Raw genomic sequence first — 72,089 nt, forward strand, 5'->3', positions numbered from 1 at the left:
CATGCAGGGGCGAAAGCCAAGGAATAGAAAAGGGTTTTAAGACTAGTTTTGAAAATGGACAGTGAAGGGGCCTGTCTAATGTCCAACCCCACAACCGACCCCAGCAACCACTCCCAATCCCCCCCAATCCCCCCTCCACTCCCCCCCACCAACCTCCTCCCCCCCCCACCTACCCCCCCCCCCCCCCCATCCACTGCCCATTGAGTGTAGGGAGTGGGAAAGAAAGCATAGAATTAGACATAGAATTAGTGTGAACGGGTGACTGATGGTCGTCAAGGACTCAGTGGGCCGAATATCACTAAACTAAACACAAAACCATCTCATCCTTTCCCACCCCAGATGTTGCCTGACCCGCTGAGTTCCTCCAGCACAACGCAAAGTGTTTTGTACTGACCCATTATTAGAAATCGGTTGCTGGTTAATTCTGATTAAAAGGTTATTAATCCCTCTCCCTCCCCCACATCAGCTGCCTGACCTGCTAAAACTTTCCCAGCCTTTCCTGTTTTCACTACGAGCTGAAATGGCACATTTCTCCAGATCCAAGTCAACTGTGAAACCGCATTCTAATGAAACCTATACATCACCTATTCACAAGGAGGAGTGGCACAATGAGCACATTATGAGCTTGCCTAAATACATATTTCATCTTTGTTGAAAGCAGCATTAATCAAAATAGCTGGCCTTTGAACAAAACAGGCAGGCAGTAGCAGGCAGGTCTAGCTGAACGCAATCTCCCATCCAACAAGCTCCAACACGCTGAATAATGGGAGCAGAGAAAGGGAATAGATTTCAATAGCACCTTCTAAATCCCATTCACGTTACATCCATTGCTTTCAAAAAGCATTGGGAAACATGGCAGGACTTTTTCCTTTGGAACATGGGGGGGCTGAGAGGTGACTTTATTGATGCGTTTAGTTTAGAGATACAGCATGGAAACAGGTCCTTCGTTAGAAATGGGTTGCTAGTTAATTCCGATTAACCAGTGAGTCGGCACTGACCAACGATCACCCGTACACTAGTTCCATCTAGTGGATGGCTCGATTGTAATCATAATCATGTATTGTCTTTCCACTGACTGGTTAGCACGCAATAAAAAAACATTTCACTGTACCACGGTACACGTGACAATAAACTAGGAACAATTGTGAATTGACAGAAGCCAATTAACCTACAAACTTGCTTGTCTTCGGAAGGTGCGAGGAAACCGGAGTACCCGGAGAAAACCCATACAATCACAGGGAGAACGTACAAACTCCATACAGACAGCACCCATAGTCAGGATCGAACCCGGGTCTCCTGCGCTGCAAGGCAGCAACTCTGTACCGATGAGGGGCATTGTCAAAGTGAATGCTGGGTCTGTTGGCCAAGGTAGAGGATCCAAAAATTACAGGGCATAGATTAGGGAAGGCGAGAGGAGGGATATTTAAAAGGAACCTCAGTTGCAATTTTTTCAGTCAGAGGGTAGTCCGTATCTGGAACGAGTTGCCAGAGGAAGCTACAGAGCCAGCTGCAATTACACCTTTTAAAATACATTTAGGCAAATGTATGGGCAGGAATGTGGGTCAAATGCCAGCAAATGGGACTAGCCCTGTATGCTAATAGCATGGACAAGGTGGGCTGAAGGGCCTGTTTATAGAAGGGCAATGCAACTTTATAACAGTCAGCCGTCACAGAGAAGCTCAAAACAACAAATGAGATTGCTCTATATTACTTAAGAGCTACACAGCTCAGAAACAGGTCCTATCCCAACAAAACCATGTTAGCTAAAATACATCTGAACTAATCCCTTTTGCCCGCTTATGGCCCACCTCCCTCTCATCTTTCCAATCCATGTACCTGATGCCAATAAGAACACCCTGGGCCAAAGGACCCGTTTGTGCTGTAGTACAGGTTCACCATCGATTTTCTGGCAATGGTGGTCCAGAACCTCCTTTAATCCGGACAGAATTAAGAGAGTGCATTTGAAATCCCCTCGAGAAGTCACCCTGAAAATGTGGCACCTAGGCCGGGTGAGACGGCCGATCTACAATTCAACGGGGCTTCTGCGCCAATTGGCGGGACTCTGGAAATCCAGCCCCGATGGGCCGGTATCTCAGCTCCTCGACGGCCTAGGTGGACTGCTCCAGTGCCCTTCAACCCCATCTCGGAGGCCGTGGCCTCTGTTGGTCCAACAAAAGATAATCCAGAAAGGCACTGGAACGAAGGGTGCCGGAAAATCGGTGGTGGACCTGTACCCTATGACCAGGCGTTGAGTGGATGTGGCATTAGTTTCACTAATCTCTTTTAAAATTAGTTTTGTGGACTCCCTGACAAAGGTGGCGATAACTGAACATTTACCCCAAAAAGGTGACACCACGCTACCTCAACACTGAACTCAAGTATAAAATTCAGGCTGATGAACAAGTCTCTGGAGAAGGACACAACCAGCAGCCTTCTGTTTCTGAGGCCTTGACCATGACTCAGAGGTGTGGCATAGATTACTACCGTGCATAAATACATACTTCTTGGCTGTGGGGAGCATTAATCAAAACAGCGGCGCTTTGAACAGAAGGCGAAGCTTGCAGATGTGTGCATGGGACATCACAAGCTCTGACTTGCTGTACACCAGAATGAGACACAAGGATATGACGGGGAGCCGCCTTAAAGCAAGAAGACCTGCAAGAAAGATGTTTGCTATTGCAAAACTTGCTTCCTGTATCAAGGTTGCAAGGCCCGGTCTTAAACCCACGCAAAGCGAACAATTAACAAGCAGCACTGTGTCGCCCTTCGACACAGGCTGGACGACACCACGGACCCGGCAGCTAACCAAATACAACCTCTCACATGGATTGGCAGACAGCAATAAAAGGTTCACAGCCGATTGGAAAACCTTGTTGCCAATCAAGATAACACCACACAGCTTGCTCCGGGTTAAATTCAGAATATGCAGGGAACTACTTGGAAAGTTTGTTCCTTTTCCGAAATAACATTTGTACCCTTAAACATTCAAGCAAAGATACATATTGAAAATGCACTCTGAATGTTTAAAGCAGAACATTATTTGCCAAAAATATCTGCCATGAACCCTATCGCTTTTAGCAAGTTCCAGGTCGACTACCATAAGGGAGGCACTAACCAAGGCGTGAATTTTAAAAGTGCTGCGAAAAGACAAAAAATAATTAATTACATTTGTAGATTATCAGATAACTTTAAAAGCCTGCAGACTATCAATGATGCTGACTCTCCGGCTCTTTGAAAACGCAGGGAATCACCAGCACCGATTCTTAGCTCCCTAGCTCTAATCACGTTCTCTTTCCTGCTTCCTTATTTTCGTGGGCAATTACTTTACATATGTCAAAAGTCTTCTGTAAAATGCAAACGTTGACCTTTCCTCACCTGTCTGGCGTGCGATCCGATGTAAGGTTCTAATGGAACTCGGTGTTGCAAATCGGGAACCCAGGCAACCTTCTATTGGAACGCCGTGTTGCAACTCGGAGACCGGGGCAAGGTTCGATCGGAACGCCGTGTTGCAAATCAGGGGACCGGACAACGCTCGATTGGAACGCTGTGTTGCAAATCACGGGACCGGGTAACGTTCTATTGGAACTCCGTGTTGCAACTCGGAGAACGGGGCAAGGTTCTATCCGATGGCTGCGTTCGCCGGGCCGGGCTCCACCAGTCTCCGCTCGCTGAAGCGCTGCCCTTATCTCAGCACTTCCGTCACATCCAACTCTTTCACTGAGCAAAGAGCTCAGAGGAGGAGGAGGAAAAGAAACTGCCCTCCCTGCTTCCCCACCCATTGACGTAACATGACTTTGTTTTTTTTTTAACGGGGAGGGGGTGGACGTGAAACTAGAACAATAAGAGCAAAATAACCTTGAGTGAGTTTGTTCGTCACTAACTAGCATTTGGATGTAGGTACTTTTTACAAAATCATTTTTACTTAAAGCAAGTGAAAAAATGGTAGTATAACAGATTGCCACAGACCGACATTTCTTGCACAATTAATTACTTTGTTATTTTTTTGTATTTTTGTTTAGTTTATTATTACGTGTACCGAGGTACAGTGAAAAGCTTTTGTTACCTGCTATCCAGTTAGCGGAAAGATTATACATGATTACAATCGAGCCATCCACTGTGTACAGATGAAGGGGATAACGTTTAGTGCAAGATAAGGTCTGATAAAAGATAGTCCAAATGAGGTAGATAGTAGCACAGGACCACTCTCTCGTGGGATGATTCGGTTGCCTGGTAACAGCTGGAAGAAGTTGTCCCTGAACCTGGAAGTGTGCATTTTCACACTTCTGTACCTCCTGCCTGATGGGCTCGGGAAGAAGAGATGGTGACGATATCTACTAATCATCTATTATCTATTTTCAGATTGAGGGGAGACCTGATAGAAGTATATAAAAATTATTAGAGGCATAGATGGGTAGGCAGAACCTTTTTTTCCCTTGCTCTCGTTTGGAAATGTCAAAGACGAATGAGCATAGCTTTAAGGGTGAGAGGGACATAGTTTAAAGGAGGTTTGTGGACAAGTTGTTTATACAGAGAATGTTGAGTACCTGGAACATGCTCCCAGGGGTGGTGGTGGAGGCAGATGCGATAGGGGCATTTAAGATGGTTTTAGATTTGCACATGGATAAGATCATGTGATAGGAGCAGGATTAGGCCATTCGGCCCATCAATTCTGCCATTCAATCATGGCTGATCTATCTCTCCCTCCTAACCCCATTCTCCTACTTTCTCCCCATAACCTGTCAGGGTGGAATGGGGAAACAAGAAATAGAGAGATTTTACAAGCAGGTGAGATCAGTTTATCTTGACATTATGTTCGGCACAGATATTGTGGGCCTTCCTGTGCTGTATGTGTTATATAAACTGGAATTCCCCAAATGTTTTGTTCAAATGTACCAGTGCAAAGAATTGCAGAGAATCGGGGATGTAGCCCAGACCATCACTCAAACCAACCTTCCATTGACTCCAACTACACTTCACGCTGCCTCGGCAAGGCCACGAGCATAATCAAGGACGAGTCTCACCCCGGTCACTCCCTCTTCTCCCTTCTCCCATCAGGCAAGAGGTACAGTGTGAAAATGGACACCTCCAGATTTAGGGACAGTTTCTTCCCTGCTGTTATTAGGGAACTGAACGGAGGTGGACTGAGTGCAAGTGTTCAGCGTAACGCTCGCTGAGTCTACACTTTGTCTCGCCGTTGTACAGAAGCCCACATTGGGAACGCCAGACACAGTTAATGAGGTTAGAGGAGGTGCATGTGAACCTCTGTCTCACCTAGAAGGAGGAACCTGTCTTGTCTGAAGAAGGGTTCTGACTCGATATATCACCTACTCTTTTTCTCCAGAGATGCTGCCTGACCTGCTGAGTTACTCCAGTATTTTGTGTCTATCTTTGGTACAAACCAGCACCTGCAGTTACAGTTTAATTTAGTTTAGAGATACAGTGCGGAAACAGGTCCTTCACCCAGAAGGACTGTCGAGGTCCCTGGACGGAGCTGAGAAAGTAGGTATAAGGGCAGGTGTTTGCATGTGTCGATACCTGCCGAGAGTTGTTTGAGTGGGAAGGGATGGGATTTTACATACATTGCTGATTTACTTGTAGTCTGCAGTGTTTGTGCAAGCATATTTGGTAGGAATTACTGCTCTCTCCTGTGGAGGCACCCATTTTGATTGGACTTGCCTTCTGGAAGTGATTCAGAAAACTAGGGCTCTTGTTGTGGGGACTCTGAAAGCACTTCGGAACCAGGCCATTGCTATGCATCCTATTTTTCTGCATATCTATTCCGACTGCATTTTACAAACATTAGATACAAAGCATTAGATACAAAGCCAACAGCTCCACCATTAAATATCCTAGAATTATAAAATCATACAGCCAATAAACAGATAAAAATGAAAGGAGATATGATTTCCTTCACCAAATCACATTTGATGATCATAGTCATGAAACCTTTCAGCACGTAAACAGCACGCAGTCGTCTTTCTTACAGTTTTGCTTTCTTCCCAACTAATTGTTCAAGCGCTTTTGATTGCAACATGAGCCTTAATTTAGTTCAACAAAGAAACTGACAAGTTACTAAAGAACTTACCAACTTACCAACGAAGATAGCCCATCTAAGCTAGTCCCATTTGGCAACATTTGGCCTATATCTCCCTAAACCTTTCCTATTCATTCAATGTTTATTGGTAGTTCAAGCCCTGCCAACAACCTTGTAAATCATCACTGCAGTCTTTCCAGCTAAATGTCATTCTTCCTATGGCAGGGAGGGAAAAACTGCAACCAATTCTCCAAATGCGGCATTACCAATGTCTTGTACAGCTGTAACATAACATCCCAGATTTTATACTCAGCACCCTAACTGTTGAGGGCCAATATACCAAAACCTTCTTGACCACCTCATCTACCTGTGATGCTACTTTCATGGAACTATCTATGTACCTGTACTCCTAGATCCTTCTGCTCCACAACACTCCCCAAGGACGTATCGTACACTGTTAAAATTCTGCCCTGGACTGACTTCCCAAAATGCAATATCTCGCACTAATCTGCATTAAATCTGTGGGGTGTTGTATTTTGGGAAGGCTAACATGGACAGGACCTACACAGTGAATGGTAGGGCTCTGGGGAGTGTTGTAGAGCAGAGGGATCTGGGAGTGCAGGTGCATGGTTCCTTGAAGGTCGAGTCAGGTGAGACTAGTGCAGCTGGGACATTTTGGCCGGTGTGGGCAAGTTGGGCCGATGGTCCTGTTTCCACGTTATGACTATGTCTCAAAACTCTACTAGGCATTCCTCGGCCCACTTGCCCAGCAGCTCAAGATCATGCTGTAACATCTTCACTTTTTATGATAAATCTGCTTGGTGTCATCTGCAAACTTACCTGCTAATCTTGCCTTCTACATTCTCATCTAAATCGTTGATATAAACCACAAACGGCAAAGGGATCCCTGAGGCACAAGATTCCAGTCTGAAAAACAACCTTCCACCACAATCCTCTGCTTCCTTCCCTTAAGCCAATTCTGTTTTCTGTCTTTCCCTGGATCCAATGGGATCTAACCTTCCAGAACAACATACCATGCAGAATCGTATCAAAGTCCCTGTCGATGATCATATGGACAACACTGTGCATTTACCTTGTCTATTCCTCTCAAGACCTTATAGACCTCTACAAGATCAACCCCTCATCCTCCTGCGCTCCAAGGAATAATCCAATCTTGCTCAACCTCTCCCTATAGCTCAAACCCTTGAATTATGGCAACATCCTCATAAATCTTCTCTGCACCCTTTCCAGCTTCTTGAAGATGCACAATGTGACCTAGCCATGTGGCTCCCTCTGGTGGCAGTTCACTGACAATGCAGGGCTGTTGGAATTCTGTGAAGGCTTTCCTGGGATGGACTGGCGATTATTTTTTTAATTCTTGTGTATTAATTGGGCGGTTAATTTGAGGAAATATTAAATTGATCTATGGTCAGTACAAACTCGATGGGTTTAAGGGCCTGTTTCAATGCTGTATTCCAATACCAAATTAAACTTATCAAAACAAAAGGTCTCAACCCGTAACACTACCTATTTTTCTCCAGCGATGCTAGCCTGATCTGCTGAGTTACTCCAGCACTTTATGTCTAAACTAAACTAAACGTTGTATGTGAGGTCATTCTTGAGGTGCTACCCCTAATGGTTCTATTACTGGATTAGCAAGGCCGAGGTCTGGACTAACATTTTGAGCACCATTTGTACAAATATCTCCCTGACAGCTGAGGGATACAAATTTGTTTTAGGTAATTACAGAACTAAAAATAGTTTAGGTACAGAGTTTCACAATGATGTAATGGAACCGACTGCATATATTAAAGATGGACACAAAATGCTGGAGGAACAGGCAGCCTCTCTGGCTAGAAGGAATAGGTAACGTTTCGGGTAGAGACCCTTCTTCAGACTTAGGGGAAAGGGAAACTGGAGATATGGAAGGGATATACAAAGAGAATGTAAGGTGTGAAAACGACAGATCAAAGCAGACGATGATCAATGAACCAAGAATGGTTCATTGCTGGTTGAGGGGAAGGTGACAACGCAGCATACAAACAGTAAAATTAATCAGGAGGACAGTGAAACGAGTCGGAGAACTAGGGTGGGGGAGAGACGGAGAGAGAGGGAAAGCAGAGGTTACTGGAAGTTAGAGAAATCAATGTTAATGCCGCTGGGGTTGTAAGCTGCCCAAGTGAAATATGAGGTGCTGTTCCTCCAATTTGCGTGTGGCCTCACTCTGACAGTGGAGGAGGCCCAGGACAGAAAGGTCAGTGTGGGAAACTGTATGGGACTGAGCTCAGTCCACCCAGGACCACATGATCTCCCAGTTGCTAAACAGTTTAATTCCCCCTCCTCCCACTCCCATGCTGGCATCAGAGTGGGTATGTGACAGAATTGGTCGCTCGAGGCCCTGCAGCAGCCTGGAGCTCGAAAAGATCAGGCGGCGTTCCAACAATAACAATGAACTAGTTTGAATCTGATTTTATCTGGTAATGTGGGGAGAACTAAATGAGATCAGCATTTGATCGTTGCAGATGAGCGGCAGCGCTGTACCTGTCAAAAGATGAAAAGATTGCAATAGTTAAAGCTATTGACTTTCTGGCACACAGCACAGAAACAGGCCCTTCAGCCCAACGCGTTCATGCCAACCAAGATGCCACATGGTGACACTAGTCCCACTTGCATTTGGCCCATGACTCTTTAAACATTTCCTAGGATTCTTTGAAGAGTTTGTCCATGGGCTGTAGACTGGTGCCCGGCTGGGGCTAACATTGAGAGGTCCAGGCGCCCCCTGCAATGCTCTTGTTTCTCAAGGGTGGCTGGTGGCTTCGTTGAGTAGGTGTCAATGTGCCAATCTAGAAGAGTAGATAGAATTAGGCCATTCATTCCATCGAGTCTACTCCACCATTCAATCATGGCTGATCTCTGCCTCCTAATCCCATTTTCCTGCCTTCTCCTCATAGCCCTTGATACCCATTCTAATGAAGAATTTGTCTATCTCTGCCTTAAAAATATCCACTGGCTTGGCATCCACAGCCCTCTGCGGTAATGAATTCCACAGATTGACTACCCTCTGACTAAAGAAGTTCCTCCTCACCTCCTTTCTAAAAAAGCGCCCTTTTGTGCTAGACTCTCCCACCAGTGTAAACATCCTTTCCACATCCACTCTATCTATGCCTTTCATTATTCTGTAAGTTTCAATGAGGTCCCCCCTCAGCCTTCTAAACTCCAGCGAGTAGAGGCCCGGTGCTGTCAAACGCTCATCATATGCTAACCCGCTCATGCCTGGAATCATTCTTGTAAACCTCTTCTGGACCCACTCCAGAGCCAGCACATCCTTCCTCATTGAAGTCACTTGATATTCATCCTCTTGGTTTCATGGAAGTTATGGAATCTGTACTGCAGAGTTGCTGAAACCCTGCCCTCACCTTGGGAGCATTGCTCTGGGAGATGTGTGCAAAGTAGGGGAATCAAGAACCAGGGGACATAGGTCTAAGGTGAGATGGGGAAAGATATAATAAGAACATGAGGGACAACTTTTCACACAGAAATTGCAAAGGGAAAGGAAACTGCAGAATATAGTGTTATAGCTACGTAGAAAGTACAGGTAAAATATAATACACAGGCCAAAACAGGATCTTTGCACCAATTTCTTCTCCCGCCATCCTCATCCCATTCCACCTAAATTCCTTCCTCTGGCTTCACAATCACTTGCCAGGCTGTGCCCTACCCCTCCTCTCTTCCAGCTCTCTTACCCTTCCCCCGCCTCCACAAGAAAGGTCTCGACCCAAACCGTCACCTATGCAGATTCTCCAGAGATGCTGCCTGACCCACTGAGTTACTCCAGAACTTTGGGTCGTTGTTTGTCAACCAGCATCTGCGGTTCCTTGTTTCTCTCTCTTCTCCACGACAAGGTGGTACGGATGATCTGGAAGTAATTCTTCATTCATGAGAGTTCGATGCAGCAGAGACAAAGCTTTCATACATGCTTTCGTGTACCTTCAGAAAGGAGATGAGGAGAGGTATTCCTGTAGTCAGAGGGTGGTGAATCTGTGGAATTCATTGCCACAGATGCCTGTGGAGGCCAAGTCATTGGGTATTTTTAAGGAGGAGATTGACAGAATCTTGATTAGTAAGGATGTCAAAGGTCACGGGAGAAGTCAGGAGAACGGGGTTGATGGTAGATCAACCATGATTGAGTGGCGTAGACTTGATGGACTCAATTATTTACTTTTTCTCCTATGACTTATGAACATGTAGTTTTTGTATGTTCTGCCTGACTGAGAGGACGGAATAATAGGGATGTGAGTGGTCCTTGATTTTGTTGGCTGCTTTCCTAAGGCAGCATGAAGTGTACAAGGAGTCAATTGGGGGAGGGGATGGGTTGGGGAGGCAGGTTTGTGTGATGGACACAGACAGCTCTCTCCAATTTCTTGTGGTCTCCAGCAAAGGAACATTGTTATTGGGTCCAATTACCCAATGACCTTTGCTGAGCAGTCTGTATACGAATGTTTATGTTGAGTGGTTTTGTGTCTATATTAATTTCCCGACTCCAAACTAATTTGGAACGGAGCACAAGCCAAAGAAATTTGAGTGGCCAAAAATAAACAATTTAAAGATAGCCAGAAATCCAGCCCTGAAGCAATATAATTTTAACATCAATTCACAGCGGGAGACATTCAAAGTCTATGAACAGTAGAGGAGTGCACTTAAACGTGCAAGGGGAAAGTTATCGAGCTTCTACAAGCCATGGTTTCTACAAGAAGAATAGAACGGGGCAGAAAGTTTCTGGCAATCGTAAGAGTTCATATGTCCCCATCTACACTTCACACAATACTCTGAGTTGTCAATGCAGCCCAGTTCATATAACAGACTAGACTTCCTACCATTGACTTCATCTACACTTCAGGCTGCCTCAGAAAAGCAGCCAACATAATCGCAGACTTGTCCCACCCCCAGTCATTCCTTCCTCTCCCCGCTCCTGTCCAGCAGAAGGTACAGAAGCTTGAAAGAGCGCACCACCAGACTCAGGAATGGCCTCTTCCCCTCTGTTATCGGGCTTCTCAATGAATCTAACTGATTCAGCTCTACCCCATTGTGGATATTGGTCTATGGAACTGATGCGCGACAAAGCTGAGAACAATATTCTGCACTCTGTATCTTCCCCTTTGCTCTCCCTATGGTACTTGAGTCTGACAGTTGTATTTATGCATGGTATATCTGTTTGGATAACATGCAAATCAAGGCTTTTCACTGTACCCCAGTACATATGGAAATAATAAACCTAAACCTAAGCATGAACTGGGTTTTCCTAAAGGGCCTGTTCCACTTTCACGACCTAATTCACGACCTCTGCCGAGTTTGCCCTTGACTCGTACTCGCAGCATGGTTGTCACAAGGTCGTAGCAGGTCGTAGGTAGGTTGTAGCAGGCCGTGATGCTAGTTGTAGGTACTCGTGGCATCAAGTAGGCTGGGGCTTTTTTCTAGCCTGATGAAAAATGTCCACAAGTAAAAAAGGTCGTGAATTAGGTCGTGAAAGTGGGACAGGCCCTTTAATGTCACAATGGTGGTGAAATATGCTTTTCCAGGATATGTTTACATAGTTGTTGCCTTTGGTTTGGAAATGCTAAAGCTGTGTTGCCTAATTAAAGTTGCCTTGCCTAATTAAAGTTGCCTTGCCTAATTAAAGTTGCCTTGCCTTCTATATAATTAAAAGTCTAATCTTGACCACTTCCTGTTTGCGCATTATATTGATTTTAGAAAAAACGGCTATGATGTTTGGCCATATTACTCAGAGTCCCCCTCCGCTCATCAGGTGCTGAGGATTTTTCCCATCGATGAAAAATAAAAGAGTTATTAGTGTTTAAAAAATGTTGAGATTCTCTCTCCTGTCAATCATGCCATGAAGGCCACGCCCCTTCTGGTGGGAGGAGGGAGGGACTATAAAAAACAGAAGTGTGGGCATGGCTCGGTCTCTGCAAGATGGAGGAGGGAGAGGTCACGACTCGCTGTCTTTAGTCATTACCCACACCAAATTCTGACACCACATCACCCCAATCCTCAAATAACTTCACTGGCTTCCCATTTCCCACCGGAACATCTACAAAATCCTGGTCCTCACCTACAAAGCCCTCAACCACTTGGCCCCCCTTATCTCACTGACCTCCTCTCCCCCTACCAACCCTCACGGTCCCTCAGATCCATTTCAGCCGGTCTCCTCTCCATTCTGAAATCCAACCTCTGCACTTTTGGAGACAGAGCCTTCTCCAGGGCAGCTCCCAGGCTCTGGAAATCCCTCCCACAATTGATCCGAAATTCTGAGTCCCTCACCATCTTCCAGTCCCGCCTCAAGACCCATCTCTTCACCTCTGCATACCCTTAGTCCCATGTCCCCCTCCCCTTTGCATCTTTGTCTTACTGCTCTATTTTGTTTTGTTCTTGACTCAACATGTAAAGCGACTTTGAGTCTTTGAAAAGCGCTATACAAATAAAATGTATTATTATTATTATTATTATTATTATTTAGTGACCTTGTACCCTGCTTAAAATGGTATGAAACTGCATTTGAATTTGGTGGCCTTGCACCCTGCTTGAAATGGAATTTCAAGGAATAGCCATGAGTCAACTGCCAGCCCACCAGCCGTGAGTGAGCTGCCAGCACAACAGGCTTGAGTGACTGAGCCGCCAGCCCAAGAATCCATTCGGCCCACAATGTCCATACTAGCCCTCTGGAAATCAGTCCCTTTAGCCCACAACACCCATACTAGCGCTCCAGAAAGCGCCCCCCCCCCCACTGGCCACTAATATTGGAATTGGTAGAGAGGTGGAATATTGTATTGGGAGACCAGCCCTCCCGTGTGATGCTGGGACCCAATGGGTCTAGTCCAGTATAAATATATAAATCTGGCAATTCAAAAAGTACATACTTCACTAACATTGAATAAACAGTTTGTATGTACCAAATGCCACAAAGAACGGTGGAGACATGCCACAGCTGTGAACAGCAGACTGAAAACATTAAGAGATGTCAATAAAATAGTAAGATTAAATGAGAATTTACCAGTTTGAAGTTTGATCTTTATTCTATGAGGAGTTACGCCAAGGGATTACGTGAAGAGCACGCATGCGCGACATTCTTCAAAGCAGCGGTGTGAAATCACAGACAACAGTAAGTGAAATAAACATAGTAAGATAAGAGGAACTAGAATACCAGTTGACCTTTATGATAGAGGGTGGGCGTGGAGGGCACGTAATTTATACTAGACTAATTGTGGTTTTCCCCACAATTAATATATCATCAAGATATGCCATGACAATATGTTTTTGTTTCCTGAGTATTGCCAAGGCCGGTTTTAATATCTTGGTAAATAGTCTTGGGGCTGATGTTAACTAATTAGGCAACTCTTTATACTGCCATAGTTGCCCCATCCAGTTAAATTTTAGGTATCGACGATGATCCTTATGTATGGGTACCGAATAGTATGCATCTTTGAGATCGATGCATGCCATGAAGTATCCTTCAGAAACTAATTGTTTGGCAGTAACAAATGTTTCCATTTTGAAATGAATATACTTTACAAAAGTATTCAGTTTTGTTAAGTCGATGATGATGCAACACCCACCATCTTTTTTAGTTTTTGTGAATATGTTGGATACAAACTCTAGAGAGTCATGTTCCGATCTCTCTATTACTCCTTTGGCATATAACCTCCCCAGTTCTGCATGTCCTTCCAATTTTTCCTGTTGTGAGAGTACAAACTCTCGGTTAGGCACATGTTGAACTGGGGGCATGTCTTTTTGGATGAACTCAATTTCATATCCCTGAATACTTTGTAGTATATAATGGTCAGCAGTTATGCCTCCCAATGCCTCCCAAACCAGGTGTAACCCCTGTTAGTACAGAACCTACACCTTTTATGTTCTGGAAGGAACCAGACCCACCTACCTCCATGGTTACCGGTGGCACATTCACTTCTTCGGCTTCTGCCTCTTCTGCGGACGAGGCACCGGAGTGCAGGGTTGGCGCATTTTCCATGAGGGTCGCTCTGGGCCTTGTCCTTTGTGGTTGCTGCGCGGCCCTCATGCTTTCACCAGCGTCCTGGTGTTGATGCCTGCTGGTGGATGCATAGGGGTGCTGCCGTCTGGGGTGTGTGGTCTTGCTTGTTCCTGATGACGCCCTCATGAGCCCGACGGCTTTAGCCTCTTCATCGAGCTCTTTGACCTGCTTTGATAAATTTCCGCCAAATAACAGTATTTGTGGTTGTGTAGCAGCTGTTTTACACAACCCTGCAAACTTGGGGTTTAGTGCAGGTTTTATTGCGCTCTTTCTTAAGCAATTTATCTCATACTGAGTATTGCAGAGCAGTGCCAGTGTATCCTGTTGAGTGTCCGTCATCTCAGTTCCATCGATGGAACGAGCGAACGCCATTATGCCCGATGTCTGAAGCTTCAAAATCTTCTGCATTTTGACCTCCTGGGCTCTTATGCCAGCTCAAATGTACCCCCAGATTGCACTATTTACTGCAGGGACATTTAATGAAATACAGTTCTCAGGAGGCATGTATTTCTCCGTAGTCTCGTTGATTACCTGCTCCTGTAGTGGATGGCAAAACAGGTAGTCAATGCTGGCCGCCAGTTTGGTCTGTAATGGCTGTCCTGATTGCGGTGGCACCTCAAATTTTGTGACCACTCCCAGCAGCTCTTTTGGATCCTGCACCCCCAGCACACTGCCGGTTTCTTCAGCCATATCCCCTTCTTCAGGGCCATCCCACCTTAACCCCCCCCCCCCCCCCCTCCTCCACTCACAATCTCACCCCCCATCAACTCCATCTACACTTCACACTGCCTCAGGAAAGCAGACAACATAATCACGGAGCACTCAGACCTCAGTTATTCCCTAATCTCCTCTTCTTCAGGATTGAACCTGGGTGTGGGTTCGAATCAGCACCTCGACCCGCTGCGCCACTGTGCCATCCTTGAAGTAATTTATATTTTAAAACATTCAGACAGAGAAATTACAACAGACATACATTATTGTTTGACCATGAAATTGATTTTGTTTTGTGCACCTTAAGATCCTGTCCCACTGGACGAGGTAATTCAAAAGCTCTCCCGAGTTTAAAAAAAAATCAAACTTGTGGTAAGCACGTAGAATGTACGTAGCGGGTACGTCGGAGCTCGAGACGTCTCTTAGCGACTCGTAACGCTAACGGCAGGTACTCGAGAAACGCGGTAAGCTCGTGAAGACTCGTGAAGATTTTTCAACATGTTGAAAAATGTCCACGAGAGCCCCGAGTACCTACGAGTGGCTATTACAGTAATTCTCCGAGTTCGAATCGGGGAAACTCGGGAGAACTCTTCAATTAGCTCGTACACTGGGACAGGCCCTTTACCAAGAAATGTAAACCTACTTACTATTTCACCACTGGAGAATGAAAATCTAACAGAGGTGTTCAAGACAAAGGACTGGGTGCTGAAGTCTCATTCTTTCACTGAGAAATCCCTTGCTGAAGCAAACACTACATCCTTCTTCACTGCACACGACATACCTCTGGCAATTGTTGCTCTGCAGGGATAAAATGCACATGTTTGTAAATCCTATTTTATTATCAAATAAACCAGATTCAAACATTGATAGCATATGTCCACATGACTATTTACAGCAACCCATTTTCATAAGTTCATGTCATAGAAGCAGAATTGGTCCATTTGGCCCATCAAGCCTGTACTGTCTAAATGTTTCTTAAACATTGTGACAGTGCCTGCCTCAACTACCTCCTTCAGCAGCTCATTCCATGCACCCCACCACCATTTGTGTGAAAAAGTTACCTCTCGGTTTCCTATTATTTGGTCTCCCCCCAACCCCCCCACTGCCCCCCCCCCCCCAAACTGCCCTTCTTATGGCTTTTTTTCAACCCTTTGTGTCCCCTTCCATAAACCCATGTCCTCTGGTTCTTGATTCCCCTACTGTGGGGATCAAGAGACTGCGCATCTACCCGATTTATTCCTCACATGATTTTGTACACCTTCATAAGATAAAACTTTAAAGGAAGGTATATACAGTGGCTTGCAAAGGTTTTCACACCGCTTGAACTTTTCCACATTTTGTCACGTTACAACCACATACGTAAATGTATTTTATTGGGATTTTATGTGATAGACCAACACAAAGTGGTGCATAATTGTGAAGTGGAAGGAAAATGAGACATGGTTTTCACATTTTTTTACAAATAAAAAACTGAAAAGTGTGGCCTGCAAAAGTATTCAGCCCCCCTGAGTCAATACTTTGTAGAACCACCTTTCGCTGCAATTACAGCTGCAAGTCTTTTGGGGGTATATCTCTACCAGCTTTGCACATCTAGAGACTGAAATTTTTGCCCATTCTTCTTTCCAATTTGGAATAGCTCAAGCTCAGTCAGATTGGATGGAGAGCGTCTGTGAACAGCAATTTTCAAGTCTTGCCAGAGATTCTCAGTTGGATTTAGGTCTGGACTTTGACTGGGCCATTCTATCACATGAATATGCTTTGATCTAAACCATTCCATTGTAGCTCTGGCTGTATGTTTAGGGTTGTTGTCCTGCTGGAAGGTGAACCTCCGCCCCAGTCTCAAGTCTTTTGCAGACTCTAACAGGTTTTCTTCCAAGATTGCCCTGTATTTGGCTCCATCCATCTTCCCATCAACTCTGACCAGCTTCCCTGTCCCTGCTGAAGACAAGCATCCCCACAGCATGATGCTGCCACCACATGTTTCACAGTGGGGATTGTGTGTTCAGGGTGATGTGCAATGTTAGTTTTCCGCCACACATAGCGTTTTGCATTTAGGCCAAAAACTTCAATTTTGGTCTCATCTGACCAGAGCACCTTCCTCCACATGTTTGCTGTGTCCCCCACATGGCTTGTGGCAAACTGCAACGGGACTTCTTATGGCTTTTTTTCAACAATGGCTTTCTTCTTGCCACTCTTCCATAAAGGCCCGATTTGTGGAGTGCACGACTAATAGTTGTCCTGTGGACAGATTCTCCCACCTGAGCTGTGGATCTCTGCAGCTCCTCCAGAGTTACCATGGGCCTCTTGGCTGCTTCTCTGATCAATGCTCTCCTAGCCTGGCCTGTCAGTTTAGGTGGACGGCCATGTCTTGGTAGGTTTGCAGTTGTGCCATACTCTTTCCATTTTCGGATGATGGATTGAACAGTGCTCCGTGAGATGTTCAAAGCTTGGGATACTTTTTTATAACCTAACCCTGCTTTAAACTTCTCCACAACTTTATCCCTGACCTGTCTGGTGTGTTCCTTGGGCTTCACGATGCTGTTTGTTCACTAATGTTCTCTAACAAACCTCTGAGGCCTTCACAGAACAGCTGTATTTATACTGAGATTAGATTACACACAAGTGGACTCTATTTACTAATTAGGTGACTTCTGAAGGCAATTGGTTGCACTGGATTTTATTTAGGGGTATCAGAGTAAAGGGGGCTGAATACTTTTGCACGCCACACTTTTCAGATTTTTATTTGTAAAACAATTTGTAAACCATGTATCATTTTCCTTCCACTTTACAATTATGCGCCACTTTGTGTTGGTCTATCACATAAAATCCCAATAAAATACATTTACGTTTGTGGTTGTACCGTGACAAAATGTGGAAAAGTTCAAGGGGTATGAATACTTTTGCAAACCACTGTAGATAGGAAAGGTTCAGAGGGATATGGGCCAAATGCAGGCAATTGGGTCAAAATTAGATGGGGCACCTTGGTTGGCTTGGATGTTTTGGGCTGAAGGGCCTGTTACCATGCTGTGTTAATCTATGACTCTAAAAGGTTTGGGAAGATAAGTGTCCCACTCCTGTGTCCATTTCTTGTAGACAAGATTGATGAAGATTTGACCAGAACTCGAGGGCCTGAGCTACAGGGAAAGGTTGCGCAGGTTAGGACTCTATTCCTTGGTGCACAGAAAGATGTGGGGTGATCTTATAGAGGTGTGCAAAATCGTGAGAGGAATTGATCGGGTAAACACCCAGAGCCTTTTGCCCAGAGTAGGGGAATCGAGAACCAGAGGATATGAGCTGAAGTTGAGGGGGGGAAATATTTAATAGGAGCCTGAGGGATCACTTTTTGACACAAAGGGTGGTGGGCATATGGAACAAAGCAGCCAAAGGAGGTAGTTGAGGTAGGTACTATCGCAACTGTTTAAGACACATTTGGACAAGTATGTGGATAGGTTTAGAGGGGTATGGGCCAAATGCAGGCAGGTGGGACTAGTGAGATGGGGCATGTTGGTCAACATGGATAAGTTGGGCTGATGAGCCTACTTCCACGCTGTATGACTACGACTCTGTGACCCTTCCCTCCATCTTTGACAATCATGGGGTTTATATAAAGCCTACCATCTCCTCCGGCCAGAAGATAGACACAAAGAGAATGGAGTTGAGAGGGAAATATATATCAGCAATGATTAAATGGCAAAGTAGACTCGACGGGCAAAAAGGTCTAATTCTGCCTTTTGACATGAACATGAATGAAGGGCCTGTCCCACTTGGTGATTTTTTTGGCGATTTTTGCGGCGACATATCAGTGTCGCCAAAAGATTTTGAACATTTCAAAATCCAGCGACGACAAAACAATGTTACGACACTTGAAAGAACACCGAGCGCCACACGTCATCACGCCGTGTCACCGCCGCATCACCACCGCATCACGCCGCAAATTTTTCGGTGACCTGATACATCAGTTAATGATGCCGGCAGTCGCTGAAAAAAATCGCCAAGTGGGACAGGCCCTTTAAACACTTGCCCGTCTCGATGGTGATTGCTACTAGCCAGCCAAGGCTGCCACCTTGTGGAGTGAGGTATATTGCATGTAACACACTCACGGGCTTTTGTGCTTGTGTGTTCTGCTATAAAATAAAATTGAGTACTGATTTGATATACTCCCACTAGACAAGTACACTTAAGACAGCGTTGTAACAGGCCCTTCAGTCCACCGAATCCGCACCGACCAGCGATCACCCTGTACACTAGCACTATCCTACATACTAGGGACTATTTATAATTTCTTTACTGAAGCCAATTAACCTACAAACTCCTTCATTGTCAGAGTGAGGGTAAGCGCTAATTGGAGGAATAGCATCTCATATTTCAACTGGGCAGCTCACGACCCAGTGAATATTGATTTCTCCAATTTCAAGTAACCCGGGCACTCTCTCCCTCACCCAAGTCACATCAGGTTCCCGTTCTCACCTCGCAAACACTTAACAATGGTCTGTTTCCTGTAGCACCGTTACTTTTTTGCGCATATCTTTCATTCATTTGTTCTATATCTCAGTCTATGTCTCTTGTTTCCCTTTCCTTTGACCAGTCTGAAGTGGGGTCTCGACCCGAAACATCACCCATTCCCTCTCTCCAGGGATGCTGCCTGTCCCGCTGAGTTACTCCAGCATTTTGTGTCTATCCACAGTTCTCCACATTGTTTCTCTTGAGGTCACACCTTCCCCAGCCAACAATGAGCCCACCAGGCACCACCCTGCCTGACCTGGCCCTGGTGGTCCTGGTCTTCTCTCACCTCCAGCTCTTCACCCCCCACCCCACCTCCACCTCCTACATTCAGTCCGAAGAAGGGTCCTGATCCGTAGCATCCTTTGCCTCCAGAGAAACTGCCTGACCCGCTGAGTTACTCCAGCACTCCCATTTACTTAATTGGAGACCATTGAACAATCCTTAATCAAATTTGTGCAGAAAGGAACTGCAGATGCTGGTTTAAACCGAAAATAGAAACAAAAAGCTGGAGTAACTCAGTGGGACAGGCAGCATCTCTGGAGGAGGAATGGGTGACATTTCGTGTCGAGACCCTTCTTCAGACTGATTATCGGACTTCAATGTTATATCTTGGACTGAATGTTGTATACTTTATGCGTGATCTGTGCACTATGTGGTAAATTGATTGTATTCATATATAGTCTTTTCTTTAACTGGATTGCACACAAACAATCACTTTTCAATACCCAGGTATTGACCTGGGTACAAGTGGGAATAGTGACTGACTGAATGAATGGATGATATTTTGTGTGGCCATGATATTATGACAAAGGTGCTTTTATGAGGTAGAATTTCCTGTAGATCCCTTTGATGGTGGAGAGATCAGTACCAATGATGGATGTGATCATGGACCCTCCTCAGAGGGTGCTCAGGAAGAATAACATCACTCAGAGACTGCTGCTGTCCTTTTATCGGTGCTCCATTGAGAGCATACTAACATACTGTGTATGCGTGTGGTACACCAGCTGCACAGCGGCTCAGAGGAAAGCGCTCCAGAGGGCCATTGACAACGCCCAGAGGATTGTCGGCTGCCCTCTCCTTACCTTGGAGGACTTACACAGTTCCCGCTGCATCAAAAAATCCCAGAGTATCATAAAGGACATTTCTCACCCCGGACACCCCCTGTTTGAACTGTTGCCGTCAGGCAGACGGTACAGATCTACAAGGACAAGGACGAACAGACTAAAAAACAGTTTTTACCCCACTGCTATAAAAGCACTAAATGTAGCCGCCAAGGAACGCAGGGGCGATACAGACTAAGGGACTGTGGTACACTGTGAAATCGACAGAAGGATGGAGGGTTGGGTGTTTATGCGTGCTATTTTCGTGATATTTATTTTAGTTGTTTATCTTTTAATATTTTATCTTGTATGTATCGTTAGCTTTTAGAAATGTTTGAATGGTGCACTGACTGGCTGACATTTTTAAATTTTGTTGTACATGGTTCATGTTACAATGACAATAAAGAAACTATTCTATTCTATCCTGGGTTTCGAATGAATTATTTAACCACTGCCAGGGTCCCATGAAATACTCAGTGATGAGGTTTCACACGGAGTTTAAAAAATAAATGTTTACATACTGAACTTCTTTGTGTAGGAAGGAACTGCAGATGTTGGTTTACACTGAAGATAGACACTTGGAGCAACTCAGCAGGACAGTCAGCATCTTTGGAGAGAAGTAATGGGTGATGTTTCGGGTCGAGACCCTTCTTCAAAGCCTTCTTCAACTTATTTTTGTTTACATATCTGTTGTGCTGTGTCAGGTAAGAATTTCATTGCAGAATCAAGGAACTGCAGATGCAGCTTTGGACCACAGATAGACACAAAATGCTGAAGTAACTCAGCAGCATCTCTGCAGAAGAAAGATGGGTGACGTTTCAGGTCAGGTGTGAAGAAGATTCCCGACCCAAAATGTCACCCAACCTTTTTTTGTCCTGGGATGCTGCCTGATCCGTTGAGTTACTCCAGCACTCTGTGTCTCTCTTAAGAATTTCATTGCTCCGTTTCAGGACATAGGATAATGAAACATTCTTGACTCTTCGCTGTCTCACTTGCACCTCCTCCAACCTCATCTACTGTATCCGCTGTTCTAGGTGTCAACTTCTATACATCCGCGAGACCAAGCGTAGGCTCGGCGATTGCTTCGCTGAACACCTCCACTCAGTCCATGTTGACCAACCTGATCGCCCGGTGGCTCAGCACTTCAACTCCCCCTCCCATTCCCAATTTGACCTTTCTGTCCTGGGCCTCCTCCATTGCCAGAGTGAGGCCCAGTATAAATTGGAGGAACAGCACCTCATATTTTGCTTGAGTAGTTTGCACCCCAGCGGTATGAATGTTGACCTCTAATTTTAGGCAGCCCTTGGTTTCTCCCTTCTTCCCCTCCCCCTTCCCAGTTCTCCCACAAGTCCTACTGTCTCCGCCTACTTCCTTTCTCTTTCCCGCCCCCCCGACATCTGTCTGAAGGAGGGTCTCAACACGAAATGTTGCCTATTCCTTCTCTCCATAGATGCTGCCTCACCCGCTGAGTTACTCCAGCATTTTTTGTCTACCTTTGACTCTTGACTGTCTCCCATTGACCTTTGCCCAATATTCATCCCATCAATCAATCAATCAATCAATCAATCAATCAATCAATCAATCAATCACTACCACTTTGCTGCTGTGCTTCATGCATTATAATATCGCTGTTCCTCTTAGGAAACCTGAACGGAAACTTCTGGAGACTTTGCGCCCCACCCAAGGTTTCCGTGCGGTTCCCGGAGGTTTTTGTCAGTCTCCCTACCTGCTTCCACTACCTGCAACCTCCGGCAACCACCTGCAACCTCCGGGAACCGCACAGAAACCTTGGGTGGGGTGCAAAGTCTCCAGAGGTTTCCTTTCAGGTTTCCTAAGTGGGACAGGGGCATTAACACTGACCACACTACAAACATCTTCATAATTGGCTTGGGTCAGCTGATATTGTGAAATAATTGATAGAAATTCACATTATATATTTTTCCATTGCATTTCCTTCCCACGCTGAAAATAATAGCAACCCCACACTCTTTAAATTATTATTTTAAGACTATAAGATCATAACACATAGGAGGAGAATTAGGCCATTCAGTACATCAAGTCTGCTTCGCCTTTCCATCCAGGCTGATCCAGTTATCCCTCTCAACTACATTCTCTTGCCTTCACCCCATAACCTCTGATGCCCTTCCTAATCAAGAATCTATCAATATCGGCTTTAGACTTCGTAATTTCAGTTTCACTGTACCTTAATTGGTACACGTGACAAGAAACAGACCTTTGAACTTTAGAGACTTTAGTGTAAAAACAGGTCACAGGAACAGGTCATTTGGCCCACCGAGTCCACTCCGACCAGTGATCACCCCGTACACTAACACTATCCTACATATGAGGGACAATTTACTATTGTTATACCACAGCCAGTTAACCTGCAAACCTGCACGTTTTGGAACGTGGAAGGAACTGGAGCACCCGGTGAAAACTCAGGCGAACACAGGGAGAACATACAAACTTCATACAGAGAGCACCCGTAGTCAGGATCAAACCTGGGTCTCTGGCGCTGTAAGGCAGCAACTCTACCGCTGCGCCACCGTGCTGCCCCTCTCTGCTTTAAAAATACGTAATGTTTTGACCTCCACAGCCGTCTGTGGCAATGAATTCCACGGATTCACCTCTTTCTGACAAAATAAATTCCTCCTTACTTCCATTATAAACATAGAAACATAGAAATTAGGTGCAGGAGTAGGCCATTCGGCCCTTCGAGCCTGCACCACCATTCAATATGATCATGGCTGATCATCCAACTCAGTATCCTGTACCTGCCTTCTCTCCATACCCCCTGATCCCCTTAGCCACAAGGGCCACATCTAACTCCCTCTTAAATATAGCCAATGAACTGGCCTCAACTACCCTCTGTGGCAGAGAGTTCCAGAGATTCACCACTCTCTGTGTGAAAAAAGTTCTTCTCATCTCGGTTTTTAAAAGGATTTCCCCTTTATCCTTAAGCTGTGACCCCCTTGTCCTGGACTTCCCTAACATCGGGAACAATCTTCCTGCATCTAGCCTGTCCAACCCCTTAAGAATTTTGTAAGTTTCTATAAGATCCCCTCTCAATCTCCTAAATTCTAGAGAGTATAAACCAAGTCTATCCAGTCTTTCTTCATAAGACAGTCCTGACATCCCAGGAATCAATCTGGTGAACCGTCTCTGCACTCCCTCTATGGCAATAATGTCCTTCCTCAGATTTGGAGACCAAAACTGTACGCAATACTCCAGGTGTGGTCTCACCAAGACCCTGTACAACTGCAGTAGAACCTCTCTGCTCCTATACTCAACTCCTTTTGCAATGAAAGCTAACATACCATTCGCTTTCTTTACTGCCTGCTGCACCTGCATGCCTACCTTCAATGATTGGTGTACCATGACACCCAGGTCTCGCTGCATCTCCCCCTTTCCCAATCGGCCACCATTTAGATAATAAAGGTACATCCTTTTATTCTGAGGCTATGCCCTCTGGTTCTAGACTCTGTCATTACTGGAAACATCCTCTCCTCATCCTTCCACATTAACCCAATCATCCGTGGGATCATTCTCGTAAACCTCCTCTGGAACCTCTCCAAAACTAGTTGGGGAAAAAAGGAATGTGAGTTGATGGGAATAATTCAGTTTGCACTACATAATGTGTAGATACACTTCCCCCGCACAACCAACTAATGCGACACATGCATACGGAGACCATGAGAAAATAAATACTATGATGGCTATGAGTGCAATCTTGTCCAGCTTCCATTCATTGTGTCAAGTTTGTTATTGGCTAACGTATGTGCTTTTTCTATAACCTCCCATCTTCTTGATATCCCAAAATAGAAAGCATTAGTGGATAGTATGTGAAATATATAGGTGAATAATAGGACATATTTCTCTATGTTGGCGGCACAGTGATGCAGCTGGTAGGGTTGCTGCCTTACTGAGCCAGAGTCTGGGTTCGACCCAGACTACGGGTGCTCTCTGTACGCAGTTTGTGCGTTCTCCCGTGACCATGGGTGCTCCGGTTTCCTCCCACATTCCAAAGAAGTACGGATTTGTGAGTTAAATAGCATCGGTGGGATGGAAGTGGAGGAGGGCTAGGGAGAACCACGTTTGATTTACGACTCTTCCTTGCACTATTGAAAGACCATTGGCCTGAAGTATTAACTCTGTTGTTTTCTTTCCACAATCACTGCCTGACCAGCTGACTATTGCACTCACATTTAGATCTTATTGAAATGGTCCAACGAGTCTGATCTTATAGAGATGTATAAAACCATGAGGGCAGTAGGTAGGGTGAATGCACAGTCTTTTACCCAGAGTAGGGGAATCAAGAACTAGACGATATAGGTTTAAAGTGAGAGAGGAAAGATTTTGTTTAGGAAAACTGCAGATGCTGTTTTAAGTTGAAGGTAGACACAAAATGCTGGAGTAACTCAGCGGGACAGGAAACATCCCTGGAGAGAAGGAATGGGTGACATTTTGGGTCGAGACCCTTCTTCAGACTTAGTTTAGTTTCAGATTTAGTTTAGTTTAATTTAGAGATGCAGCATGGAAAAAGGCCTTTCAGCCAACTGAGTCCACATCAATCATTGATCATCTGTTCGTTCACACTCGTTCTATATTAACCCACTTTCTCATCCATTACACACTACAGGCAATTAACAGAAGGCCAACTAACCTACAAACCCACATGTTTTGGCGAAGTGAGAAGAAACCATAGCACTCGGAAGATATTCACGCAGTCACAGAGAAACATGCAAACTCCACGCAGACAGCACCTGAAGTTAGGATCCAATCCAGGTTTCTGGCACTGTAAGTTAGCAGCTCTACTAGCTGCACCACTGTGCCGTCTTTCGTAAGCCTTTCCAATTAGGAAACTAAGGGGCAGCTTTTTTCACATAGAGGGTGGAGGGTATATAGAACGAGCTGCCAGAGGAGGTAGTTGAGTGAGGTACAGTAACATCATTTAAAAACCATTTGGACAGGTACATGGATTGGGAACGTTCAGAGGAATATGAGCCAAACACGGACAGGTGGGGTTAGTGTAGATGGGGCATCTTGGTCGACTTGGGCAAGTTGGGCTGAAGGGCCGGTTTCCGTACTGAATGACTGTATGAGTCCGTCAGTGTAATGTGGAGTAGACAACTAATACTGACCATGCCAGAGCATGCATCTCCCATGATCATGAAACATATTGTGATTGCCTTACCTGCAACTGCTCTGAACAGCCTTGAACATGACTATGTAGCAGTAGGATATCACAACCAGAGGTACGAAGAATACAAAGCAACAGAGCATCAGGGTGAAGGTCCTGTGGGAAGGAGATATTGTCAGGCAATCCCAGGTACAGGAAGTCATGAGACCTTCAACAAGTAGGAAAATATTATTTTCAAAAACATTTAAAAATTTCAAAAGGTACGGTGGTGGTCCAGCAGTAAGTTGGTGCATTTCAGTGTCAGTTTCAACCCTTACGATGAGTCTGTATGGAGTTTGTACATTCTCCCAGTGAGGGTGTGGGTTTTCTCCGGGTGCCTCAGTTTCCTCCCACATTCCAAAGACGTACAGGTTTGTAGCTATAATTGGCTTCAATAAAAATTGTAAATTGTTCCTGTTACATATGCTACATATTCATTGTAGCAGTCCCAACCTCCTGCACTACTTTGTATCAGGCACACTCACCCCACACACACACACACTGTGATTAGGTATGTAAGCACTTTTAGTATCACAACGCCACACAGAGAAAGCAGCTGAATAAAGGAGTACAATAAGGCAACCAAAACAACCTGAATTGTGTCGTTTATTATCAGGATATCAAACACGAAGACACAACAGTTCCTAGTGTGCAGGATAGTGCTAGTGAATGGGGTCATCGCTGGTCACCGCAGACTCGGGGGCCAAAGGGTCTATTTCCGCACATTTATATGTTTATCATCATGTAAAAGGAGGCCATTCAGTCCATCGGGTTTATACTGGGCCTCAGAACAAACACAGCAATCCCATTACCTTTTTTAAAGTCTAAAAGTAAAGAAAGACATTTATAATTGATGCTTAGAATTTACAGATCTTTTTGATTGAATGATGCAATGTGGAAACAGGCCCTTCGGCCAACTGGATCCATGCTGACCATCGATCACCCATTCATACTAGTTCTATGTCACCCCACTTTTGTACCCACTACACTGTAATTTCTTCTGGTCTTGGGAAGAGTTGTTCCCAAACCAAGCTGTGTTAGAACCCAACAATAAGCTTTCCGCACACTAGGGACAATTTACTGAGCTCAATTAACCTACAAGTCCACATATCTTTGGGATGTAAGAGGAAACCCATGTGGTCACAGGGAGAACGTGCAAACACCGCACAGACAGCACCCGAGGTCAGGATCGAACCTGTGTTTCTGCTGTCGTGAGACAACAGCTCTAACAGTTGCACCACTGTGCTACCCCGAGATAACTTTTTTTCATGTTCATATGTTTGTCATCATGTAAAAGGAGGCCATTCAGTCCATCAGGTTTATACTGGTCCCCAGAGCAAACACAGCATCCCATTCCACACTTATATTGCTGTAACCTATTCTCTCTCTCGTGCGCTTGAGAATCTGTGGATTTCCTTTGGGTGCTTTGGTTTCCTCCCACATCCCAAAGACGTGTGGGTGAGTTAATTTAGTTTTTAGAGATACAACGTGGCACCAGGCCCTTCAGCCCACCGGGTCTGTACCGTCCGGCGATCCCCATACACTAGTTCTATCCTGCACACTAGGGAGAAGTTACAGAAGCCAATTAACCTGCAAACCTGCACGCCTTTGGAGTGTGGGAGGAAACCGGAGCAGCCAGAGAAAACCCACACGGTCATGGGGAGAACGTACAAAGTCCGTACCGATAGCACCCATAGTCATCATCGAAACTGAGTCTCTGGCGCTGTAAGACAGCAACTCCATTGTGCCACTGTGCCACCCCTCTGCGCCACTGTGCTGCCATGTGCTCTGTCCCCCACTGCGCCTCTTTGTCACTGCAAATTGTCCCATTTTCAGGAATCACACTCTCAATGCTGTAATTCTGACACTGTGGCAGTAATTACAAAAGCTCCTCATTTATAGTAAAATACTTTAGGATATTCTGCGCACTTGTTTTACAGCTGTGTTCTGTGCTTTACAGCTTGTTTTACAGCTATGCTTTTAGCTGGCAAGAAAAAGATATTGAGAATCCATTTGTGTGCATTCAAACAAGCTCCCGCATACTATGCCCCAATTTTAAACTATCCAATCCCTTCCTGCAACAGATGTCTTGAAATTTTGGGCAGCAGAGTGGCGCAGCTGGTAGGGCTGCTACCTCACAATGCCAAGAGACCACGGTTTGATCTTGACCTCGTAAATCTTCTCTGCATCCTTTCCATGACAATATCTTTCCTACAACATGATGGCCTCACCAACATCTTACATAATTGTGACATGACATCCCGACTTCGATACTCAAGTCTTCAATGCTCATGATAGGTGGGTACCAGTGTCAAAATCTCTTAAACGCCACTATCGTATTGCACTGTGGCAGCACGTTCCAGACCTCCATCACCTTTGTGTAAAAAACACAACTTGCTCAGCACATCAGTAAATGTGGACAGATTCTCCCTGTGAATGCACAGGTTTCCTCCGGTTTCCTGTCAAGCCCGCAGGAAATTGCAGGCAATTGTGGACGCAGCCCAGACCATCAGATAAACCAAACGCCCTTCCATTGACTCCATTTATACCACACGCTGCCTTGGCAAAGGCCCGCAGCATAATCAAGGACGAGTCGCACCCTGGCCACTCCTTTTTCTAAGATTATGGAGATGGCTGGTTGGTGCGCACCCGGTGGGCCAAAGGGCCTGTTCCTGCATTGTATCTCTAAACTAAACTTAGACTATAGAACAGTACAGCACAGGAACAGCATCCCTCTCCTCATCAGAACTGCCCCCTCCATCGACTTCTTTAAATCGTGGCTCAAAACCTATTTCTACTCCCTAGTGTTTTTTGAGGCCCTCTGAGCAGTTTATGTATGTATTGTTATGTCTGTGTACCATTGTATGTAGCACATTAGTATTTGCGCTGATGTACAGCACTTTGGTCAACGTGAGTTGTTTTTAAATGTGGTATACAAATATAATTGATTGATTGATTGATAATGTCTGTCCTTAACCTGATGCCAATTTAAAGTAATCTCCTCTGTTGCATGTGATCGGTATCCCTATATTTCCTGCACTTCCATATGCCAATCAAAAAGCTTCTTAAGTGCCACTAACAGATCTGCTTTAGCGTATGGGGATCGCTGGGCAGTGTGGACTTGGTGGGCCGGAGGGCCAGTTTCCGCGCTGTATCTATAAACTAAGCTAAACTAAACTAAACCAAACCAAACTAAACTAAAACCCACGTAAATAAAATCAGTAAGTCTGGATTTCTCTTTACAAAGTGAAGCTTAAAGTGCATCAGATCATCACATTCAACCTCATTTAGAGTGCCGCTAATTGCAGACTGTGACTTGGTAAAGAGTCACTTACTCCATCTGAACAGTGGAGGGAGACTCCATGCAAGTGAGTGGCGCCAAACAGCAAGAGTAATCTGCTGGGTATTCTTCTTTCTTCTCAAGCCAATACAATGTAACGGTTTTGTAATAACCCAGTAGCAGTCAATAGTTATTGCCATTAAAGTGATCATCAATGTAATCCCAAAAAGTACTCCATAAAAGCAGGAGAGTTGACATGCTGCAAAGAAACACCAGGTTCTGAGATTGAACATAGAACAGTCCAGCACAGAAACATTCAGCCCACATTGACCATGCCGGCATGATAACAAGTTAATCCTTCTACACAATTTACAAAGGTTATCATTCAGTGCATTGGGATGTTGATGAGTATAAGAACATAGAACATAGACGTACAAGGTTCTGAGGTTAAACATAGGACATCGTCCAATACCGCACAGGAACAGGCCCTTCAGCCCACAATGCCCATGCCGACATGATGGCAATTTAAACTAATCTCTGCTGCCTGCACATGATCCATATCCCTCCATTCCCCACACATGTATGCGCCTATCTACCAAACCTCGTAAATGCCACTATTGAATTTGCCTCCACCACCACCCCTGGCATTGTGATACAGGCACCCACCACTCTAAAAATGTACTTTGTATATCTTGTTTAAATGTTGCCCCTTTATATATACTAGACCACGAGGGGCGCCACATGATGGCAGCCTCTGCCTACAGTCTGTCTGTTTTTCTATATATTTTGTTTATTTTTTAGTTTGTTTAAAAGTATGTTTTGGAGGATTTCTTTTGTATTTCTTTGTGGGGGAAAGAGGTAGGGTGAGGGGGAAACCGTTTCTCAGTCACTTCCTGGCGAGGATGTGACTATTCTCCGAGTCGCATCTTCGCCCCCCTCACGGTCTACCAACTTGATTGGCTGGGCCTTTCCTGCCAGGGACCGGACCAGAGCTTCAGCAGCAGTGCAGCACTGGATTCGCTGCGGAGCGGACGATGCCTTACCTGGATCGCCGTTTGAAGCTCCGGAGTGTTGGGCCTGCTGCTTCCACATCGCGGAGCTGTGGTTCGTAGAGCTTCCAGCACGGGCAGCGCTGACTTCAACATCGCGGAATCCTGGGATCCCTTTGCTGAGGGCCGCCAGCGTGAATCTCCGCCCAGCTCGGCCTGTGGACTTCAGTAGGGAAGTGGCCGATTCGGATGTCCAAGCTGCTGAGAATGTACCCCAGTTCTGATGTCGGAGTTCCATCATCCGGCGAGCGGGCCTGAACACCGTAGCGGCGACAGCGAGGGGTTTGGGAGCCCCCCGACCACGGGTGAACAACAGAGGACAATAGAGGAGGATGACTGAACTTTGAAACCTTCCCTCACAGTGGGAAACTTTGATCCCGCTGTGTGGGGATGTCTGTGTTAAAGACTATCGTGTTCTGTGCTCATTTTTATTCGTATGTCTGTATGGTGACCACACATTTCACTGTACCAATTGGTACATGTGGCAAATAAATGTATCTTGTCTTGCCTTGTCTAAAAAAAGATCCTGCTTGTGAATGCAGTGCATTGCTTGTGTTTGTGTCACCACGTGGAGCTGTTTAACTACGTTTTTTCTGCGCCAATGAAATTCACAAGTCAGCAACGGCGACAACCTACGACAACCTACGACCACCTGGCAGCCCACTACCACTGCACCTACGTCATGAGAATCCTCACTACTCTCCATGGCATCAAAATTCTGGTCACCGCTAATTTTTTAAGGATGCCGTTACGACTTATTGCAAATCTGAGGGCACTACTCACCACCATGAAGGCGACTCCCCGGCAACCACCTGCGAACATGTGGCAACCGCATAATCTCCTGCCTAAAAAGTCACCTAAGTGGGACAGGCCCATTACAGCGCCTGGGACCGGGGTTCAATCCTGACCATGGGTGCTGTCTGTGCGGAGTTTGTACGTTCTCCTTGTGACCGATCTGGGTTTTCCCTGGGTGCTCATAATACAGTGCTATACATAAATATATATGTGGAATATTTTAATGTATTAATCTATATATATTTATGCATGACAGTTAATAACAACAGCAGCTTCAAACAATATTGTCGTTAGTTTATAAAAAACGGTGATACTTCTAGCTAATTCAAACTATAAATTAGAGCACTGCTATTTATCTACATATATTGATATATAGCACCATTAAATGTCGGCAGAATGAGAATCCGATGATGCCGGATTTAATTGCCTGCAATTAATTATTTTCATTTAATTGATTCAACGATGTTAAATCTTTCATTCCATATTAAGAAATTGGACATCAACAGTTTTTTAGGAAAGTAGAATGCAGACAAGAGGCTGTTTTGTGGGGGATGGGGCTTGTTGGTACCTAGTTCTTGCCTGCAAATGAAACACGGCTAATGACTCAACGCATATTTCTGAAGCAAGTTTGAATTTTACAAATTATAGAACTTTATAGATTGGGTCAATGCACACGGTATTTTCCCCAGGGTTCGGGAACCAAGAATATGAGGGTGTGTAAGAAGCAACTGCAGATGCTGGTTTACACTGAAGATAGACACAAAATGCTGGACTAACTCAGCGGGTCAGACAGCATCTCTGGAGTCATAGTCATAGAGTCATACAGCGTGGAAACAGGTCCAACTTGCTCACATCGGCCAACATGTCCCATCTACACTAGTCCCATTTGCCTGCGCTTGGTCCATATCCCTCCAAACCTGTCCTATCCATGTACCTGTCTAACTGTTTCTTAAACATTGGAATAGTCCCAGCCTCAACTACCTCATCAGGCAGCTTGTTCCATACACCCACCACCCTTTGTGTGATAAAGTTACCTCTCAGATTCCTATTAAATCCTTTCCCCTTCTCCTTGAACCTGTGTCCTCTGGTCCTCGATTCCCGTACGCTGGGCACGAGACTCTGTGCATCTACCCGATCTATTCCTCTCATGATTTTATACACCTGTATAAGATCACCCCTCATTCTCCTGTGCTCCATGGAATAGAGACCCAGCCTACACAATGTCTCCCTATAGCTCACACCCTCTAGTCCTGGCAACATCCTCATAAATCTTCTCTGAACCCTTTCGAGCTTGACAATAGCTTTCCTATAACACGGTGCACAGAACTGAACATAATATTCTAAATGCGGTCTCGCCAGTGTCTTATACAACTGCAACATGACCTTCCAACTTCTATACTCAATACTCTGACTGATGAAGGCCAATGTGCCAAAAGCCTTTTTGACCACCCGATCTATCTGCGACTCAACCTTCAAGGAACCATGCACCTGTACACCTAGATCCCTCTGCTCTACAACACTCCCCAGAGCCCTCCCATTCACAGTGTAGGTCCGATCCCAAGTGTGTGACGGATAATGTTAGTGCACGTGGGTGATCGATGGTCGGCATGGACTTGGTGGGCCAAAGGACTATCTCTACAGTCTAAAGTCTACAGTCTAATGTGAACCTATCAATCTCTGCTTTAAAAATACCCAATGACTTGACCTCCACAGCCACCTGTGGCAATGAATTCTACAGATTCACCAGCCTTTAACTAAAGAAATTCTCCCTAATCTTCTTTCTAAGGGTACATCCTTTTATTTTGACCCTAACCAAAATTCTATCTCAGCTCCAAACTTCAATGGACTGTGCGCAACTAAGTTGCACTACATATTTTGACACCGTATTTGAATACCTTGAAAAACTGATCATTTATTCTATATTGCTTTGTGGTATTGGCGCATTTTCGAATGGCGCATGGCGAAACAGAGTTTTGTTTGAGCCTCACTGAGGTTCAAATGACAATAAATATTGTATTGTATTGTATTTTATATGGCTGTAAAACTGCAGCAAGTAGGAATTTTGTTCTTCCAGTCTTTTTTTTCCTTTACAAGGAGCTTTTATTCAATTAATCACAGTTACAGATTACTGGAAAGATCAAAACTACCCCGCAGATTGCAAATATCAATCATTCAGTCTTCAAATTACAATGTGGTCATCCTTATCCACAATGCACTTGGCCTCCCCATGGCGACCAGCGATCATGGAAGGCGCCCAGAGTCCCCGTGGACACCACGTTGTTCCCTCTCCAGGGTCACATGGGCACGGATGTAGACCAGAAAGAGGGGCAGGCAGTCGAATTGGGAAGAACCCTTGACTACCCGCTGCCCGGACACGCGAATGGCCATCTTGTACAGGCTCTGGTGCAAATCCACAAGTAAATCTCTTCCCCCCCCCCCACCACCGACCATCCATCCCCCCTCCGTGCTGCATGACCATACATCAGTAGCGTGGGGCTGAAATGCCGCAATGCTCCAGTCCGGATTAAACACTTGACAATTAAACACTTTTGACTCTTGACTCTTAAAGATTTTGGCAAAGCTGCAATCAATGGGTCTGGATATTGGGATCTGGGGAGTTCTTTAAACCTCATGGAGACTGGACTGCAAGATATACATGGACCTGCACCCACAAGTCAACTCCCATGACCGATTTGAATCCATCAGCAACAGTTCCAATCGATGCATCATTACAACTCCCCACCAGTCTTGTGATTCACAGAGCTTTCATCAAACAAAATTGCTCTGGGGCAGAGAGTCAGATCACATTGTTTTTAAATAGTATTGATTTCAAGGGCACTAGATCGATTCTTTCCCTAATTGCATGGTAAATAAAACTCAAAAGACATCAGTATAACTCTTGACACTTTAGAGATACAATGTGGAAACAGGCCCTTCGGCCCTCTGAGTCCACGCGAACCAGGGATCACCCCTCACACTAGCACTGCCCTACACATTAGCGATGATTTACAGAAACCAATTAATCAACAAACCTGCATGTCTTTGTGGAGTGTGGGAGGAAACAGCGATATTGTCTATGGTTTGTAAAAATTCAGGATATTTCGAGTTAATTCAAACCATTAACTAAACAAGTCACTTTTAGGTTTATTAATACACCTGAACCTAAATATAACCTGGAGGTGGTTTTCTAAATTTATAGTTTTCATCAACCATTGGCAATATTGCTGTTTGATTCCCCTGTCCCACTTAGGAAATCTGAACGGAAATCTCTGGAGACTTTGCGCCCCACCCAAGGTTTCCGTGCGGTTTCCGGAGGTTGCAGGTGGTTGCCGGAGGTTGCAGGTAGTGGAAGCAGGTTGGGAGACCGACAAAAACCTCCGGGAACCGCACGGAAACCTTGGGTGGGGCGCAAAGTCTTCAGAGGTTTCCGTTCAGGTTTGCTAAGTGGGACAGGGGCATTAGACTTAAGATGCAGCGTGGAAACAGGCCCTTAGGTCCACTGAGTCCATGTGGATCACCCCATACACTAGCACTATCCAACACATTAGGGACAATTTTGCAACTTACCACAGCCAATTAACCTACAAACCTGTGCGTCTTTGGAGTGTGGGAGGAAACACGGTGAAAACCCATGCAGGGAGAATGTACAAACTCCGAATAGGCAGCACCCATAGTCAGGAAAGTACCCGGGTCTCTGGCGCGGTAAGACAGCAACTACTGCTGTGCCACTATGCCACAAGATTAAATTGTGATTATATAATAAATGCATAAACATTTAAGTGAAATATTTAGTGACATAGAAATATTAAGTGACATAGAAGTTAAATATTTTAATTCATAGTTTAAATAAGTTAGAAATATTCTGTTTATATAAATAGACAATATTACTGTTTAACTAATTATAGTTTTGAATAAATATATAGAGATAAATAGGTGAAATATTTCAATTTATAGTTTAAATCAGCTAGAAATATAATTTTGAGATATTGCTATTGGTTTAATTTTGGGTGTGTATCATGAAGAAACATTAAAACCATTCTTTGAATTCCCACACATTGCAACATGAGCACATATTCACAAGAATTTATCGATCCTAAGAATTATTAATCTTAATTGTTCAGGACAAGTCTAGTGCCTGTCAGCACCAAGTCAGAAGTCAAGGTTTTAATTTTCAGGAGGTTAATAATCGACTGTTGTAACTCAAACAACTTTTACTATGCATAGGGTGACGGAGAGCATAGAGTCATGGAGTGGTTACAGTGTGGAAACAGGCCCTTTGGCCCAACTTGCCCACACCGGCCAACATGTCCCAGCTACACTAGTCCCACCTGCCTGCATTTGGCCCATATCCCTCCAAACCTGTCCTATCCATGTACCTGTCGAACTGCTTCTTAAACGTTTGGATAGTCCCAGCCTCAGCTACTTCCTCTGGCAGCTTGTTCCATACACCCACCACCCTTTGTGTGAAAAAGTTATCCCTCAGATTTCTATTAAACCTTAAACCTTGGTCCTCTGTCCCACTCTGGGCAAGAGACTCTGTGTAACTACCCGATCTATTCCTCTCATGCGGAATGGTTTACAGCGCTACGGACCAGGGCTTGATCCTTGCATGCTGTCCGCATGGAGTTTGCACATTCTCCATGTGCACAAGAGGGTTTTCCCCAAGTGAGATAGATAGAGAGATAGAGCAAGGACATAGGCCCTTCAGTCCACCGAATCCGCGCTGACTATCGATCATTCATTTACACTAATCCTCCATTAATCAAATCCAACTTTATTCTCTTGATATGTTATCAAATCCCCCTCCGATTCTGCTACTGATCGACCCACAAAGGGCAACTTTACAGAGGGCAATTAACGTACAACTCTGCACATCATTGGGATGTGGGAGAAAACTGGAGCACCCATACGGACACAACGAGACAGTGCAAACTCCACACAGACAGCACCTGAGGTCATGATCGAACCTGGGTCTCTGGCACTGTGAGGCAGCAGCTCTTCCCGCTGTGTCTCTGTTCTGTACGGTTGCTCCGGTTTACAGGCACATCCCAAAGATTTTCCGCGGGTTAACAAAAAGTCTCAAAAAGTGCCGGAGTAACTCCGCGGGTTAGGCAGTTTCCCTGGGGAACATAGAAAGGTGGAGCTTCGGGTTGGGACCCTCCTTCAGACTGTTTGGTTGGTTAATTGGATGCTATAAATTTCCTCAAGTGTGCGTGGATGAATCTGGAGGGAGTTGTGAAGGGCACGTGAAGTCAATGGGTTGCAGGCGGATATAGAGGAACAGAGTTGATGGAATTGCTCTGAGAACCAGTATTGACCTGATGAGCCAAATGCTCTCCTGTTAACTCATGAGGAGATAAATATCTGATATTACCATTCAGAGCACTGCCTAACTTGGAATTATAAAAAAGCCATGGCATAGAAGGAAACAAACAACCCATCATGTTTAGATATTAGAGATACAGTGTGGGAATAGGCCCTTTGGCCCACCGAGTCCGTGCCGACCAGCGATCCCCTTACACTAGCAATATACTACACACTAGGGACAATTTACCAAATTGTCTTACCAAAACCAATTAACTTACAAACCACATATTTCTCCTATTTGTGAAAAATGCCAGCATTTAACGGCTAACAACTCACACATTTGTAAATTGTATCAAAATCAAAAATATTTTGATGGAAATTTTTAAAATAATTTCGGAAGTTGTCAACACCTAATTGGATCCCGACTCAAAACTAATAAAACCAGGAATATCAGAACAAAGCCTAACACTTACTACAAGCCAAAGAAACTTTCTCGACTACAGTATAATAACTGAGAAAAAATTAACATTAAAATTTTGGAAAGGCCCTATAACCCCCACAATTAAAATGTGGATCATGGAAATGTCGGAGACCTTACATTTGGAAAGAACTAGACTTGTCTTAATGGGCAAACAAGAACTTTTTGTCAGAATATGGTCTCCATTTATTGACTATTTGAATGGTTCGGCACGGAAAACTGACTGAAGCTCGAACTTAGGATTAGATGAAAAGTTATACTTCATAATTTCTGAACCAATGTTGTATTTTTAGTAAATTATTCCATTCTTCTTTATCATGCTTTTTCCCTCTCTTTATTATTTTCTATCTATAAAAAAAATAACAGTCATTAAATAACTGATAATATTAGCAATGCATGACATATACATGAAATGTTCTCATTATGTACTTGCTTCTAATAAAAATATTTTTTAAAAACCTGCATGTGTTTGAAGTGTGGGAGAAAACCAGAGCACCCAGAGAAACCCATGCGGTCACAGGGAGAACGTACAAACACCGCACGGACAGTACCCATAGTTAGGATCGAACCCGGGTTTCTGGCATTGTAAGGCAGCAACTCTACCACTGCGTAACTGTGCCGCCTCTACCATTCTATGTTCAACATTCCATGCATTCAGAGGAATGCTTCCAACACCACAAACAGTTAAGCGGCTGGTCTTAATGAAGATGTCATATAATAATAATAATAATAATAATCTTTATTTATATAGCACTTTTCAACAAAACCAATATTTGAACCAAAGTGCTTTACAGAGATTGATTAAATTAATTGAACAGATCAAATGTCAATAAATCCATACAAAACAAAAAAGAGAAAAAAGAAAAAAGACAGAACAGATATAAGAGACATTTCATATTCCACTGAGTGAGACTTCTAGCCACCGCTGGTTTATAGATATGTACCCTGTTGTAACATGCATTCAAATTAAATATCTGGATATTATCTACTTAAATCTTGAGTTCTTTTAAATCAACATGTTAACATTATTGTAAGATTTCCAAATTTGTCTTCCACTGACAGATGATTTGTTTGGGATTACGGGGTGGGTGTGTCAGCTTGTCAGGAAAGTTTCTTGCAAAATCTTGTGGTTTTACACACCAGCACTCAATAAGCTCCCCTCACCTCTGGATCGTCCTGCTAAGATTATCCATGTGTTTTGTGGTCAAAAAGGCTTTTGGCACCTTGTCCTTCATCAGTCAGAAAATACATTGCGTATAGAATGTGTAGGGAGGAACGTGCAGATGCTGGTGTAAACCAAAGGTAGACACAAAGTGCTGGAGTAACTCAGCAGGTCAGGCAGCATCTCTGGAGAGAAGGAATAGGTGATGTTTCAGGTCGGAACCTTTCTTCAGACTGAAAGTGGAGGGGGGAAACTGGAGGTAGGAAATGTCTAACTATTGAGTATAGAAGTTTGGAGGTCATGTTACAGTTACATAAATTATTGGTGAGGCCCCATTTATAGTATTGTGTTCTGGTTTGGTCACATGTCATGGCTGGAGAGGGTGCAGAGAGGATTTACAAGGATGTTGCCAGGACTCGAGGGCCTGAGCTATAAGGAGAGGCTGAGCAGACTAGGACTCTATTTCGTGGAGCACAGGAGGATGAGGGATAATCTTATAGAAGTGTACAAAATTAGGAGAGGAATAGATCAGGTAAATGCACAGAGTTTCTTGAAAGTCTCTTGCCCAGAATAGGGAATCGAGAACCAGAAGACCTCGTTTTTAAGTGAAGGAGGAATGATTTAATAGGAACCTGAAGGGTGACTTTCTTTTTACGCAAAGGGTGGTGGTTTTATAAAATTAGTTAGCAGAGGACATAGTTGAGGCAGGGACTATCATAAGCTTCGAGAGACAATTGTACAGGTACATGAACAGGACAGGTTAGACGTTCTTGGGCTAAGCGAGGACAGCTAGGACACGTGTAGATGGGACATATTGGTCAGTGTGGGCATTTGGCCGAAGGACCTGTTTCACACTGTATGACTCTCTCACTCTATGGATCTTATTGAGGTTATGTTAAACTGATCATGCACACCTGCCAAATAATGTCTAAGAATGGTGTCAGATTAGGAGAAGGGGAGGTGCAATGAGACCTGGGTGTGCTTGTACATCAGTCACTGAAAGTAAGCATGCAGGTACAGCAGGCAGTGAAGAAAGCAAATGGCATGTTGGCCTTCATAGTGAGAGGATTTGAGTATAGGAGCAAAGAGGTCCTACTGCGACTCGACTTCCTGAGAAGATTACGGAGATTCGGCATGTCGAAGAGGATTCTCCTAAACTTCTACAGGTGCACAATAGAGAGCATTCTGACTGGTTGCATCGTGGCCTGGTTCAGCAGCTTGAACGTCCAGGAGCGAAAAAGACTACGAAAAGTTGTGACCACTGCCCAGTCCATCACCGGCTTTGACCTCCCCACCATCGAAGGGATCTATCGTAGTTGCTGCTTCAAACAGGCAGCCAAAATCATCAAGGATACAAAGGATACAAATTACATTTATTATCACATACACCAATTGGTGTAGTGAAATTTAACTTGCCATACTGCACACAAATAAAGATAAGACTCAACAATTAAAGAATTTAACAATAAACATAAAAACATCCCCCCACAATGGTTCCCACTGTGAGGGAAGGCACAAAGTCCAGTCTCCATCCCTTTGTCCACCCATAGTCGGGCCTATTGAGGCCTCTGCAGTCGGCACTACGGCAGTCCGATGTTTCAGGCACTCTCGCCGGGTGATGGTGCTCCGGCGTCGGGAGAACCCTCTCAGCGGCTTGGGACACCTGGAACGGCCGCTTCCTTACTGGAGACCGCGGCTTCCGAAGCCAACAGGCTGCGCTGGATGGAGCTCCATCACTGGCGATCTCGCCGAGAGATCCCAGGCTCACGATGTTAAAGTCAGCGCCGCCGCCCGCAGCTGGCCGCTCCACAGTCCCGCAGCTCCGCGATGTTCACCTGCGGTCTCAGCATTCCGGAGCTCCAGCGCGGCGACCCGGGCAAGGCATCGCCCGCTCCGCTCTGCGATAGCGCTCCAGCGCTGTGCCGCCGCCGAAGCCGTGGTTCTGGCCAGTTCCCTCAGGAAACGCCGCTCCAGACCCGATTGTAGGCCGCGATGACGGGTCGAAGGGGGCAGCCCGGAGAAAAGCTGCCTCTCCGACCAGGTAAGGACCAGGAAGAGTGGTTTCCCCCATCCCTCCCCCAACCCCCACATAAAAAAGAATAGACCTCCAAACAAAACACTTTTTAACACACTAAAAAGTAAAAGAAAGAAGTGAAGAGACAGACAGCTGCAGGCTGGGCAGCCTGCAGGTCCCACACCATCCTGGCCACGCACTTATCTCACCACTGCCATCAGGAAGAAGGTACACCATTGCCACCAGGCTATTAAACACAACAATTAAGCTATGAGCTCTAATCTGCATGGCTGGGCTAATAATTCACTGGAATTTAGGATGAGAGGGTATCTTATAGAAACATATAAAATTCTTAAGGGATTGGACAAGCTAGATGCAAGAAACAAGAGTCCAGAATAAGGGGCCACAGTTTGAGAATAAAGGGGAGGCCATTTACGACTGAGATTAGGAAAAGCTTTTTCATCCAGAGAGTTGTAAATCTGTGGAATTATTTGCCACAGAAGGCAGTGGAGGCCAATTCACTGATGTGTTCAAGAGAATTAGATTTAGCTCTTAGGGTTAACGGAATCAAGGCATATGGGGTAAAAGATGGAACGGGGTACTGATTTTGGATGATCAGCCATGATCATATTGAATGGTGGTGCTGGCTCAAAGGGCCGAATGGCCTACTACTGCTCCTACTTTCAATGTTACTATGTTTTTATGTTAAAGAAGGACGGAACCCATAATGGCCCATTGTTGGCTGGGGAAAAGGTGATAATGAAGGGATACAAGGATGCGAACAGTGGTACTAGAAGGATGACTAGGGTGACGGATTTGGGGGGGGGGAGAGGAAATCCAGGAGTTACTTGAAATTGGATAAATCAATATTCATACCACTGGATTGTAAGCTGCCTAAAGGAAAAATGGGGTGCTGTGTTAGTTTAGTTAGTTAGTCAGTTAGTAAGTTTTCAGCCTTGCATCAAGATTTGTGGAGTTGCGGAGAATGAGGAAGGCTGTCAGAGGGGGCATGGGGATATAGATCAGTTGCAGGTATGGGCGGAGAAATGGCAGATCAAGTTTCATCCAAGCAGGTGTGAGTTTAATGCAAACTACACAAAAGTGACTCCATCTCCACCTCACACTGCCTCGGCAAGGCCACCAGCATATTCAAGAACGAGTCTCACCTCATCCTCTTCTCCTCAAAAATTGTGTGTGGCCTCACTCTGACTGTGGAATGAGCCCAGGACAGAAAGGTCAGTGTGGTAATAAGGAAGGGGAGTTAAAATATTTGGCAATTGGGAGATTACGTAGGCTGAGGCGGATTGAGTATAAGTGTTCGGAGTGAGGGTATGCATAGAAAATGATGATGCAAGGAATGGAGGGTTATGGATCATGAGCAGGCAGGCGAGGTTAGTGTATCTTGGCATCATGTACAGCACAGACATTGTGGGCCGAAAGGGCTTTTCCTTTGCGATCCTGTTCTATGATCTATAACATAACTGCCACGTTTTCTACATTAGAGTCATAGAGCCATAGAGCATGGAAACAGGACTTTGAGCCCAACTCGACCATGCCGACCAAGATACTCCATCTAAACCAGTCCCATTTGTCTGCATTTGGTCCAAACTGCTACAAAACCTTTCCTATCCATGTAGATGTCGAGGTGTCTTTCAAGTTACAACTGAGATTGCACTTTAAAAAATATGCATTTAAGGTGCTTTGGGAGAATTTGAGGTCATGAAAGTCTCTTTCAATGTGAGTATAATTAGCCTTTCACTTACGGTTTGAAAGTTCACGCAATCTGACACCAACAATGTTTCAGGAAGAGTGGTTTTAATCGAATCTGAGCAGAAGGTGCCGAAATAGGATTTGAATTTCAGATCACAGACAGACGAACAAAACGACAAGGATGTTTGTGAAGCACGTTGGGGGAACTTTGGAAACTATTAATGCTTCATGTGTCCTGGGAAACCAACTCTATTGAAAGAATTTGCATGAGGAGCACGACGCAAACACTTTTAGAATAAAAGAACATTACAAAATTGATTCGACAGAACATTTCAAACAAAGGAGATCTTTATGTCCGAGACTCGGAATTATGCACTGACTCACTGCCAGAGAAACACTCGACCTGAATTCTGTGTGAATGCTGGGTGATATTGATCGTAAATGTGGATGAGTCAGTTAGTAAGTTTTCAGCCTTGCATCAAAATTTGTGGAGTTGCGGAGAATGAGAAAGGATGTTTGAGGGGGCAGGGGGATACAGATCAGTTACAGGTATGGGTGGAGAAATGGCAGATCAAGTTTCATCCAAGCAGGTGTGAGGTTAATGCAAACTACACAAAAGTGACTCCATCTCCACCTCACGCTGCCTCGGCAAGGCCACCAGCATATTCAAGAACGAGTCTCACCTCTTCCTCTTCTCCTCACTCTCAGGCAAGATGTATACAAGTTTGAAAACACACACCTCCAGATTCAGGGACAGTTTCTTCCCAGCTGCTATCAAGCAACTGAACCATCCTATCACCAACTAGAGAGCGATCCTGACCTCCCACCTAACTCATTAGAGACCTTCGATCTATCTAATCGGATTTTATCGGACTTTATCTTGCATGAAATGTAATTCCCTTTATTTTGTATCGGTACACTATGGACGGCTTGATTGTATTCATGTATAGTCTTTCTACTGACTGGATAGCAAGCAACAAAAAAAGCTTTTCACTGTACCTTGGTACACGTGACAATAAACTAAACTAAACTAAACTAAACTAAACTATGTGTTGCACTTTGGGAGGTCAAATCTAAGGGGAATGTCCCAACTCTGAAACATTAGCTGTCCATTTCACTTCACAGATGCAGCCTGACACCATGAGTTCCTCCGACCCTTTAACCATATAACATATAACCATATAACAATTACAGCACGGAAACAGGCCATCTCGGCCCTACAAGTCCGTGCCGAACAAATTTTTTTCCCCTTAGTCCCACCTGCCTGCACTCATACCATAACCCTCCATTCCCTTCTCATCCATATGCCTATCCAATTTATTTTTAAATGATACCAATGAACCTGCCTCCACCACTTCCACTGGAAGCTCATTCTACACCGCTACCACTCTCTGAGTAAAGAGAGTTGTTTTTTTACTTCAGATTCCAGCATCTGTAGCCTCTTGAGTAACACCACTTTTCCCATCATTAAATATCTCCAGTCTTGCAACAGTTTAAAAGGACACAAAGTGCTTGAGTATTTCATAGGGTCAGGCAACATCTCTGGAGGACATGGATAGGTGGCATAATCCTGACCCAAAACATCACCTGTCCATGTCTTCCAGAGAAAGTTACAAGGGCGTGCTATAAAGATTGAGTCTGAAGAAGAGTCCCGACATGAAATGTTGATGTTAAGACTCAACATTTCAGGTTGGGACCCTTCTACAGATTCAATCTTCATAGCACTCCTTTGTTTCATTTTTTTGGCTGTCGTATTCCCTTGAAGTGAATGAATGCCCTGAAGTCATTTCCTCCTTTATGCATCGATTGGGAAAGGATGACAATTGTTTTGTAGGCAAAGCAGAATCTGTGCAAGGAATTTGGAGTATGCAGGCTAGCTTGGTCACCCTCTTATATGAAGGATGTTATTGATGTGGAAAGGATGCAGAAAAGATTTATGAGGATGTTGCCAGGTCTTGAGGACCTGAGCTACAGGGAGAAGTTGAGCAGACTGGGCCTTTATTCCTTGGAGCACAGGAGGTCGATGGGTGATCTTATAGAGATGTATAAAATCATTGATGACATTGAAGGAGGCCACACACCCCCATCCATTCCATTAATTCCCTTGGAGTTTACTTCACTTTAGACTTTGGAGATACAGAGCAAAACAGACCCTTCACTCCAATGATTCCACGCCGACCAGCGATCACCCCATACACTAACTCTATCCTATACACTAGGGATCATTTATAATTTTACAGAAACCCAAGAACTTGGGTCCCTGATGCTGTGAGACTGAAATTTAACTGGGTAACCTACAGGTAGATCAGAAGCTTTCACTGTAACAGTGGCAAACATCTGTTTGTTAATTGCATTTATGTTGTAGAAATTCCCCAGTCACTTCTGGCAATAATTGACATCAACACTAACTGACTAATGACCTACTGAAACAGAAACAGCTCGATGCACACAACCTTTATCCAGGCACGTCCTTGCAGGTAACTAGGTGTAACAGGTAACTGGTGATAGATTGGTTCAGTTACCTGACAACAGCAAGTGGAACAGAAGTGTGAAAACGCACACCTCCAGATTCAGGGACAGTTTCTTCCCAGCTGCTATCAGCCAACGGAACCATCCTATCACTATCTAGAGATCAGTCCTGAGCTATCATCTACCTCCTTGGAGGTCCTCAGATTATCTTTAATCTGTGTTTACTAGGCTTTATCTTGTACAAAACGTTATTCTCTTTATCCTGCATCTGTACACCATGGATGGCTTGATACTAATCATGTGGTGTCTTTCCGCTGACTGGATTGTACTCAACAAAAAAGCTTTTCACTGTACCTTGCTACAAGCAGGGGCGGAAAACCCAGGGGGGCCAGAGGGGACACATCCCCCCCATGTTTTGAGAGGTGGGTGACATCCCCGCCAGGTTAACCTGCCTGGGCTTGCGGGAAATATGGCCAGCGCGGAGAAGCAGCGCCGGTATCCCGTCAGTCCAGACAAGGCTGTAATTAACCTGGTGAGACAGGCAGAGTTGAGCTGCATTTAGCGCTGGATTGAGCCTCCGAAGCCTCGCGCCCGTGTGTGAGTGTGCGCATGCGCGCGCGGCCGCCAAACATTTGTGACCCCCGTCCCCTCCATGTTTTGATAGCGAGTTCCGTTCTTGGCTACAAGTGACAATAAAATAAACTAAACCAGACTATCTACCCTATTTATGACCTTTATAATGTTATAAATGGGCACCCTTATTTTCCGTCACTTCAGGGAAAACTATCCCAGCCTATTCAATCTCTCCTTATAACTCGGGAACATTATTGTGTATCCTTAACCAACATGTTCCATCTACACTAGTCCCATCTGCCTGTGTTTGGCCCATTCCCTCTAAACCTGTCCTAGCCATGTACCTGTCTAATTGTTTTTTAAACTACTACAATAGTCCCTGCCTCAACTACTTCCTCCGGCAGCTCGGTCCATACACCTGTCACCCTTTGTGTGAAAAGGTTACCCCTCAGATTCTTATTAAATCTTTCTCCTCTCACCTTAAATACATCTCCTCTGGTCCTCGGTTCCCCTACTCTTGGTAAGAGACTGTGCATTTATCTGGTCTATTGCTCTCATTTTATACACCTCTATGTAGGTATGTTACAAAACGTACCTGAATCGTGGCTGAGCATCTGCCCCACCCCTTGTGTGTGATTTTGGCGCTGTTTAGAGGGGGCGGGTTTAAAACGCGATTTTTACTAGGCTGTTGCAATCGAAAATGTTCAGCCTAGTAAATCATTAACGGAAAATCGCTGAAAGACCCCGTCGCAAAAGGTATTATTAGTTTTTATGGCCTTGTATAATATTTATAGTAGTTTAAAAATCACTCTCTCACTCCGCAACCTCTCGCAGCCCCAGGGTTTTATAAAGCAAACAATTAAAGGTATGTACCTTATTTTTACATTAAATGGGGCTTGTATATAACCCTGTATATAAAGTTTTCTATAGCGAGTAGCTCATTTTGGGCTCTTTATATCCCGCAGTATTTTTCTGGGCACTTGAGGGCACAAATCCAGCGCAATGTGAACGTTCTAAACCAGCGCGTTCACAGGAACCCACTAGAAAGCCGATTTAAATTGACTTTAATTTACAGCAAATGAACACTAAATTCCTTCCATTTGGCCTATAAATTGATGTAAATGAGATTTTAAAATCATGTTTTATTGTGAATTATTTGTGAATATTATTTGGACACTTAGGCTATTTAAAAATGTTAATCATTTATTAAGAAATGGATAGATGTTTAGACTAGTAATTGAAGTTTGAAATTAGCTACAATTGGGTAACTAACTAATTATATGCTTTAATTTCAGGTCATTCAAGTAAGATTATTTTATATTTGTTTCAGAATGCTTCAATCTATGATAACTGAAAATTTCATTCAGTTCTCTTAATTTTTAAGAAGGTTATGGGCTTTTGACTATCCACGATCACAGCTTTTTTTGTTATGTCCATAGAAAATCAATAGGGAACAAGATGCTAATTTCCGAGTATGAAAATGGCCATAACCTTTTTATTACTTGAGATATGAAAGTGAATTAGGTGTCAAATTAAACTTATTGTTATGCTTTATCTGATGGGATAAATTGCAGACTTGATTTTTTAAATCTCAAAATTTTGTAACATTGCTACTCTATGTCACCCCTCATCCGCCTGCGCGCAAAGGAATAGTCCCAGCCGGCTTAGCCTCCCCCTATAGCTCGGGCTCTCGAGTCTGGGCAACATCCTCATAAATTTCCTTTGCACCCTCATCCAGCTTGACAACATCTTTCATATAACATGGTGCCCAGAACTGAACACAATACTCTGAACGTGGCATCTTATTTAACTGCAACATGAGATACAAGGTTCTTGGCGATACAAGGAACTGCAGGTGCTGGTTTCCAAAGAATGACACACAGTGTTGGAGTAACTCTGCGGGTCAGGCAGCATCTCTGGAGAACAAGCAGTTTGAAGAATGGTCCCGACCTTTTTTCCCCAGAGATACTGACTGACCCGCAGTTACTCTTTGTGTCTATCGCTGGAGGTAATGGATTGGTGATGTTTTGGATCTGGACCGTTGGTCATTTCCTTGTTTCTGTTGACCTTGAGTGAGAGGATGTTGTTACATCATGTGTTTTATCACTCTCCCTACACTGACACTTCGCCTGCTGTGTTTTGGCTTAAAAACAGATGTGTCGTCGGTCAATTTGTTATTGTTTTGAAGGTGAATGTAAGTTTTGCTTCTGCCACAGAAGTGATGAATGTTATGGCCCTGTCCCACAGTACGAGTTCATTCCAAGAGCTCTCCCGAGTTTAAAAAAAAATCAAACTCCTGGTAAGCACGGAGAATGAACGTAGCGGGTACGTCAGAGCTCGGGGACGTCTCTTAGCGGCTCATAACGCTAACGGCGGGTACTCTGGAAGACTCACTAATGGCAGATAAGCTCGGGAAGACTTGTGAAGATTTTTCAACATGTTGAAAAATATCCACAAGAGCCCCGAGTACTGACGAGCGGCCATTACTGTAAATCTCCGAGTTCGAATCTGGGCAAACTCGGGAGCGCTCTTGGAATGAACTCGCACCGTGGGACCGGGCTATAAGGCTTTAAATTGCATGGGTTAGTTGCCTGGGGGGAATTTTTGATGTAGGTGGGTTGGACAGGAAATTGTCCCTAAGCATCTTGTTCTAACTTGGTGACACTTTGGTGGGGACGGCTATATGATTTTAATGGGTTGTAGCAAAACAGAGCATTTCACTGTACCTAGGTACATGTGACATTAAAGTATCATTGAATCATTGAACCATGAATAATTGAAACATTGAGTGTGGTGAGCTTCTTCCACCATTCATGAACTAAAATCCATGTATCAGGACACTGTCCGATTCATCTCTACCCTATTGAGGACATTGGACATTGTCTATGGAACCAGTGTGTTACAATACTGAGCACTATATTCTGTAGTCTGATTCTTCCCATTGTACATGAGTTTCAACTGATTATGTCTATGTATGGTATATCTGATCTGTTTCGATAGCAATGAAAACAAAGCTTTTCACTGCACCTCAGTACATGGGCGGCACGGTGGCGCAGCATTAGAGTTCGATCCTGACGACGGGTGCTGTCTGTACGTTCTCCCCATGACCGCGTGGGGTGTCTCCGGGTGCTCCGGTTTCCTCCCACACTCTAAAGACGTGCATGTTTGTAGGTTAATTGGCTTTGGTAAAATTGAAAATTGTCCCGAGTGCAAAGGATAGTGCTAGCATATGTGGTGATTGCTGGTCGGCGTGGACTTCGTGGGCTGAAGGGCCTGTTTCCACGCTGTATCTGTAAAGTCTAAAGTCGTTGGGTGGTTTGCTCTCATTTCTTTTGCTCGTGTTCTAATGAGCCACTTAAATTAATCTCAGCCAACTAAATGGGATTTTGACTTCAAACCCTTGTCTAATATGTTGAATTGAAGAGAGAATAAAAAGTGTATTGTTTTTTTCAAAAATAAAATGTATTCAGAATTAAAACTACATACAAAACAAAAGTTTTGTAAAAACGCTTTGTACTTTCTCAATGTTGAAACATGCAATAGTGTCGTACTCAATAGAGTTTGCACCTATCTGTATACACTGTAAATGAATTGATTGTAATCATGTATTGTCTTTCTGCTGACTGGTTAGCGGGCAACAAAAAGCTTTTCACTGTACCTTGGTACACGTGACAATAAACTAAACTGAACTATCTGTTGACAAAAACTTCCTCCCATTCTTGTGACTCTTCTCCCCTCCCCATGGTGAGATTCCTTCCCTTGTTTGAGGGGTGACCCCACTGGACTCTGCCCCCCAATGTCCAGCAGCAGAAGTACCCCAGACTATGGTCCACCCCCACAGAGCCTTGGCATTGGCTGCACCGAGCTTCAGCGTGTCCCTCATCGCGCACTTCTGCAGTCTGGAACGGGCCTGTCGGCAACATTCCCTGACAGACAACTCGCTCTGCTGGGAGACCAACAAGGTTCGGAGTTGCTGCTCTTCCAGCAGCACGATGTCCGTCTCCGAATGTGACCCTGGGAACAGTCCGTAAATCAGAGATTCCTCTGTTACGGCCGACTGAGATGAACCTTGCCAAGGACCCTTGCATCTTTCTCTGGACCCTCTTCACAAATCCACACTCAGCATAGAAGTGGGCAACTGTCTCCTCTCCATAGAAGATGTCCCGAGGGCAGCGTGCATCGATAGTCAGATTCCGATGGTACAGGAAGGATCTGTCTGGGAGGACCCCTCTCACTGCCAGCCAAGCGAGGTGCCAGCCAAACGAGCCCCCCCCTCATTGCCAGCCAAATAAGGTGATGTAGTGCAGGTTCACAAGGTTAATTCCCAGGCGGGACTGCCATACATGGATAGAATGGAGTGTCTGGGCTTGTACACTCTGGAATTTAGAAGGATGAGAGGGCATCTTATTAAGGGTTTGGACGCGCTTGAGGCAGGAAACATCTTCCCGATGTTGGGGGAGTCCAGAACCAGGGGCCACAGTTTAAGAATAAGCGGTAGTCCATTTAGAACAGAGATGAGGAAAAACTTTTCACCCAGGGAGTTGTGAATCTGTGGAATTCTCTGCTTCAGGAGGCAGTGGAGGCTAATTCTCTGGATGTTTTCAAGAGAGAGTTAAATAGAGCTCTTAAAGATAGCAAAGTCAGGGGCTATGATGAGAAGGCAGGAACGGGCTACTGAATGTGGATGATCAGCCATGATCACAGTGAATGGTGGTGCTGGCTCGAAGGGACGAATGGCCTACTCCTGCACCTATTGTCTATTGTGTTGGTGCTTGTTGGTGAATTCTGGTGCTGAGGTATCTTGCCAGACATACTGGTTCAATGGTTCAATAGTGCTGCATTCATCAAATGTGCAACTGCACAATGAAATTCTTTTTGCATATATTGCACATGCAGGCACCGCCATTTTTGCCGCCATTATTCAGAATCCAAAGTCCCTCTCCTCTCCTCGCCTGGCCATTGTTGTTTCCTGGGGGTACCTCCTGCAGCTGACCTTGAGGGCGCTGGAGGCATCAACCCGGTTCCCCGTTCTTCTGGTCCTTGCTTCTCACGATCCGACGTCTCCTGCTCCCTCCCAGTCCCGCCAACCGATGAGCCTTCAGGCGGGTTCCCGATGAGTCTTTGGGAGGGTTCCCGGTCCTGGCGACCGACAAGCCTTCAGGTGGGTCCAGACGAGCCTTCGAGCAGGTTACTGGACCCGCGACCGTCGAATCTTCCGGGCGGGCGTTCTGGCTGCGGCACCTCCAGGCAATGACATTTATGGTGCATGCGATGCTGTCAGTTTCAATTGCCTTCTGGATTAACATCAGCTCCACACTTGCAACCACACTTTTGTTGGAACGTGCCATACACACGGCCAAATTCTGCTGAGATAAAAATAACAACAACTTTCATTTATAAACCACACCGAGCTATGAGCAGATAGTGTTCATGTACAGTACATGCCAAGAACACCTGGTAGAGCTGCTGCCTCACAACGTCAGAGACCTGGGATCGATCCTGACCTTGGGTGCCATCTGACTGCTGTGTTAAAACATGTCAAAGATGCACCCTTCATCAGAATCTACTTGCTATAACACATTCTTTACATCGAGCAATTTGGAAATATTTCTGTTCAGATCAAGGCAAAGCAAATCCTTTATCTTTTCATCTCGCTTTGCCTTCTCATATTTCGCTTGGGTAGCTTCCAACCCAGCGGTATGAACATTGATTTCTCCAATTTGATGTAACTTCATCTTACACTTCCCTACCCCCCTCTCCCCCCTTGCCCTCTTCCCCCACTCAAGTTGTTTTTCCTGTTCCACTGCTCTCCACATTACTTTTCGTGTGATCACATCTTCCCCAGCCAACAATGGACCTACCAGGACCCCGCTCTGCCTAAGGTCATTTGTGGCTAGTCTAGTCCTTTTTGGTACTGGTTTTCTCTTGCCGTCAACTCTTCACTCCCCGCCCTCCCCAGATCCCTTACCTTCAGTCTGAAGAAGGGTCCCAACCTGAAATGTCACTCATCCTTTTCCTCCTGAGATGCTGCCTGACTCGCTGAGTTACTCCAGCACTTTGTGTCCATCTTTGCATCAGTACTATAAACGAAACTGATCAAAACACTTCAATAAATTAATAACCTAGACACCAATGCCCCAAAAAAGTCCATTGTGCAACCAAAGATGCAGTGTATAAAAGTTAGTAGTTGCTGAGGTTAGTGCATTAGTGCTATGTAGTGTTCAAGAGCCTGATACCCTGATTGAGGGAGCATCCTAGTAAACCTTCTCTGCAGCCTCTCCAATGTTGCTACATCTTCCTGCAATGGGCTGATCAGAACTGTATGCAAACTCCAAATGTCTGATAAAGCTGCATCATGACTTCCTGACATATCACTTCCCCAAAGAAAACCAACATCTCCTAAAATGTGGCACTCATGAATATTACAGTCATGGCAACAGTTCCATTGACCCAATTCTCAGGAATGATTGGGTTAACATACGATTTGTGAAGAAGCTGTTCTGGAATCTGGTTGTCATGGATTTCAGGCTACTGATGGTAGGAGTGAAATGTGAGCATGGCCAGGGTAGTGTGGATCCTTGATGCTACCACCTGACTTTCTGAGGCAGAAACTCCCATAAGATGTTTGCCATATGAATCAATCATTAAAAGAGGTGCAGCACTAACAGTTCATGGACCATTATTACTCATGATGCAGACATTACAGGGAATTGTTTTTTTCCACATTCTCTAAATTGGGAGATACCACCATGTTTTAAGATCAAATTTTAAAAACATAGAATTTAGACAGTTATTTCAGGTGAGGCAGAGGTTCACTTGCACCTCCTTCAACCTCATCTACTGTATCTGCTGTTCTAGGTGTAGTCTCCACTATATCGGCGAGACAGGCTTGGCGATCATTTCGCTGAACATTTTCGCTCAGTCCACCTCGGCCTATGCGATCTCCCGTTTGCTCAACACTTTAACTCCCCCTTCCATTCCTACTCCACTGGTATGTCCTGGGCCTCCTCCATTGACAGAGTGAGGCCAAACACATATTGGAGAAACAGCACCTCATATTTCACTTGGGCAGCTTACAATCCAGCGGAATGAAATTTGATCTGTCTAACTGTAAATAACCCTTGCTTTCCTCCTCTCTCCGTCCCTCCCCACCCTAGTTCTCCGACTAGTTTCACCGTCCTCTTGATTAATTTTATGCCTCGTTGTCACCTTCCCCTCAGCCTACAATGACCCATTGTCCATTTCCTTGATCAACATCTGCTTTGATCTGTCCTTTTCACACCTTACATGCTCTTTGTTCCCTTCCATATCTCTAGTTTCCCTCTCCCCTGACTCTCAGTCTGATGAAGGGTTCCGACCCGAAACATCACCTAATTCCTTCTACCCAGAGATGCTGCCTGTCCCGCTGAGTTACTCCAGAATTTTGTGTCTAGCGTATAGGATAAACAGTACAGGAAAGGTCCTTCAGCCCACGATGTCTGTGTTGAATGTGATGTAAAACTAAACTAATCTTCTCTGCTTGCATGTGATCCATATTCCTCCACTCCCCGCATATTCATAAACTGTACCTATCTAAAAGCCTCTTAAATTCCACTATCGTATCTGCCTCCACTGCCACCATTGGCAGCGCATTTCCGTGCACCTCCCACTCTCTGTATAAAAAATCTTGTCCTGCATATCTCCTTTAAGTTTTTCTACTCAAATCTTAAAGCTATTGCCTCTAGTTTTTGACATTTTCACCCTGGGAAAAATGTGCCGACTTTCTTACCATATCAATGCCTCTCATAATTGTAATTTCTTCTATAAAGGATGGAGTGGATGGTTCCACTAGTGGGGGAGTCTAGGACCAGAGGGCACAGCCTCATAATTAAAGGACGTTCCTTTTGAAAGGAGATGAGGAGGAATTTTCTCTCAACCTCCTACTCTCCAAATAAAACATTCCAGGTTTATCCAACTTTTCTTATAGCAAATATACCCCAAATGAGGGAGCATCCTGGTAAACCTACTTCTGCAACCTACCCAATGTTGCCACATCTTCCTGCAATGGACTAATCAGAACTATATGCAAGACTCCAAATGTGGCCTAACCAAAGTCTGATAAAGCTGTGTCATGAATTCCTGACTCTTATATCAATGCCTCGAAGAAAGTCAACAATTTTGCAATCATAGAATCATAGAGTCATGGAATCAGTTCCATTGACCCAATTCTCAGGAATGATTGGGTTAACCTACGATGAGCATTTAACAGCACTGGGCCTGTACTCGCTGGAATTTAGAAGGATGAGGGGGTGGCCTCATTGAAACTTACCGAATAGTGAAAGGCCTTGATAGAGTGGATGTGCAGAGGATGTTTCCACTAGTGGGAGAGTCTAAGACCAGAGGGCACAGCTTCCTAATTAAAAGATGTTGCTTTTGGAAGGAGATGAGGAGGAATTTCTATGCTCAGAGGGTGATGAATCTGTGGAATTCATTGCCACGGAAAGGTGTGGAGGCCAAGTCAATGGATATTTTTGGCAGAGATAGATAAATTCTTGATTAGTACGGGTGTCAGAGGTTATGGGGAGAAGGCAGGAGAATGGGGTTGAGAGGGAAAGATAGATCAGCCATGATTGAATGGCAGAATAGACTTGATGGGCCGAATGGCCTAATTCTGCTCCAACAACTTATGACCATGAACTTATGAATTCATCAATGCTGGTCAATATGCCCCATCTAAGGTTTTGCAATGGTTAAGTTAGTGAAGTTGAATCCATTACATTATCCACATCTTGCTAATAAAATCCACATCTTGCTAATAAAATTTGATGTACTTTGTCTTACATTTTTGAGAGTAACTGTTTAAAGTCAGTTAAATAATATTTCTTTGGATACAGTGAACAACAGGAGCAATATTGTTAATCTGCATGTTACTTAATAGTTAACCTTAAATAACACTCAAATATTTTAACTATATCCTCATTCCACAAATATACTCTGATAATCCAGCACTCTTAATCCTTTTGTCGGACAGTTTTTTGTATGGTACTGGTTTTGCTACCCATATATACTTTTATTTCACTCTTTATATTACAGAATAGTACAATAAGTAAAGACATAAGGAACTTCCAATGTTGGAATCTTGAGTAAAACATAAAGTGCTGGAGTAACTCAGCGGCTCAGGCAGTATCTCTGGAGGGTATGAATAGTCGACATTTTCATGTTGGGACCCTTCTTCAGAGGATTCTGAAGAAGGATCCCAACTCGAAACGCCACCTATCCACATCCTCCAGAGATACTGCCAGGCCTGCTGAGTTACTCCAGCATTTTGTGTTTTTTTCTAATAAATATCACTGATAGTGTGGTTATAATGTGTTTTTACATTCCAACACCGACTACAATTCAAAACAACACAATTGGCTCTAAAATACTTGGTGCAAACACAAGAAACTGCAGATACAGGGAATATTGAGCAATATGCAAAACGCTAGAGTAATTCAATGGGTTAAAGGGCCTGACCCACGAGCATGCGACTGCATGCAGCAAGCGCGACCTAACGTGGTCGCTTGAGTCGTACGGCCTCGTGGGGCCGGTCCCACTTCGATCTGCGGAGCCGTAAGGAGTTGTGCGGAGCTGGTCCCGACATCGTGCGGGGCTCTGAAAAACTGACACTGTTCAAAAATTCTGCGCGGCAACGGCCTGCCGTCCCGCAGCTAAATTAAGGTTGTACGCACCGCCTTGACGGGCGCCTTGACGGGCCTTGACGGGCGTATGCACCGTCTCGACGCAGTATGCAGCGTCTTGACGGCGTACGCCTAGCGCGAACTTCACGCAGACTTCGCTCGAACTTCACGTCAACTCGTACGGGATCACTCGACCTCCGCGCGGCCCCCGCTTCCAGTTTGGTCGCGCTTGCCGCATGCAGTCGCATGCTACTGGGACAGGCCCTTTAGGCAACATCTGTGGAGGGAAGTGGAAAGACGACTTTCCGGGTGGGAACCCTTCTTCAGGAGTGGTGACAACAATGACATAGGGAGGTGGTGGTGGGGCAAGGACCGGTAAGTGATAGGTGGATACAGGTGAGGGTGGTGATTGGCAGATGGGTGGAGGATGTGACAAAGACTGGAGGTCAGAGGGAGACAAAAGTGTGTCAGAGGAGAGGAGGACTGAAGTGTAAAGCTGGAGGGTGGGATCTCATTGGATGTGGACAGAAAGGTGGAGGAGGGGGGGGCCAAAAGGAAATAGGTGACATGAGGATGGGAGATGAGCCTCAGAGGAGGAGAAAGGAATAGGGTGACTGAAGGGCTGGGAGATGGTGGGGGAGATGTGTGTTTAGTTTAGTTAGAGATACAGCAGGAAAACCAGCCCTTCAGACTACCTGTACCGAGTCCGAGACGACCAGCGATCCTCATACTCTAACACTATCCTACACACACTATAGACAATTTACAATTTTACTGAAGCCAATTAACTTACAAACCTATACATCTTTGGAGCATGGGAGGAAACCCGGAGAAAACCCACGCGGTCACGGGGAGAACGTACAAACTCCACACAGAGAGTACTCACAATCAGGATTGAACCCAGGTCTCTGGCGCTGTAAGGCAGCAACTCTACCACTGTGCCACCATGTTAGTGTAGGAGGGGGAGGGTTGCAGGAGTGAGAGGGTGGGTAGGGTGGTATTACTCAAAGTTGATGAATTCAATGTTTTATAATACCTTGTGACGAGAAGGGGCTTGTCAATCAAATTTTTATTTTCTTACCCTTCTCGTTGTTCGGGCAGGTTCCCTATCAATTGTTTTGAACTGAAATCAGCAGCAGGACACCAGACGCCTTTGGCAGGGGCTACGGACTATAACTAACTACCGGAGCAGCCCCCCCACAACCGGAAGCGGCGGCACCTCCCTAGCTGATGACCTGAACTCATTCTACGCACGATTTGAGACGGGCAACACCACCCATAGCTCGCCGGATAACAACACCACCACCAGCGTGCTGGCTAGTGAGGCTGGAAGGAGGTCCTCCACTGGGGATTGGTACACATTCTCATTGTCCGAGCACGACTTGAGGAGGGCTCTGACACGTGTGAAAACGAGGAAAGCTACAGGCCCAGATGGTATATCTGGGCGAGTATTAAGCCTTGTGCTACGCAGCTAGCTCTGGTGCTCAATGCAATATTCAACCTTTCCCTGTCCAAGTCCATGGACCCCGCCTGCTTCAAAATACCTATCATTGTACCTGTACCAAAGAATGCCTCTCCAGCTTGTTTGAATGACTACCGTCCGGTGGCCCCCACCTCAGTAGTCATGAAATGCTTCGAGAGGTTGGTCAAGAACCACATCTGCGCCTTCCTCCCTCGCAACATGGACCCACTACAATTCGCAGATCCACGGACGATGTGGTCTCCCAGGTTTTGCACACCGCTCTCTCTTATCTTGACAGCCAGAAGGGGGGCTACGTGAGGATGCTGTTCATGGACTTCAGTTCAGCCTTCAACACGATAGTCCGCATCAGACTTGCTGAGAAGCTGCTGGAATTGGGGCTCAACACCCCCCTGTGTGCCTGGGTCCTGGACTTTCTCACCGCCAGGCCCCAGGTAGTCAAGATGGGGGGGAAATACATCAAAGTCCCTCACGGTGAGCACAGGATCCCCCCAGGATTGCGTCCTCAGCCCCCTACTGTACTCCCTGTACACACATGACTGTGTGGCCAGGTTCAGGTCCAACTCTATAATCAAGTTTGCTGATGACACTGTGGTGGTGGGCCTGATCTCCGATAACAATGAGAAGGCCTACCGGGAGGAGGTGGCTGATCTGGCACTCTGGTGTCAGGACAACAGCCTCCTCTTGAATGTCATAAAAACTAAAAGCCCTGTCCCACTGTACAAGTTCATTCAAGTGCTCTCCCGAGTTTAAAAAAAATCAAACTCGTGGTAAGCACGTAGAATGAACGTAGCCGGTACGTCGGAGCTCGGGGACGTCTCTTAGCGGCTCGTAACGTTAACGGCAGGTACTCGGGAAATGCGGTAAGCTCGGGAAGACTCGTGAAGATTTATCAACATGTTGAAAAATGTCCACGAAAGCCCCGAGTACTTCTGAGCGGCCATTACCGTAAATCTCCGAGTTCGAATCAGGGCAAACTCGGGAGAACTCTTGAATGTACTCGTACAGTGGGACAGGGCTTTAAGGAGCTGATTGTAGACTTTAGAACGGCACAACATCCGAGTACGTGTACCCCACTGGAGATAAATGGGGCTACTGTGGACAGGGTGAGCTGCTTTAAATACCGGGGAGTCCACATCACAGAGGATCTGACATGGACATCACACGTTGCAGCACTGGTGAGTAAGGCAAGGCAGCGCCTTTACCACCTCAGGCAGCTGAGGAAATTCAGAGTCTCTCTGAGGATCCTTCAGTGTTTCTACTCAGCGGCTGTAGAAAGCATCTTGTCCGGCAACATCACAATCTGGTTTGGGAACTGCTCTGCCCAGGACAAGAAGCCTCTGCAGAGAGTAGTGCGTTCGGCTGAACGCACTATGGGAACTACACTCGCCCCCCTGCAGGACCTATACAACAGGAGGTGCAGATCCAGAGCCAGCAACATTATGGGGGACCCCTTCCACCCCAGCAACGGACTGTTCCAGCTGCTACGGTCAGGCAAATGCCTCCGCTGTCATGCTGTGAAAATTGAGAGGAGGAAACGGAGTTTCTTCCCACAGGTCATCAGGACTGTTAACACTTATCTCACCACTGTTGTGTTGTGTCTTTTTAAAATTGTTGTTTTTTTCTAATATGTTCTGTTCTATTCTGTTCTGGAGTTTTTTGCACAATCTGCAGGCATTGCCACTTTCATTTCACTGCACATCTTGTATGTTTATGTGACAAATAAACTTGACTTGACTTGAAATTAGATTGCTTACCTGATATCTGGCCAGTACCTCCTCACTATCCATCATAGAGTCTCCTTCACAGCAGGCATCTCACATACTTCCAGGAAGGAATGTGCCTTTCTTTGCCAAGTAAAGCAGGAACTACCTACAGATTTTTTTAACAAACCACTGCCTCAATTTGCACAAACAATAACAGCGGATATATACTTGTACGCAGCTCAACAAGATTGTAAACGCACATATACTTACGAATCACAATAAGTTGGCGTAACTGTCCCTAAAAAATCCTAGCATTTGGAGATGTGAAGATCTCTGACCTATTTATTGGCAGCGTGTCAGAATTATCGACCAAATACACATGTAATTGATTGCCTCTACAGTTAAGCCCACCAGCGTTACTCTATGCCTGCAGAACTGGGAAGTTGGGCTGTATTTGTTCGCTGTGTCATATTTGATTGAAGTAGATGTGATAACTGATCTATGTAAATAAGTTATGCTGAAGGCTTCCTGGTGAAATCAACGACATCTTCCATGACTATTTTGTACTAAATATCTCTTGCATCGCTCATGCCTCCATCATACACTCATAGAGTCACACAGCACAGTAATAGACCCTTCGCAAAATAAAATACTCTAAACTCTCTTGCACATTTTCCACGCTACATCATTATCCCTCTCAGAAGGACACAAAATGCTGGAGTAACTCAGCGGGGTCAGACTGCATCTCTGGAGAGCATGGATAGGTGGTGTTTCGGGTCATTTCTACATCTTTTTCGAAACAGTGGAACTCTGATAACCTGGCAACCTTGGCATTTTGGTAGTGCTGGTAGATCATCCTCGAGCAATGTGGCACATAAACAGGCCATTTGGCCCAGCTCATCCCTGCCGATCAAGATGCCACATCTACGCTAATCCCGACTGCTGTACGTTTGGTACATATCCCTCCAAATGCTTCCTATCCAGGCATTTGGCCAATTGTCTTAAATATCCCTATTTTATTTTTAGTTTAGTTTAGCTTATTATTGTCACATGTACCGTGACAAGCTTTTTGTTGCATGCTATCCAGTCAATGAAAAGAGTATGCATGATCACAGTGTATAGATACAGGATAAAGGGAATAACTTTTAGTGCAAGATAAAGTCCAGTGAATCGACAATAGACAATAGGTGCAGGAGTAGGTCATTCGGCCTTTCGAGCCAGCACCACCATTCAATGTGATCATGGCTGAACATCCCTAATCAGTACCCCATTCCTGCCTTCTCCCCATATCCCCTGACTCTGCTATCTTTAAGAGCCCTATCTAGCTCTCTCTTGAAAATATCCAGAGAACCGGCCTCCACCGTCCTCTGAGGCAGAGAATTCCACAGACTCACAACTCTCTGTTTCCTCATCACCGTTCTAAATGGCTTACTCCTTATTCTTAAACTGTGTCTGAGGGTCTCCAATGAGATAGATGGTAGATCAAGACCGCTCTTTAGTTGTTGATAGGATGTTCAATCGCGTGATATCAGCTGGGAAGAAACTGTCCCTAAATCTCGAGGTGTGTGTTTTCATGCATGGTGATGGGAGAGGGGAGAAGAGGGAGAGACTGGACGAGACTGTTTATATTGTGAGGTGAGCTTGATACTGAGATACCAGCATTTCCAAATACAATCTACCCTATTTAGTACAGACGGCTTTATAATGGATTTCGTTGTATTGGTTCAAATCTGTTGTAACCGAGGTGTCCATTCATAGCCTGTTTACAGTGTTTATCTGAATTAAATTATCATTGCAGTGATGGACAATGGCTTCCAGTATGTTATATGTATATTATATACATTTTTAATACATTTCATTTTATATATATTTTTTCTTAACCTATTACATTCGTCCACAGGTGCTTATCTAATGCGGTAATCGTTTATGGGGCACTTCACAGACCAAATTTTGTATAACAACATTTGCTACATCCATTGGCTTCCTTGTAGTTTAACATGCTAGTTACATTGTCAAAGAAGTCAGCAATTGGTTGAACACAATTTCTCATCCATAAAATTATACTCACTCAGCTGTATAAGTATTCTGTTACCATTTCCTTCATTTTCCTAACAAACTGTCCTGAAGTCATTTTCACCCCCAATATTTTCAGTATTTTGCTCTTCCTCTCAGCTGGGACTTTTCCGAAATGCAAAGCCCAATAACAGTATATTTAAGCAATATTATTCTATTAAATGGGACATGTTGGCGGGTGTGGGCAAGTTGTGCCGAAGGGCCTGTTTTCACACGGTATCACTCTATGACTACATTATACCTCCACCATGCATGAATGCTTCAAAATCAAGTGGTCGAGTTTTATTGCCATATACTCAAGCATAGAAACATAGGAAATAAGTGCAGCAATAAGCCATTCGGCCTTTCGAGCCAGCACTGCCATTCAATATGATCATGGCTGTTCATCTACAATCAATACCTCTTTCCTGTTTTTTCCCCATATCCCTTGATTTCACTAGCCCCAAAAGCTAAATGTAACTCTCTCTTGAAAACATCCAGTGAATTGGCCTCCACTGCCTTTGTGGCAGAGAATTCCATAGATTCACAACTCTCTGTGTGAACAAAGTTTGTCCTCATCTCAGTCCTAACTGGCTTACCCTTTATTCTTAAACTGTGACCCCTGGTTCTGAACTCCCCCAACATTGGGAACATTTTTCCTGCAGTTACAGTAAGTGAAAATCTAGCAGGCAAGCAGGACGCTTTTTCCAACCACACCCATTTGAAGTCCACTATCTTCCACCGTTTCTACCCAGTGCTTGTTACTTACTTCCAGCAGCCACTGGTTGTCCTCCAGGATGCACCGAGCCGCAGCTTGGCCCATGCCGATCACCAGGGCAAATTTGGCACAGAGACTCTCACGGCAGCAGCACAATGCTTCCGACGCCTCTGACGGCCCGGGACTCTTGCACTGAGGCTGCTCCATGGCCGGAGCTGCAGCGAGTGACTAACCAGCCCGGCAAACACTCGCCAGCCCAGCAAACACTCGCCAGCCCCGGCTCCCCATCCGCATCTGTCCCCGCCACTGCTTCTGCTTCCATCCCTCGAACAGCCCCGGCTCTCCAACACCCGCGGCCCATGCAGTTGATATGAGTTTTGACATTTTCGTTGATCACAGAAATTCTCACGACAGGGCGTGAGGAATTTGTGATCAGCTGAGAGCCAGAAAATTTGGCGAAATGCGTGATTCTCACGCTCAATGCGTGAGAGTTGGCAGCCCTGATTGAACTATTGTTTGCAGCCTAATCCATCACACAGACCGATCTCCCCACCATTAACTCCATCTACACTTCACACTACCTTGCAAAAGCAGCCAATATAATCAAATATTGATGAAAGGATATGAAAGGTTTAGAGGGATATGGGCCAAATGCGGGCAGGTTGAACGAGTGTGGATGAGGTATCTTGTTCGGCATGGGCAGATTAATGGTGTATAACCATGACTCGTGCTACCCTGGTTGTTCCTTCTTCTCCCTGCTCCCATCGGACAGAAGACACAGAAGCTTGAAAGCACGCACCACCACAAGAACAGCTTATCTCCTTTTGATATCAGGCCTCTGAACGGTCCTTCCATAAGTTGGGGTACTGTCCGATTCACCTTTAACCCATTGCACTTTGTCTATGGAACATGCGCTACAATGTTGAGAACTATATTCTGCACTCTGTATCTTCCTTATTGGTATTTATGTATAGTATTATCTGATCTGATTACATATAATGCAAAACAAAGCTTTTCACTATCCATGTGACAGTAATAAACCTAATCCGCTCATTCTCGAAAGCCACAAGAAACCCTGCTAATGCCTTCAGCAATCAATTATTCTTCAGTTTGGGGTCAGTAAACGCAAACAAATTACTGTAGTTTGTTATGAAATACTTTGGCATCTTGCAATGTGCATCCAAATTGTGGATAAGTCTTTGATTGCAAAGTGCTGAAGAGAGATAAAGAAATGGTTTTTCATTCCAAGTAGGACATGTTTTTAATGGCAACACAATGAATTTGGACACATTCCATTCATTGAAAAATGCCAAGAAAACATGAACATAAATAAGCCTTTGAATTATAAAACATCTTCCTGTTTCACTTAGTCCAGGTTTCCTGCTCATATCAATCATCCTTGCTGTAGGTGAGTGGTGGGAAATGTTAAGTTTCCTCCGGCTGCTCCTGTTTCCTCGCACAATTCCAATGACGTGCAGGTTATTAGACAAATTTGCGAATAATCAAGGGACGAGACTCACCCCGGTCACTCCCTCTTCTCCCCTCTCCCATCAGGGAAGAGTTACAAAAGTTTGAAAATGCACACCTCTAGATCCAGGACAGTTTCTTCCCTGCTGCTGTCAGGCAACTGAACCATCCTGTTACTGCTGGAAAGCAGTCCTGACCTCCCATCTACCACATTGGAGAACTTTGAACTATCTTTAATCAGATTTTATTGGATATAATTTTACACTAAATGTTATTCTCGTTATCCCGTATCTGTACATTGTGGATGTCTTAATTGTAATCATGTATACATGTACCAAAAACTAAACTGAGTTAATTGGCCTCTGTGAATTCCCCTTAATTTGCAGGGAATGGATGCAGAAGTGGAATACTATAGAACTGGTGTGAACGGGTGACCAATGGTCCTTGTGGACTTTGGGGGCTGAAGAGCCTGTTTCCGTGCTTTATCTTTCAATTCCATTCAATTCAATGCAAAGAAAGGATGTCACGGTTTGTTTCAAGCTGCCAGTGGGGAAAATAGCCAGTGGAGTTATTTATTGTCAATATCTCATATTAGAGATAACAAAATAAATTTTCCTTACAGTCAAGTATCATAAAAAAAATAATAAATAAATAAATAAAACATATTAAAATTGAAAAAAAGCACCAACACTGAAGTCCTCGACACAACATAACCCCACAGTGGCACCAAAGTTAAGGAAGGTACCATAGTCCAGCCAGCCTCCCCTCCGATCTTCCCAGATGTTCACCCGTGGTCGGGGCCTCCCGAGCACCCGCAGTCGCCGCCACGGGCGGCCCGATGCTCAGGCCCTCACGCCGGGATGATGGAACCCCGACGCCAAACCCCGACGGAGAACATCCTCAGCGGCCCGGACCTCCAGATCAGCCATCTCCCACCGGAGTCCTCGGCTTCCGAAGTCTTCAGGCCGAGTCAGGCGGAGTCGCAGGACTCCGCGATGTTGATCAGCGCAGCCCGCGTTGAGAGCTCCGTGAACCACAGCTCCGCGATGTCGGTGCAGCAGGCCCAGTACTCCGGGGCTCCATACGGCCATCCCCGGTAAGGCATCGCCCGCCCCGCGATGTATCCAACGCTGCGCCGCTGCTGCTGCTGGAACTCTGTCCAAAGCAAGCGCTGTCTGCGGAGGGCGCTCAGCATCGCCAAGGACTGCTCTCACCCCAACCATGGACTGTTTACCCTCCTACCATCCGGGAGGCGCTACAGGTCTCTCCGTTGCCGAACCAGCAGGTCGAGGAACAGCTTCTTTCCGGCGGCTGTCACTCTACTCAACAACGTACCTCGGTGACTGCCAATCACCACCCCCCTCCCCTCCGGACACTTATTATTTTTTTATTCAAATCGTTTGCTATGTCGCTCTTCAAGGGAGATGCTAAATGCATTTCGTTGTCTCTGTACTGTACACTGACAATGACAATTAAAATTGAATCTGAATCTGAATCTGAATCTGAATCTCTGGCGGTCCCGGCAGGAAAGGCAGGAAAGGGGGGGGGGGGTGAGGATGCGACTCGAATAATAGTCGCATCCTCTACAGGAAGTGGCTGAAGGACGGTATCCCCCTTACCGTATCCTCTTCCTCCACATAAAGACATTAAAAAAACCCATAAAAAGCGCACTTCAACATAACAAAAAAAAAACAAAGAGATACCGGACTGAAGATGGATGCAGCTAGCACCAGCGCCACTGGGGGAAAAAAAATTGAATCATTAGAATTTATCAATACTAAATTAGTTAGAGTCAAACAGCACAGACACCGGACCTTCAGATCAACTTGCTGAGGGAGTAGATGAGGAAGTGGTCTAACATAAAATTAAAATTGTAATAGAAACCTGAGAGGTAACTTTTACACACAAAGGGTGGTAGGTGTATAGAGTGAGCTGCCGGAGTTCGTAGTTGAGGAAGGTAGCATCAGAATGTTTAAGAAACGTTTGGATGGGTACATGGATAGGGCAGGTTTAGAGGGATATGGGCCAAACACAGGCAGGTGGGACTAGTGTAGATGGGCCATGTTGGTTGGTGTGGGCAAGTTGGGCCAAAGGGCCTGTTTCCGTGCTGTATGACTTACATTTACATTCTGGCTACATAGCATCGATTTTACATTCCCAAGCATTCCACGTAAAAACTTTGATTGACTATTACACAGAGTACTGAGTCTTGTGTTACACACTAGGTTGGAATGGACCTCAAGAATGAAAGGTCCCGCTGCATTCCAACCCTCCTGGCAAACACATACTCCGGAACGAGGTAAAGTATGTCTCGTGCACACAGCAGTCATCGTGACGGTCTGGATGCATGAAGGATCTGATGGGGAGGTCCCTTCTCACCACCACCAAGCAAGGGCTTGCTGCTTGTTTGGGAGCTCTGGTGATGAGACATTCTGCCAAATGACTCTGACAATCTGCTTGAGGTACCATCTAACAGGATTCACTTATCGCTTGCCAGGCTTTGTCGTTGCAGGTAAGACCTCCCTGGTGGAATAAAACTGGGAGAAAAAAAGGTCTTAGCTTCCACTACCTGCAACCTCTGGCAACCACCTTCAACTAGCATCACAACTGGCTTCGACTAAAAAATTACCGATTTTTAAAACGGCAACCTATTTTTAGTCGCGGCCGGTTTTGAATTTTTTGAAATAATCGGCGGAACATAGAAGAAGCGGAAACCACTTTCGACCATTAGGGAGACTGACAAAAACCTCCGGGAACCGCATGGAAACCGCACGGAAATCTTGGGTGGGGCGCAAAGTCTCCAGAGGTTTCCGTTCAGGTTTCCTAAGTGGGACAGGGACATTACTCTCGCACATGTTTGCACACATGATCCACCATTTGCTTTTTTCATGGGGCCTCTATTCCTTTACTATTTATGCCCAAACTGATTAAGCATGTATTACACACAACTTTATTAAATAAACAAGTCCCTGCCCAGTCATAATAGGATCGCTTTGTTACTTGGAAATCCACACCCATCTGTCATGATATAGCTGATAAGAAAAAATAAGTAAATTTTTAACATTCACCTAATTCATTTTGCATGGCTTATTTTGGTAGCCAAGTTTTTGTTCTTATTGCCATCTGAAACACTTAGCATTAAATCAATAGCTCCTTGAAAATAGTGACACAGGTGGACACGGTAGTGAAGAAAGTGTTTAGCTTATTTGCCTTCATAGGGTGAGTTTATATCTGAGTACAAAGTACGATAATAAGTATAGAAGTTGGAACATCATGTTGCAGATGTACAAGACATTAGTAAGACCATAATTGGTGTAATGTGCGCGGATAGAAAGGATGTGTAATGCAAGAAACTGTAGGATTCAACAGAATGTTGCCTAGAAGGTGTGGGGTAGTTACACAGAGAGATTGGATAGACAGAGATTGCTCTCTTGACTGTAGGAGGCCCAGGAGTGATCTTACAGAGGTTTATAAAGCTATGAGGTGCAATAAAAGAGTACACATGAATATAATCAAGTCGTCCACAGTGCACAGATCAAGGATAAAGTGCAAGGATACAGCAATAAAGTCCAATAAATTCAATTTAAAGATAGTTCAAATGTCTCCAATGACGTAGCTGAGACCTCTCCCCAGCTGATGAGAGAACGGTTCAGTTGCCTGATAACAGCTGGGAAGAAATTAGTCACTGTTATTCTTCAGAACTATACAGTGGCGTAGCAGTAGACTTCCTGCCTTTACAAGGTAGTTTATATCTCAGTACCAAGTATGATAATGAGTATAGAAGTGAGTCAGAGACTCATGTTCAATCCTGACTATGGGTGCTGTTTGTACGGTCATTGTATGCTCTCACTGTGACTGTGTGGGTTTTTCTCCGGATGCTCCGATTTCCTCCCACACTCGAGATGGACAGGTACGTAGGTCAATTGGCTTTGCTAAGTTGTACAAATGGTAAAAAAAATTGTTCCTAGTATGTTTGGATTATTCTCGGGTGATTGTTGGTCGGTGTGGACTCGTTGGGTTGAAGGACCTGTTTCCACGATATATCTCTAAAGTCGAAAGTAAAGTTAGTGAAGTACAAAGCTAGCCATAGATTTTTGGTAAGATAGGAAATGCTAAAGGAGATTTAGGCAACCTTACCATAGTGGGTTATGGGTACATGGAACGGGCTACTGGAAAATATGGTGCAGGTACAATTACAGTGTTTAAAGGAAGATTTGAACAGTAAATGGATAGGAAATAGAGGGACAGGGGCCAGATAAGATAAATGCAGATGAGATGTAAGCTGACATGGAAAAAAAAAAAAACAGGCTGTAGGGCTGTGCATCCATGTTAAGTTTCTTCAATGTTCAATTGGATTCAAAAGAACCATTCTGAGGATACACCCTGGATTTATTTTTGAGGGTATTGGCATATGGTCTGCTTGCCTTTTTTTGGTTAGGGCATTGAATATAGGAGTCAGGAAGCCATGATGCTGCTTTATTGAACTTTGGTTAGGCAGCATTTGGAATATTGCGTGCAGTTCTGGTCACCCCATTACAGGAAGAATGTGGAGATTTTGGAGAGGGTGCAGAAGAGATTTGGAGAGGGTGCAGATTTTGGAGAGGGTACCAGAATGCTGCCTGGATTATTTTGTATTACCTATAAGGAAGGGTAGCTTACAACCCAACGGTATGAACATTGAATTCTCAATTTTCAGTAACTTCTACAAAAACCTCCCTTCCCTCCCCCTTTCACCCTCCCAACCACCTCCCCCACCCCCTTATTTTTACCCCCACTCCTTTCCTCTGTAACCTGGCTGGCATTGCACCAATTTGTAATCATGAATAGTTTTTCCACTGACTGGATAGCATGCAACAAAAGCTTTTCACTGTACCTCGGTACACGTGCCAATATACAAAACTGTTTGGCGAGTCGAGACAGTGAGTGAATTTAAATTGCTTTATTTTGCAACGGTAAAACAACAAATTAACTCTAGTCAATAAGGCAGCCAAAAACGCGATGCTCCTTCCACAAGTGTGGCGCTAGACTAATACAACACGGTAAACAGCCCGCGAAAATCGCCCACCGCACCCACGTGATCAGTGTAGCCAATCCGAGGGTTTGACTACCTAAAGCCACCACCGGGTGTCGCTACAACTGAACCAATTTCTCCAGTTTTCTCAAAATTCTGTTTTATGCCAATTCCCTTCCAGCGAAACTGTTCCTATATGACAGACCTTTCTCTTCAAAACCTTACTCAGTAATGTTTGGTAAAAGCCATTCGTGTTGGCTTCTAAAAGAAATACTGTTCTGTTTTGCAAAATAATTCCATGCTCCCTGTGTGATCAGAGGTATAATGGGTGATGACAATGATGAGTACCATCACCATGATGAGTACCCACTAGGAGCTGGGGAGATCGCTATCACAGCAATAGTCAGCCAAGCTGTGAAACAAACAATTCATCACTTACAGTAAATGGAGTGATTGATGTCAGTATTGGTTCCAATTAAATGCAGAATGAAGGATTCTAATCAAACATGAAACAATTGATACTGTTGCTGCCCAATCAGTCTGAAGAACTCATGCCCAGAGTAGGGAAATCGAGAAGCAGAGGACATAGGCTTAAGGTGAGGGGGCAAAGATTTAATAGGATTTAATAGGAACCTGAGGGGTGACTTTTTCACACAAAGGGTTGGTGGGTGTATGGAACAAGCTGCCGAACGAGGTAGTTGAGGCAGGGACTATAGCAACATTTAAGAAACATTTGGACAGGGTCATGGATAGGACAGAGAGATATGGGCAAAAAGCAGACAGGTGGGACTAGTGTAGATGGGGCATGTTGTCCGGTGTGGGACTAGTGTAGATGGGGCATGTTGTCCGGTGTGGGACTAGTGTAGATGGGGCATGTTGTCCGGTGTGGGTGAGTTGGGCAGATGGGCTTGCTTCCACGTGGTATGACTCTACGATTCTATGACGCTAAGGTTCCCGACCTAAAACGTCACCTGTCCATCTTCTCCAGAGATGCTGCCTGATCCGCTGAGTTCCCCCAGCACTTGATGTCATATTTTTGCCAACCAACATCTGCAGTTCCTTGAAAGAACTCCATTCCCCTACTCTGTAGTTCAGAGATACAGCGTGGAAACAGGCCCTTCGACCAACTGAATCGCTGCTGACCAACGATCACACACACACACACACACACACACACTAGTTCTCTGTTATCCCACATTCGCATCCAACATATTAAGGGGACATTTGCAGAAGCCAATTAACCTAGAAGCCTAGACGTCGTTGGGATGTAGGAGGAGATCAGAGCACCAGGAGAAAACTTACGTGGTCACAGAGAGAATGTGCAAACTCCGCACAGACAGCATTCATTGTCAGGACCGTGTCTCTGGTGTCGTAAGACCGCAGATATAACTCTGCGACACTGTGCTGCCCTCTTTCCAAGCCTGAAATCAGTACAATGCAGTAATCAGCCAAATGTCATTTCATGGAGCTGTTTCTTTCTGGATTAAGTGGAAGCAAAAATATAGAGTTGTAGAAAACAGGCCCTTGAGTCCAACTTCCCGTGGAATTCACTGCCACAGAAGGCTGTGGAGGCCAGGTCAGTGGATATTTTTAAGGTGGTGATTGACAAATTATTGATTAGTACAGGTGTCAGGGGTTATGAGGATAGGGCAGAAGAATGGGGTTGTGGGATAAAGATAGATCAGCCACGATTGAATGGCGGAGTAGTCTTGATGGGCAGAATGGCCTAATTTGGCTCCTATGGCACAGAAAGGATGGGTTGCACTTGAACCCGAGGGGGACCAATATCCTGGCGGGGAAATTTGCAAAGGCTACTGGGGAGACTTTAAACTAGAATGGTTGGGGCGAGGGACTCAAATAGAGAAAGCTAGTAGACAGAATGGGAGGCAGGAAGCAGAAAAGGGAAGCACTCGGACACAAGAGGAGAAAGAAAAAAAAAGAAATAAACAGAGAATAAGAGACGGGGGGTTTCTTAAATGAGCATATTTTAATGCTAGGAGCATTGTAAGAAAGATGGATGAGCTTAGAGTCTGGATAGACACCTGGAAGTATGATGTTGTGGCGATCAGTGAAACATGGTTGCAGGAAGGCTGTGATTGGAAACTAAATATTCCAGGATTTCGTTGCTTCAGGTGTGATAGAATTGGAGGAGCAAGAGGTGGAGGTGTTGCATTGCTAGTCAGGGAAGATATTACAGCAGTGCTTTGGCAGGACAGATTGGAGGGCTCATCTAGGGAGGCTATTTGGGTGGAACTGAGAAGTTGGAAAGGTGTTATAGGGGTGTATTATAGACCGCCAAATGAGGAACGAGAATTGGAAGAGCAAATATGTAAGTAGATAGCAGATATTAGTAGTAAGCACAAGGTAGTGATTGTGGGAGATTTCAACTTTCCACACATAGACTGGGAAACATATTCTGTAAATGGGCTGGATGGTTTGGAGTTTGTAAAATGTGTGCAGGATAGTTTTTTGCAGCAATACATAGAGATACCAACTAGAGGAGGGGCAGTGCTGGACCTCCTGTTAGGAAACGAGACAGGACAGGTGGCGGAGGTATGCGTTGGGGAGCACTTCGGGTCCAGTGATCACAATACCATTAGTTTCAATATAATTATGGAGAGGGTCAGAACAGAACTGGACCTAGGGTTGAGATTTTTGATTGGAGAAAGGCTAACTTTGATGAGATGCGAGATGATTTAAAAGGAGTGAACTGGGACATTTTGTTTTATGGGAAAGATGTAGAAGAGAAATGGAGGACATTTAAAGGGGAAATTTTAAGAGTACAGAATCTTTATGTTCCTGTTCGGTTGAAAGGAAACAGTAAAAATTGGAAAGAGCCCTGGTTTTCAAGGGAAATTGGACATCTTGTTCGGAAAAAGAGGGAGATCTACAATAATTATAGGCAGCATGAAGTATATAACCATATAACTTATAAAACATATAAGTAAATGAGGTGCTTGAGGAGTATAATGAATGTAAAAAGAATCTTAAGAAAGAAATTAGAAAAGCTAAAAGAAGATATGAGATTGCTTTGGCAAGTAAGGTGAAAGTAAATCCAAAGTGTTTCTACAGCTATATTAATAGCAAAAGGATAACGAGGGATAAAATTGGTCCATTGGAGAGACAGAGTGGACAGCTATCTGCAGAGCCAAAAGAGATGGGGGAGATATTGAACAACTTTTTTTCTTCGGTATTCACCAAGGAGAAGGATATTGAATTATGTGAGGTAAGGGAAACTAGTAGAGTAGCTATGGATACTATGAGGTTCAAAGTAAAAGAAGTACTGACACTTTTGAAAAATATAAAAGTGGATAAGTCTCCAGGTCCTGACAGGATATTCCCTAGGACATTGAGGGAAGTTAGTGTAGAAATAGCCGGGGCTATGACAGAAATATTTCAAATGTCATTAGAAACGGGAATAGTCCCCGAGGATTGGCGTACTGCGCATGTTGTTCCATTGTTTAAAAAGGGTTCTAAGAGTAAACCTAGCAATTATAGACCTGTTAGTTTGACTTCAGTGGTGGGCAAATTAATGGAAAATATACTTAGAGATAATATATATAAGCATCTGGATAAACAGGGTCTGATTAGGAACAGTCAACATGGATTTGTGCCTGGAAGGTCATGTTTGACTAATCTTCTTGAATTTTTTGAAGAGGTTACTAGGGAAATTGACGAGGGTAAAGCAGTGGATGTTGTCTATATGGACTTTAGTAAGGCCTTTGACAAGGTTCCTCATGGAAGGTTGGTTAAGAAGGTTCAACTGTTGGGTATAAATGCAGGAATAGCAAGATGGATTCAACAGTGGCTGAATGGGAGAAGCCAGAGGGTAATGGTGGATGGCTGTTTATCGGGTTGGAGGCAGGTGACTAGTGGGGTGCCTCAGGGATCTGTGTTGGGTCCTTTGTTGTTTGTCATGTACATCAATGATCTGGATGAAGGTGTGGTAAATTGGATTAGTAAGTATGCAGATGATACCAAGATAGGGGGTGTTGTGGATAATGAAGAGGATTTCCAAAGTCTACAGAGTGATTTAGGCCATTTGGAAAAATGGGCAGAAAGATGGCAGATGGAGTTTAATGCTGATAAATGTGAGGTGCTACACCTTGGCAGGACAAATCAAAATAGGACGTACATGGTAAATGGTAGGGAATTGAAGAATACAGTTGAACAGAGGGATCTGGGAATAACCGTGCATAGTTCCTTGAAGGTGGAATCTCATATAGATAGGTTGGTAAAGAAAGCTTTTGGTATGCTAGCCTTTATAAATCAGAGCATTGAGCATTGAAGCTGGGATGTAATGTTAAAATTGTACAAGGCATTGGTGAGACCAAATCTGGAGTATGGTGTACAATTTTGGTCACCCAATTATAGGAAGGATGTCAACAAAATAGAGAGAGTACAGAGGAGATTTACTAGAATGTTGCCTGGGTTTCAACAACTAAGTTACAGAAAAAGGTTGAATAAGTTAGGTCTTTATTCTCTGGAGCGCAGAAGGTTAAGGGGCGACTTGATAGAGGTCTTTAAAATGATGAGAGCGATAGACAGAGTTGATGTGGACAAGCTTTTCCCTTTGAGAATAGGGAAGATTCAAACAAGAGGACATGACTTCAGAATTAAGGGACAGAAGTTTAGGCATAACATGAGGGGGAACTTCTTTACTCAGAGAGTGGTAGCTGTGTGGAATGGGCTTCCAGTGGAAGTGGTGGAGGCAGGTTCGTTGGTATCATTTAAAAATAAATTGGATAGGCATATGGATGAGAAGGGAATGGAGGGTTATGGTATGAGTGCAGGCAGGTGGGACTAAGGGGAAAAAAAGTTGTTCGGCACGGACTTGTAGGGCCGAAATTGCCTGTTTCCGTGCTGTAATTGTTATATGGTTATATGGCTTATGAAATTGTGAACTTATGAACTATCTATGTACCTGTTTAAATGTTTCTTAACCATTGTGACAATATTTGCATTAAAATCTGTAGGATATAGATGCTTAACTGATCCTGATCCAAGGAACATTGGACCTAAGGAAATTACAATTGTTCGCTGTTATCAGCATTGCCTGTGTGCTATGATTAGATGTCGTCATTTTTGTTACTTCTGGGAAAACACTTCAATAACCCCAGGGTTTAATTTTGTCCACATGTTTAAAAAAATGTTTAATTTTTCCCCTCGCACCTCAATCCAATAATTCAGCAGTGAGTATGCAGGGTTCAGTAGAAATACCACCTTCATGCACACTAGGCATACTGTGTGAGTAGCCTTGCCTTGAACACAAAGTACTGGAGTAACTCAGTGGGTCAGACAGCACCTCTGGAGGACATGGAGTTGTATCCAGCACTTGGTGTATTTTGTTTTGCTAAACCTGAGTCCATTTGGAGTCGTCACCCTCTTTAGTCAGAGGGTGGTGAATCTGTGGAATTCGGCCACAGATGGCTGTGGAGGCCGAGTAATTGGATATTTTGTCAGATGCTTGATGTGTGTCAGGGATTATGGGGAGAAGTTAGGAGAATGGGGTTGAGAGGGAAAGATAGATCAGCCATGATTGAATGGCAGAGTAGGCCTGAGAGTGGAATGGCCTAATTCTGCTCCTA

At 44.7% G+C, this 72,089-nt stretch overlaps 2 protein-coding genes across 8 annotated transcripts in view; both read right to left on the reverse strand.

Annotated features, from left to right (window-relative positions):
* The window catches only part of LOC129700757 (PDZ and LIM domain protein 5-like), a 214,609-nt gene extending 210,858 nt beyond the window's left edge, over window positions 1-3,751 (reverse strand). For 4 of the 7 annotated variants that reach the window (XM_055641485.1, XM_055641479.1, XM_055641470.1 and 1 more), the window contains exon 1: window positions 3,376-3,751. The gene's annotated coding sequence lies outside the window, so the exon portion shown is untranslated. The remainder of the gene's footprint in view (window positions 1-3,375) is intronic. The other 3 variants (XM_055641442.1, XM_055641452.1, XM_055641424.1) reach the window with 1 other exon arrangement.
* Window positions 3,752-24,019: 20,268 nt separating this feature from the next.
* opn4xb (opsin 4xb) lies at window positions 24,020-29,252 on the reverse strand. The gene is given in 4 exon segments (XM_055632281.1): window positions 24,020-24,207; window positions 25,588-25,749; window positions 28,250-28,254; window positions 28,903-29,252. Coding segments are annotated over 4 exon segments (597 nt in total). The 5' UTR covers window positions 29,145-29,252.
* Between the last annotated feature and the right edge of the window lie 42,837 nt (window positions 29,253-72,089).

The sequence above is a fragment of the Leucoraja erinacea genome, chromosome 1, assembly GCF_028641065.1.
Source record: "Leucoraja erinacea ecotype New England chromosome 1, Leri_hhj_1, whole genome shotgun sequence".
NCBI lineage: Eukaryota > Metazoa > Chordata > Chondrichthyes > Rajiformes > Rajidae > Leucoraja > Leucoraja erinaceus.